This window comes from Mustela putorius, unplaced genomic scaffold (assembly GCF_011764305.1).
Source record: "Mustela putorius furo isolate JIRA1106 unplaced genomic scaffold, ASM1176430v1.1 tig00000174_pilon_pilon_pilon, whole genome shotgun sequence".
Classification (NCBI taxonomy): domain Eukaryota; kingdom Metazoa; phylum Chordata; class Mammalia; order Carnivora; family Mustelidae; genus Mustela; species Mustela putorius.
This window is the reverse complement of record NW_025421304.1, coordinates 15,880,257-15,952,345: the sequence shown is the minus strand read 5'-3', so window position 1 is coordinate 15,952,345 and position 72,089 is coordinate 15,880,257. Positions and strand designations below refer to the sequence as shown.

Below are 72,089 nucleotides of genomic sequence, written 5' to 3'. Positions count from 1 at the left end.
TGGACACCAGCACGGAGCTGAGAGTGGTCAAGTCCAGACTCAGATCTCCCAGGGAACAGATAACAGCTTCGTACAAGCAGTTAGAGTTCAGAGAAACCTAACTGGCCATTTAGTTCAACCCCCTCTTTTTGTGGGTGACCAAGTGGAGGCCAGAGAGCCGAAGTGAAGTGACTTGCTCGTTCACGGTCCCCTGTTAAGTTAGCAGGAAGGCCGCCAGAGCCTGCCCTCGCTCCTCTTGCTGAGAGTCCTTTAAGGGTCCTATGCACCAAGCGCAACTCAGGACCATCTTATTTGGACTCTGTCTCTACTGTTCCGTTAATGTCCCAAATGCTTTATGCCAAACCAAGCCCTTTCCAATTAAAATACGTCCCATCCACAAAATAAACAAACTAAGGAAAGGAACTCAGTTTCCTCCAGGAATTTTATTTCTTGGGTGAAGAGATCTAAAGAACCTCTTTTTCCTCCAATAATACTGCTAAAATTTAACACGTCTTACGTTTAAATATAAAAAAGAAAATTCCTGGTTTGTCCATGACTTTGGTGTTTCCTTATATAACTAACGTTTTAAAAAAATAAAATAATTCTAATAGGTAAGCTTCACTGATCATTTACTGTGTTCTAAGCCCTTCACTGCATTGTCTCATTTAACCCATACAACATCCCAGTGAGGTAGGTACCATCCTTATGCCCATTTGACAGAGAAGGAAGCTGAAGGACGGAGGGGTCCAGCCACTTTCCCAAGGTCACCACAAGCACGTGGCACAGCTGGGATTCACGTTCTGAACCACGGTTCTGCCTATCCTCAGAAACATGGATTCTCAATTTAGCCAGCCCTAAAGACTTACCTGAGTTTTAGGTTTTATTTCATCTTCAAACTTTATTATGCATCTCATTGTTTCCATGGCCATATAATCTCTCCCAGTAAGAATTAGGTCCCATTAAAGTCAATGTGTGTAAACAGTCAGGTTTGTTAGAAAAGGCATTTTGGAATCAATTTGGCTCTATTGCTTTTGACTTTGTTATGAATTTCAGTTTGGGTTAAGGGTGTATCAGACTTCAAAACATCTGGTTAGGTCATTTAAGAACTTTCCTGAGACTTCACAACCCCTTAAGACTTCCTTTTGAATTCAGACATTTCCTCTGTCACCAGGCTCTTTAAAATGCTTTGAGAAACAATGAAACAATGCTTGATTCATTTGAGAAAATGCATAGAAGCCTCCTTAATCTGGTATCAATGGGAATAAGATGTTTCACATAAGTAAAATCTCAAGAAACTAAGCCTTAGAACTTTAAAAGCTGAAAAAAATTTTTTTTCAGTGGTTTTTGGTGGTTACACATTTTTTTTTCTTTTTCCTTTTTTTTCTGTTTTCTTTTTAAAAAAAAAAAACAATTTTGTGATAACCCTAAGCTATGATTACAGTTAGGCTAATATATTATGTGCCCCGGTGGGAATCTCTGGGAAATCGTTCTTTTGGGACCTGGGACTCCTAACAAATGCTACTTGGTAATCATGTCCCCTAAATCACTTGACACCTTTAGATCTTAGTATATAAATGGAATGATGTCACTTGACGATGATGCCATAGGTTGAATACAGATGCCTGCTTGCCTTCTGATAGTGCGGCTGGCTGTCAGTGATATGAACACAAGCTGTGAGTTGGTGAACCGTGGGTAGTCTGGCCCATGTTCTCTATAAAAGGCGTGACTCTTCCCAGTGGCTATTCCCTAAAGGGACAAGACACCTCAGTTGACCTGTGCTATTGCCATTATCTCTGCCAACCCCTGTGGGACCGTTGTCCACATTCTGACTAGATGAGGCTGCACTGGATCTTCTGGGACTCTCTGGTAGCCAGGACATCACTGTCTTCCTACTCAAAGACATTTAGGTAGTCTACTTTTTCACTATTAGAAACAGGGTTATAATGGACATCATGGCAGTAGGGGGAAGAGTTGATGTCTCCTTATGCATATAGACTAAGGCTATCTCTGGGATAGGGACCTAGACCTAAACTCTAGGCATTGTCAACTTCCCCCAGAAACAGAGAGTCTTAGGGCTCTATCCCATCACCCTGGGATCATGATCTGAGCCAAAGGTAGATGCTTAATTGACTGAACCACCCAGGCGCCCCAATTCAGATTTTTTAATACAAAGCTTCCCAATGTTTTATTATTTTATTTATCTAGTTGACAGAGAGAGACACAGCGAGAGAGGGAACACAAGCAGGGAGAGTGGGAGAGGGAGAAGCAGGCTTCCCGCTGAGCAGGAAGCCTGATGCAAGGCTCAATCCCAGGACTCTGAGATCATGACCTGAGCCGGGGTAGATGCTTAATGACCAAGCCACCCAGGCACCACCACCCCTGCAAAGTGTTTTATTTTATTTAAAAATTGGCATTTAATTTTACTTGATTTTTTTTTTTTTTTAATGCTACATTGCTAGGCACAGTGCAGGCCTAACCACGGAGGCCTAGCCGCCGTATCTGGCTTAATGTGACACCACCCATTTGCTTGCTAGGAATGGGACAGCCTGGTATAAGAGTCCCTGCGTGTTCCCAGTGAATAAGTCAGCCCCTCTTAAACACGCCATAATTCTACGCCTTTTCGGCACTCACTCGTACATCTGATATGTACTAACCTTGCTGACATTTTCTTGCATTGCTTTGCAGTTTCTCCAAAGGTTTCATTTCTGTGTTTGTCTCAAGATATGGATGGGAACTCCCTAGGGTCAAGCCAGACACTGGACTAGACTCTGGGGAAGCCCCTGCCTTCATAGGGAGGAGCCAGGACGGTGAGGGTGGGTACAGCCCGGGGATGGCCTGAGAGCCAGAACAGCTGCTCCTCTGGTCCATTCATGATTCTACTCATAACCTCTAGCCTCAGCTTCATCAGCCCTTGCCGGGACCACCGCAGAAGCCCCTGACTGGCCCACGAGCGTTACTCTGGGCCTGTCCAGACCTTCGAAATCATTGCAGCCAGAGTGTCCCTGTTATGTTCCTCAGGCCTACTCACACCCTTTTAAAGCTTCTCAATGCTCTAAATTTAGATATACCCCCAGGGGCCTAAGAAGACCTGCCTGCTTTGTAGCCCCTCCAGCCCCATCTCCCACAAACCCCTTGTCTTTTCTATTTCCATTCAGTTCTCAAACATTCTACCTTTTATCCTACCACTGGGCCTTTGCCCATACTACTCCCTGTTTAGGCTCTGCCCTTTTCCAGGCTAAAGCCTTCTCAGAAGCATTCAGATCTCAGCCTGAGAGTTGTTTTTGGTGAGGAAAGCTTTCCTGAGCCCCCAGGCCAGGTCAGGCTTCCTGTGATCCATAGGACTCCCAGCTCCGTGAGAACAGAGGTTTTGTCTTGCTTCTTCACCACTAAATTCCTGGCACAGTGCCTGGCACACTGTAGGCATAAATCAACTGCTCAACGCATGAAGATAGCCAGAAAAAGGAAGGGTTACCGTGTTGTGATTTTAGGGGTAACTGTGAGGTCCCTCTGTCCTAAAACTAGATCCTTGTCTGTCTCTTCTCTCATGAGATAAGTTCTTTAATTTTACAGTAGGAAATACTGCTAAAGAAAAAGCATCCTTCGATGTCCTTTCCCTGAGAGTGGAGTTGAAGAGTAGCAGGGTGAACTCCTGGGCAACCAGGACCTTGATTTTGGACCCACCCTGCACCAAGTACCACTTGGAGATCCAGGCAAAATGTAAAAGAAAAACTACATTTTAAAAAAATATATTTTATTCATTTATTTGCAAGAGGGAAAGCATGTGAGCATGGTCAGGGGAAGGGGACGACTTGTGTAGGATGAACTGTGCTGAGAAACTTACTCCTATGAACTCCTTTTACCTTCCTAACAACCCCATGGAGAACCATGATCACCAGCTCGTTTCACAGATGAGGAACTGAGGCAGTGAGAGATTAAGTAATTTCCCCCAAGATCACATGGCCATGAGTGAATAGCAGAGCTGGTATTTGAACCCATGCTGCCAGGCTCCCGGTGCATTTATTTCAACCTCTGTATTTTTTTTTTTCCCAAGCTCTGTATTTTACACAGAAGATGATTAAATGAAGAAATACATGCATGCATTCTGTGAGCACCTGTTATGAACAAGGTCCTCTGTGTGGGGATCCAAAGGCAATAATAGCAACCCCTTACCTTTGTATGGTGTTTTAGAAGGTATATTTCCTTGTACTGCCTGGGCAGCTCAGTCAGTTAAGTGTCTGCCTTCCGCTTGGGTCATGATCTCAGGGTCCCGGGATTGAGCCCCGAGTTGGGCTCCCAGCTCAGTGGGGAGCCTGCTTCTCCATCTCCCCCCTGCTCATGCTCTCTCTCTCTCTCACTCTCTCTCTCTTAAATAAATAAAATCTTTAAAAATAAAATAAAATACCAGAAGAGATCAGATGAACAGAGCTGTGATAGGAATGAAAGCAGGAGGAATGATTTATGCTTTTATGGAATATATTAAAAATCACAGGTAGAGATTGCTGTGATGTCGTGGATGAAATGCCACCATCCTGATAGAAGGAAGCACCTCCTTCACTAGCTCTTCCAGAGAGGGGTTGGTGGAGGTTGTTTTAAAAGAGTAAATATAAAATATCTTTCAAGGAGCCTGGGTAGCTCAGTCGGTTAAGCGTGCGACTCTTGGTTTTGGCCCAGGTCATGATCTCAGGGTCATGAGATGGAGCCCCATGTCGGGCTCCATGCTCAGTGTGGGGTCTGCTTCATATCCTCTCTCCCTCTCCCCCTGCCCATCCAGCTCATGCTCTCTCGCTCTCTCTCTGTCAAAAAAAAATAAATAAATAATTGATCTTTAAAAAACAAAATAAAATCTCTTTCGAAATGCACAACTAACTGGGCCACAATTTCTGTTCAGAAGCGAGTATTGCCCTAAAAATCAAAACATGATCTAGAAATCCCTCTTCACCAGTTGATGAGAGTGATTTGGGGTCCACATTTCTCCCCCCTATGGATTGACTTGCCCACTTAAAAGGTTGCCCTTTTGTGATGAACTCTCATTAAAATGCTCCGTTAGCAACATCGATAAGTTTATCCCTCTGAGAAGGCAAGCATGCTGGGGCTCTAATGACATGGTCTTTCAGTGTTCTTAAGGCATTGATTGACCCTCACCTGCCAGAAATCATTAGCGAATGATTGCTATTTTCTGATAGTTTTGAAAGGAGGATAACTTTTAGTAAATAATCATTGGCTGCTTTCCTAGGGGGTAAAACCGTATTGGAGCTGCTCTGCCACACCACTTTAGTTTATTTTTTAGTGGGTGTATTTAGGAAGGGATGGCGATTGCATTCTGAGCAGCTAATTATAGGATAAGTGTGCCTACTTAACCAGGCAGCAAGCATGTCAGCTCTGCACGGAGCTATCACATTATATACATTTTCTGTTCTCCGGATAATTAACAGGATCAAAATATTACTGTCAGATTCAAGGGGGGAAATTAACACATTATCTTAATTGTCTTTTCTACTCAGGTACAAGGCATTACCATTTCAAAAAGGACTTGTCTAATACATTGGAATTTTAAACTACAATTCCTGAAGATGTCATTAATCCCTTTCCAAACTTTGATCTACCGTTGTGATATCTTTGGATCCCAGTTTCTCTGTTTCACGTTTGAACTCTTGGGTTAAAGCTATTATTCAAAAGTAAACTTCATATAAACTTACAATTTAAAAAAATGAGATCAAGACAAACTTGATACATACCTAAAACCCAGCCCTTCCTCATTTTTTTATTACATTTTACTATGATCTATGTTATTAGGGTGATTGTATCTGTATGGTGGAAAGACCATATAGAGGGGACCTTGTACTCATCTTTCCCCAGCTCTACATTCAGTGACATTATGTGGGTAGCCTGACGTCAGTGGGGGTGTTTACACTATGGAAAACAGCAAATACTACAAATCAAGGCTTTGTTGATTGTCTAGACCAGGGTTGGCAAACTATAGCCTGAGGGTTGGATGCTTATTTTACAGATTTTATTTATTCATTTGAGAGAGAGAGAGTAAAAAATGAGTGGTAGGGGGAGGAGGCAAAGGGAGGAGGACAAGCAGATGCCCTGCTGAACAGGGCGTTCTCCCGGGCTGGATCCCAGGACCCCAAGATCATGACCTGAGTGGCAGTCCGACACTTAAGGGACTGAGCCACCCAGGCGTCCCTGGATGCCTATTTTAGTAAATAAAGTTGATTGGAATACAGCCTCAGCTGCTTGTTTGCATATTATCTATGGCTGCTTGTGTTCTAACACGGAGTTTCTACAGAGGCCTATGTTCCACCAGCCCAAAATATTTATTATCTGGCCTTTTACAGAAAAATTGCTGACCTCTAGTCTATAGCTAGACAGTAATGGAGAAAATATGGATAATGCAGCTGCAGTTTTCAAGTGTATCATGCCTGTAACCGTTGAATTTTTGGATTAACTTGTGTTGCTGAAGTAGCCAGGGATCTTCAGCTTCAGGCATGGCTGTATCTAGGAGTTCAAATGATGCCATTGAAATGTCATTGGATCGCTCAGCTTTCCTTTTTTTCTCTATTAACTTTATTTTCAGGCAGCGTTTACCTACCTACGATGAAATGGCTTCTTCACGTGGCTAATATCCTCGCTACAGTTTGTAAGCCTAGCTAAGACAATGTCACTTTCACCATAGTTGGGGCAGCCAAAGCCCTGCATTGGGTTAACCCGCCATGGGTCATGTGCCCATGTAGGAGCCAATCACAGAGATGGAGGGCCCTGATTGACTAGGGGTAGGACCTAAGCCCATTCTTGGACCTGGGGGTTAGGGTGAGCCTCAGCCCTACCTGAATGCCCTAAATGAGAGGGAGGAGGTGGGGTTCTCCAAAAGAAAAAAGGGTGACTTATTGGAAAATGAAGATGTTCTAATCCTTGGATGCTGGGTGATCATCAGCAGCAGATGTCGACTGTAAACATCATCTGAGCCCTCAAAGGGTGGTCCGTGGGCCAGCGTCCCTCCCCCCACCTCCCCGCCCCTCCCAGGAGCATATTAGAAAGGCAGAGTCACAGGTCCCTTTCCTGATCTCTTGAAATAAAATCTGCATTTTGACGAGTTCCCCCAGGTGATCTGATGCCTGTTATGGCATTAGAAATGCTGCCTTAGGCCAAACTTGTCACTCCACAGGAAACCACGCTCAGAAGGTTCCATGACTTTTCCAACGTCACCAAGTTAACCGCTAAGACTGCCACGTTAGAACTGAGTTCTGAACACCACCCACTGTTTTCCCTAGAGGCCCAGAACTCGGGCCAACACAGGCGCCCCCCACCACACCCCCGGCAGGGAAAGCTCTAGCTTCTCCCTGACTTCTTCCACGGAAGCAGATTTCAATCCTGCACCCTGTCAGGAAAGAGGTTTTTAGGTAAGACCAGAATGGGGGGGGGGGGAAATCCCAGTGTTTCCAAAAAAGAGCTTATCCAGCCCTCCATTGGGAAGACAAGCAATGTTAAACTCCCAGACCAGTTATTTACACACACGTCGCTGTTGTGACATTCGTCCCTGGGCGCCAGGTGGTCTTGTGTTTCTGTTGGGCTCGTCCTGAATCCTGTGTGTTTTCATCATCGTCGTTACCACCACAACCACAACGGGAATCATAAATATCTATTTCCAAAGCCAGCGATGCCCTTTTCCATTCTGGGAGCCCGAGTTGAAATGCACAAATGTGAGACCGCTCCCATATTTCCTTACCTGTTGACATCAGGAATGACACACATGGTTAACAGATTTTCCACATGTTTTTCTCCTTGGCTGACATCTCCCCACTCAATCAGAGCAAAGTCTGTGATCAGAGAGAGTGTTGATGGACTGTTTAGAGGGCATGAGCCTTCATGAAAACACAGGAATGACAGTTTATATAAATATCCTGACACTTTTTTCTTATCCTCCCCCTTCCTTTAAATTCTCTTTTTAATTTTTTCTTTGAGCTTAAAATTAATATTTTCTTTGTGGACATGTAATATCCCGGCATGCCTCAGTGCTTGCTCAAGCAGCTTGTTAGCGTTTCCTACTTAATTGGATCTTTTCCCCTCTTTACCCATATGGGATTCTCTTAGCGGTGGGTTTCCAGTAGATCTAATGTCAAAAATTGAGCAAAGAGACCAACCCCCCAAATCACGGAGTGTGATACATTGTTTGCTTTAGTAAGATAACCACAAAGATTCAGACTTAGGCTGATGTTATTTGGGGAGACCAGGTCTACAAAGTTCCAATGATTGGGTAATTTGGGTATACAGACCCTCCCTCATTTGTCTAAATTAGTTGGCTAATTGCAGCTTTTCAGTTCTGACCTAGAGGGATTTTGGCTGCTTCCAAAGCACAGGGAAATAAATGATGTCGTTTCCTTTGGAACAACATTAAAGTTGGAAAGATTTTAATACGTGCAATTTTCCCACCGATAACATTTTACTTTCTGGACACCCTGGAGTGGAAGGAAGATTATACCGTATTGACAGAGGTGAAATTAGTTTTTTTAGTTCGTGGTCTCAGAAATCTGTCATAATTATGTAGTACATGTTTCCAAAAACGACTTCAGCAACCAGAGGAGACTGGTAAAATAGTCACCTCTAGTCATCCAGATAATTCCATTGGCAGCAGGCTGAGCCCAAGCTCTGTCAACATCCACCTGAGATCTTTGGGGATTCGGAATTTTTCCCGGTTGGTCCTGGGACAGAACTGACTATGACACCATTTCTTCACCGGTACTATATCTTACCTGCAACAGACCTTCTCCTTCTTCTATCTTCATTCTACTATCTGCTCCGTGTTGTGGTTGTACCAAGTCTGTATTTCCCAGCGCTGTCCTGGTCCCTGATGTCCAGGGGACTCAACTGCTCAAAAGTAGACCCTTGGATCCTTTCTAAATGTGTGATTTCTAGGCTTACGTACCTCTTCTGAGAGCCCAAGGAGGCTGCCTCTGCATTCGCTGATACCCAGGGGTCATATGTCTTAAAAGCAGCCATTACTAGCAAAAGTCTTACCTGCTCCCCTACCCCGACCCCAGTTCCAGGATACTTGACAAAGATCTCTGAGTTCACCTTTGTTTAGAAGCCATGGACAGCAGTCCGTTCCAGAATTCTGCTTTCAAATAGTTCTGAATATCTTGCTGTCTGGGAGAGGGCATCCATTTCTCGGCACCTTAAGTTTTCCCCATCTATAAAATGGAAAGCATTGCCTGAAGTCTAGATTAAATCCAAACCTGATAGACCAATCCATCTGAAGAGAATATTATCTTATACCTAAATTTAAAATATGGATTTTTCCACCTTGGGCAAGATTCCCAGTGTTACGTGTCTGTAAGATGTGACATGGCCGTCTGGAAAAACATTGCCCATGGCATGTATAAAGCTTTTGTGTCCTCCCTCTGCAATGAATGTTTTTGTCTCTGCGCCTGTGAATATCGAAAGGCTTCTAAAAAGAAAATTCGACTCTAGTTTTTCCCTTTGCGGGCCAATCTTTTGAACTGCAAATATATGAGTGGAGACTATTTATGCATTCAACAAACATACATGTTTGTTTGACTGGTAAGATGGAAGGTAAGGGACTATTTACCGATATCTTTGAGAATAATGGAAGTACACAAGGGGGCCAGGAATAATAGGTTAACATCACAGAAAATGTAGGTTGGGTATAAACTTCTCAGCAGTTTGCATGATTCAATTATGAAGTAGTATCCCATAGGAAGGGCTTTGATCATCTGCACTGGAGATGTTTTCAATTTCCTGGGATTTTGGAAAAATCTCTCCGAGTGATCTTTGCAAAAACAGAAGGATAGGCTGTTGAATTTGGGGTCTTTTTCTGCATTAATTTCTTTTTCTCCTCCACTTGCTAATTTCTTTGAATAATTGTTATGATGAGGTGTAACAAAGGATCCATTCAGGATTTCAGAGCAGCGACGGCAGGTGTGTATTTTACTATATAAGCCTAATCCAACAGTGTTGGCTCCTAGGTAAAGTGAAAATGTTTAACTTATTACTCATGACTCGTAAGTGTATTTAACTTGCTTATCACTTCCTTGACCTTATACTTGAAGGCTAGAATACTCCATTTTCTTTCTTCTTCCTATATTTTTGATATTTTTTGATGTTTTAAAGTAAAAGAAGAGAGGGAAAAAAAGAACACACCCTCCAAATGTGTAACTTGAATATTTCCTCCAAGACAAATATCCTTACAATCACTACTCAGACCAAGAAAGAGGACTTCGCCAGTCACCCCAGATCTTTTATGTGCCCCCATTTCAACGGCAGCATTCCTTCTCCCCACAAGCCTGACTTTTATGTCACTCTCTTGCCTTTATTTGTGATCAAGTGGGTACCCCTTTTAAAGTCATATGTTCTTAAAGTTTCTTTTCACCTATACATTTCTCTATGCCTTAACTACTTCTCTTGAAGAACTTAGGACTTTTGATCTGAAGGATTTGCCAGTTGCAAGTTCAGGGTGACGTTTGGCACATTCCTCAAGGGGACCCAGAGGCTGGACGGCCTCATGTCTGATCTGTTTGGGAAGAATATAGTTGGCGGTGTGTTCTTTCACGAGGAGCCCACGAGTGGGGCTCTTTTGTGATATTAGCCGCCATAGACGTTCAATGCTCAGTTCCTTTACTTCATTTGAATTTGCAAAATGGTAATATTTTAACTTTTTTTTTTAAAGATTTTATTTATTTATTTGACAGACAGAAATCACCAAAAGGCAGAGAGGCAAGCAAAGAGAGAGGGGGAAGCAGGCTCCCTGATGAGCAGAGAGCCCAATGCGGGGCTCGATCCCAGGACCCTGGGATCATGACCTGAGCCGAAGGCAGAGGCTTTAACCCACTGAGCCACCCAGGCGCCCCAATTATTATTTTTTTATTTAATAGAAATATGAGCACAGAGAGAGGCTTGCTTTCATTTATATTTGATCACCCACTGGCACAGTTTGTATATGAAAGTTTGGATAAAGGTTCAGTTCTTCCCTTATATTTATTAATTTTCAAGATAATGAATGGGATCCCTACCAGGCCAAAGGTGACCAATAAGTATCTTTGAAAATATCATTACAGGGGCGCCTGGGTGGCTCAGTGGGATAAACCTCTGCCATTGACTCCGGTCATGATCTCAGGGTCCTGGGATCGAGCCCCACATCGGGCTCTCTGCTCAGTGGGGAGCCTGCTTCCCTCTCTCTCTCTGCCTGCCTCCCTGCCTACTTGTGATTTCTCTGTCAAATAAATAAATAAATAATCTTTAAAAAGTATACTATTGTAAATGGTCATCAAAAGAAGAAAAAAAAAGAAAACATTGATCACTGGAAAGGAATAATGAAGGAAGAAAGGGATGGAAAGGAAAGAAGGGAGGGAGGGATAGAGAAACAGAAGGTAAGGGGAAAGAAAGAAAAAAGAAATAATTTGGTATAAATCTAACAAAACATGTGCAGGATCTGTATGTGAAAAATTACAAGATCCTAATGAAAGAAACCAGAGCAGATCTAAATAAACGGAGGAGAGATGTTTCAGGTTAGTGGACTTTAGTTAAAAATAAGGTCTCAGTATCAATCCACTAATTGTAGCAAACGTATGGTACTAATGCAATATGGGAACCATAGGAGAAAGTGGGTATGGGGCATAGGGGAACTCTCTGGGCCATCTCCAGGTTTTTCTGTAAACTAAAACTGTTCTAAAATAAAGTGTTTATTTACAAAATGTCATTATAAACTCGTGAATTTAAACATGTTTGATGGGACGCAATCAATCATCATGTTTTGTTTTTGAAGCTTCAGTGGTCCCATCGTTGGCCTGTTCAAAGTTGGCTCTTGAGACCTTTTCACATGACCCAAATTTTTGAAAGGTCCCTGGATGTCTGATGTGACAAGATATTTCAGGCTCATCTTTTACACTCCTGCCCTAGACATAAACATCAGCCCTTTTTCTAAGAAGCCTCAGTCTCTTCCGTGAGTAGGAAATAGTATTTCAAGATTCCAGTCCTTGTGCGATGGACGGCTATTTTTAGAACGTTTCATTGGATGCCATGAATTTATACTGTTGATTCTAATTCCAACTTCAGACCATAGTTGCTGCTGAAAAAAAGAGAAAAAAAGAAAAGGAAAAAGGATTAACTTAGCTGCTTCTGCAATACATCTGCATCTCCTTTTCCTACATTGAGAATCCTGGTTTCCAAGGACACAGGGAATGATAAACAATCAGAATATCTCCTATTACTCATTTACTTTACCCCAAATTAAACAAGAGTTTCAGAATTATACTAACACTACACCATGAACATAACCATAGAGAAAAGCTTAGATAAAGCAACACACCCACTCTAACTAAGACCAAATCCTACTCTCTACAGCTGGCTGCCAATGACAGAGAAAGGGGATCTGTTCAGGCCATCCATGCTGGCCTTTGGAGTCTCCTGTTCTTGGTGCCACCTGCTGACCAGGTAACCTCCACCATACTGGCATCACAAGGCCGCCCCTCCCTAGGTCCTGGACATGTACGAACACTGTCTCCCTCTCTTCATTCCAGCACCTAGGACCAGGCAGAAATGTTTAAGGAAAACATTGTCAGATGTCTGACCAAAGGGAAAGAAACCCAGAGTCAAGTCCAAGTACATAATGTAGCTCAGCCTTCAACTCTCAAATTCTGCTTTGGTTCCCTAGGAGTGGTTCTTCAACTAGGATCCCTCTTCAATGATGGTTCTTCAACTTAACATATCATGAGCTCCTCCACAAAAATACAAGGAAAATAAATTTCACATAATTTTGGAGTGAAAAGGGAAGATAAGGGATCCCTCTTAAACAAGTCCAATATCTGTTTACAGGGGATGAAGTAGAAGCTCAAATAGTTTACAGGATTCATCCAAGGTCACAAAAGAAGTAAGGGACAGCGTCAAGGTCAGGCTCAAGGGTCTGGATGGCTCCTGTCCTGTGATTTTTCCTTTTGTAACATGTAGAATCTTGTCCTTTAAGACAGTCTTTAAGAAAAGGCTACTGACTATCCATTTCACCACTAGCAGCAAAACTATTTTAATAGTTTCTGATGCTCCCCAAGGGAGCCTGGATCCAGGCCCTTGAGATTTTGTGGGTCTTATGTGAGTTTGATTTTTCTTCTCAAAGGGAATTGACTGAAGCTGACAATAAAAGCCAAATTGACTTGTGTCGAAGTGGACCATCTCAGCATCACAGAGGATGGCAGTATCACCCAATGTCAATTATATATTTTAGTTCTTGTATAATAGTGTTTTTCTGTCTTTAGTTATTGTGTAATGGTGTTTTTTCTCTTCCTTACAAATCCTTTGTCCTGTGTATTTATTCATTTACTGGGTACAACTAATTGATAAAAACAATAAATTCCTTTAAATTCTCCCTCTCCACTTAAAAGACACTGCTACCCATCATTGCATTTGCTGATCTGAGTCTTTCTTTCTTATTTCTGACTCAAGAGTCAAATGTCATGTGATCAGCAAAATCTCATAAGGATTGGAAATCATGGAGTAAGTTTGTTTTCAACAAATAGGTGCTTGCTATCAAGTTATCATGCATTTTTAAAAAGATTTATTTATTTATTTGAGAGAGTGTGTGTGCAAGTTGGGGGAGGGGCAGAGGGAGAGGGAGAGAATCTTCAAGCAGACTCCCCGCTGAGTGCACAGCCCTCCCTAGGGCTATATCACAGGGTTCAATCCCAGGACCCTGAGATCAAGACCTGAGCCAAAATCAAGAGTCAGACATTCAAACAACTGAACCACCCAAGTGCCCCAAGTTATCATGGCTTTTAAAGCTTTTGTTTAAACAAAAAATTTGGTGCTTCTCTATTTCAAAGGAATGGATGTTTCCTTATGAAATAGTCAAAAGGTTAACTTCTGACCTTAGAACTTTAGATGCCAAGTTGTCTTAAAGAGGCCCAAGTATTAAAGAAAAATCAATGGTGAGCCCCTTGACACACAGGGCATCCCTTCCCTCTTCAGGGCCGTGTGCTTTGTAGTGTGTTTGTGTGATGTGAGCAAAGGGGCCTTGAGGTGAGGGAGCCCATGCTCAGATGAGGATGGAACATATCTTCCAGGGATTTCCAGCATCACTTGTGGAGAGGCCCAAGAATCTATCCAAGTGGGCTCTCAAGCAGGGACAGCTGGTTATGAAGCCGGGCTCATCCATCATCTCTGCCGATCACTGTCAGGGAGGAAGAATAATTTGTTATCATCTGTTTAGATAAGAGAGTCACTGTTTCCGGAGTATTTCAGTATTTCTCCTGGAGAAGACTGGTTCTAAGTGGAAGGTCTTTCTAAGATTTGGGCTCTTCCTTGCACTGATTCAGGAGTAGAGAAAGGAGAAGATTATAGTGAGGTCTCAGGACCCGGGCATCACAGAGAGGCCTTAAAGTGGTGGTTCTAGGGGACTTGAGCAGCTGGGATACTCGCTCTGCCACCTGTTGGGGGACGTCTCCAGATCTTGGCATCTAGAACGTTCTCCCCAGCAGTTACCTACCACTGTGAAGTAAAAGATGTACAGCATACCTTCATTCATTCACTAAACTGCTTACAAAAACACCTATTAGCTTAGTGATAGTCACAACGTTTCTGGGTAGGTTTTAAAAAAAAGATGTATGTATGTATGTATGTATGTATGTATATAGGTATGTATGTATTTTGGGGAGGGGGAAGGACAGAGGGAAAGGGAGAGAGAGACTCTCAAGCAGACCCCCTGTTGAGCATGGAGTTCAATCTCACGACCTTGAAACCATGACCTAAGTCTATGTCAAGAGTTGGGTGCTCAACCAACTGAGCCACCCAGGAGCCCCTATTGGATAAACTTTTGAATAATGCTTATCTCTGAACACAGAAGACCTTTGATAAATATTTGATGAATGAAGAAATGAGTGCATTAACTCTCGTTGACCCTGATTTTTATCTGTAACATGGAATGGTAATCCTTTCATCACAGAGTTGTAAGGATGAATGAAATAAACTCTAAAAATAGTGAAAGTACTGTAAATAAAAGAGAAACCAATTTAAAGCTCCAAGTATGGTATCTAGCACGTTAGAAATGTTCACTCAAAATGAACTGTTTTGTTTGTCTATATTATAAATAAGGATATTGTGACCTAGGGAGTTTAAAAAGACTGCTCGAAGGACATTTGGTTGGAATTAGTGGTGCAGGGATTTGAACTCAGGTCTCCTGGCTCTTAACTTGAGCTTGAATGGGGGTACTAAGAGAGGAGTAGCAACCTTTGAAAGGTAAGGAGACTATACTCCACCCACTCCATCACTAATATTTCAAGACTCAGGTGTGAGAACACAGGCTATTTTAAAAAATACTTTGTTCCAGGGCTTGTGTGATACTCAAAGATCTGGTTAGTTTAGACAACTTGGAAATAAAATATTTAAATTAGTTTGTATGGTCTTGTGTAGATAATACGACCAGAGAATTGGCAGATCCCCAGCACCCACCCTGCTCCATTTTTTTTCTCTACATTTCTTCCTGTGCTCTTCCTAACAGTGGATTCTACCAATGAAAGCTGTGAGCCTCATTCCTGAGTTCTTTCTTTGTACATGGCAAGTATCTGAGTAAACACGCAGGATTACGCATACGGATGGAAAGTGGAAAGCCAAATGCATTATTTAAATATCATGTGGGCCAAATACTGGAGACTTTTTCATTTATCTTATGCTCTTTCTGTTGAGCATGACACAGCTTACAAGTCTTCCTTTTGTCTGGTCACTTCTGATCTTTCCCTCTGAAGATGAGAAGACTAATGATGTTAAAGAGAGAGGGAGGGAGAGATTGGGACTCTGTGTCTCTGTGGTTTGTATATACAGAATACTCATAGTATATATTTTTTCTGTGTAATTTCTGGGACTTTGGGGTTGGGGATGGTCTGTAAGGGAAGGTTCGTCCCATCTGGTCCCATTTTTTACCTACCTCTCCCTATTCCCCTGCTTCTGCAGGTGGCTCCCCAACCCGTGGAGTGGGGCCCTTCCCCCTCCCTACCTACGCTACCCTTGTATCTGCTCTTAGGGACTATGCTGCTCTGTTGGGGGGTGGGGTCATGGATGAGCCCTTGGGTTCTCATCATCCTGTTACCAACAGACACTTGTCAGTCATGGTAAAGGGTACCCCACGTGTCTGGGGACCATGTCAAGCCAGTCTCCCATCAACTTCCTTCTTTGGGATTGAGGTCTGGCCATCACTGGGCAAAGTGAGAAGTGGAACAGTGCTAGTTCTTGGGCTTGGGCACAGCCTTTGTGTTTATCTTTGGTTCCTAATAACACCTGCTTTGGTTCCATCTGTTTTTCTTCCTTTGCAGATGCTCTTTGATGGTACATCCAATAATAAGGCTGTCAGCAATAATGAATAGCACTATCAGGGTGTAGGGAGCACCCTACCATGTGCCAGGTACTTCCCTGGGTCCTTTTGTAACTATTATGTCCAAGCTATGGACAGCCCTTGAAAAGCAGGTTTATTATCTTTATTTCACTGATGGACAACTGAGACTCAGAGATGTCATGACTTTCTAAGATTTCATTCATTCAGTGACAACACTGGAGTTCAAATTTGAGTCTCACTTGTTCTATAACAAGCATCCCTTGTGCTATACAAGTACCCCCCACCATTGTTGAACACCCAGTTCTGGAAACAAGCAAGATGATCTTAGGACCTCCCAAGGCAGTGCATTGAATCACCTTGAATCAGTGGTGACTGGGAGATTCCCTTTCATGCGCTCCTTTTGTAGCACCAATTACCCAAAAAAGGAAGTCTCAGTTTGCTGATTGAACCTTTGACACCCATCTAACCTCCCCTTTTAATAAAAACACAGAAGCTTGAAGCACTGAGCTCTGGGCAAGCAATTATGTCCAATGAGAGTTTCATGGTATTGTTGTCTTTGTACTTGTATTTATTTTGTATGGCAATTTCTTCTTATTCCAAGTGATACTAATTTCTGATTTATGGTAGTGAAGAAAAGTTTCCTTTTAAAATAGGTCCATCTAGGAGTACCTGGGTGGCTCAGTTGGTTAAGCTTCCAAATCCTGATTTTCATTCAGGTCCTGAACAAAGGGTCGTAAGATTAGCCCTACAGTGGGCTCTATACTCAGCAGGGAGTTGGATGAGGATTCTCTCTCTTCCTCTCCCTCTGCCCCTCCTTCACCCCTGCTCACACATGAGCTCTCTCTAAAAATAAATAAATAGTAAAATAAAATATATCAATCTAGATTTTTTTTAATCAACCTAGATTTTTAAAAAAGTGAGTCAATTTAGGGGCACATGGGTGACTCATTTGGTTAAGTGACTTCTGCTTGGGTCATGATCTCTATGTCCTGGGATCAAGCCCAGCGGGAAGTCAGCTTCTTCCTCTTTCTCAATCTCTGCCCCTCCCCCTACTCATGCTCTCATGCTCTCTTTTTCTCTCTTTCTGTCAAATAAATAAGTAAATAAATAAAATCTTAAAAAAAATAGTTTAAAGAAAAATGTTAAATAAATAATATTGTAGATCATATGCAGATAGAGAAATTATGTACCATGGGCATTCAAATAAATGCTGGAAACATGACCTCAGTATTTCATTAACCTATAGCTTGCAGGAAGCCAATTCCATGTTAAGCACAGAAGGACATGAGGACACATGGGTGCTTAGGTTTTTGTGACACGGGCACTGTTTTCTGATATTTTAATCCTTTATCAGTGTTAATTCAAACAGTTCTTCAAATTATTCAGTGGGCATTTTCCCAAGGCTCATCTTTCATGAGCTCCAGGATGGAGGTCACTAGGATCTATAACAGAAGGTGTAACAAGATAAGGGCTGGAAGTAAGGTGTGGACAGAATGTGTGGTAGCATATCTAGGCATGTGGGGTCTTCTATAAGTGGGGATCAAGGAGGCTTCCTGGAGGAATAGGCATTTGAGTCAGGCTTCAAGGTATGAATAACCATTGACTGTGGATATGGGAATGGGGACCAGGGGGTGGGGCAGAGAGACAGCTATCCCCAACAGAGAGTGGAGAAGTGGAAGCTGAGTTGGGAAACAGTTGCTATGCAGTTTGCCTGGAGCCCTGGGAGATGTGGCTGGAAGTGCAGATTGGAGGAAAATCATCATGTCCTTGAAAAGAGGCGAAGAAGATGGGGCTTCTCTTAGAATGGAGCAGAGATGCACTCAAGGGCCCTTAACAGGAAGTAGGAATTGTTAGGATCAGTCCCTCATAGAACTCAGTTGCCCCCCGAACCTGCATTTCCCTAAATGTGTCTTCTCCATGAGTATGAGGAGAGTTGTCTCTGAGGCCTCATTTGCTTGCCTAGAAGTCCTATACAAAATCTCTATCATGCTGCTTAAAATTCCATCAGTATTAATCCATCGCTTGGGATCTGGTGGTTCAGGTTGAACACTCCAGGAGGGGCAGCATTTTTAGTTCTTGAATGTTACCCTGGGGCAAGGGAGTCTTGCTTCCATGTGAGCAGTTAGCAAGGACTGGAGGGCTCCGGGATTTGAAGTTCACGGCTATCTTTCCATCCACACAAACTTGATCATTTCCCCTTTTCTCTGTTTGCCTGACTCTTCCTGCAGAGATCACAGAAGGTATCCTCCACCAGAAACCACATTCAAGGGAAAGTAGAAACATCAGCAGGTTTTGTGGGGTCAGAGAGATGGTGCAGATGAATCTCTTTTTTAGACCATCAGGCTGTTAATCCCTGAGTGCCAGAAGAGAAGCCTTGAGGCCCTGCATTTTGGGTAGCCAGGAAGCTGGTTTTTCTTTCCTGTGTTTTGTAATTTTGCATTGTGACCTCATTGTCATTGGGACTTTATGTGAGGGAAACCTGTAGGAGCTGGTCCAGTGTGCTCATTTATATCTGCTCCCTGACCATGGGGATATTCCCAGTAGATACCCCTCAACTGGTGGGTTCTAGATGAATCCCAAGCCAGGCTTGTCATTATGAATCCTCACGGGAAATGGTGACATTTTTTTCCCACCCAGGCACAGGTCTAGATAAGTTGGTTCTTTATCTCTCTTTGCTGGAGAGAAGAGTGCCTGGTCCATCCTCTCAAAGGAGTAACTCTTTGAGTGTCCTGACTTTGAGTCAACATAAAGCCTTAATTCCTATCTCTGCATGGTGGTGAGAACCTCAGCCCCCATTTTGCCTGGACTGGCTGCCATGAGCCCACCTTGGGACAGCCACAGTATCATTTCACGTGTAACTCCGCAGACTTCAAATGCTTCTTTGTTTTAAGCCTCTGGGGATTTCTCTGATTTTTTTTTCTTTTTTTTTCTTTTTTTCAAGCTCAGCTTTGTGGCCTTTAAAAGGATGTTCATTGTATGTCATCCACTAGTTTTAGAGGTTTCTGTAATCCGAGAGTCTTCAGGTTATCTGGTCTAAAAAGTCCCAGAAATGAAGGTCGACAAAGGAAATCGGAAAGCTCCTTCTTCAGTCGCTGTACCTACTGTGCTGTGGCAGTGGCTGAGTTTTCTCAGAAAATAAACATTTTGAGGATGTTTTGCAAGAGGGAGGAAGAAAGAACCGAGAATGTGCTATCTCCTCCTTTTTAGATGAAGAGATCAGTGGTGTTCTGGGCATCTGTACTCTGAAGGAACAATGGCGCTACGTCTGTTCATGCGATGTTGGGGTTTCTTTTTCTTAAATTAGGGAGGAATAAGACAACAGAGAGTGGGATATTTCATTTTAATCTTTGACATCTGTTCACAAGGTATAAAGGGATAAAATAAGATAAAGTGGGGTTCTCTTGAGAACTTCATATTTTCAAAGGCTTTGGGCATTAATATGCTTATTAATTGTCCTAGATCATCATTGTCATTGGAAGAATCTGGTATAGTATGTGATGGCCTTCTGAGGTCTAAGCGAGAGAATTTCAAGTTCCTCTCTTAACCTGAGCCACTTAAAATGAAGCACAAAGGCCATTAAATCCTGTTCATCTGAAGTGGATCCTAAATATAGTTTATTGGGGCTCTTAATTCACCCTGAAAAATGCTGCAATTATTAAAAGTGTCCAAGCTGTTAACTCGAAAACAACATATGCCGCATTTACATAATGATTTGCATATAATTTCCATGTAATTCATTTAATGTCAAAATGTACAATTACGCTTCCAGCCCTTCTGCCTTTTACCCTGGTGCCCTTCCCTGGCCCTGGTGTTAAATTGGAGTATTCTAACTTGTTGGAAGCTCTTTATGCATGGTTTTCCAAAGGGTGGCTGGATGGATGTGGTCTGTCATTTTGGTCAGAAGGAGTTTTGGCCAACTGTATTTATTTTCCCAGACTGGGTTGGTTGTACTGACTATCTGCATTGTGACACAATGTGTACCAGTGACTCAGTTTTGCCTGAAACACACAGGCCTATTTTACAGATGAAGAGACTGAGAGTCCTAGAGGTTCTACCTGGTCTGCTATGATCTTTGCTTGCTTTTTCTGGGCCAGAAATCCCAAGGCCTCCACCTGCCATACAAAAGGCTTTCCTGTAGGTCTTTCACAAAATGCAAATATATTTGCTAAAAAAAAAAAAAAAATCATTTGCATCACCATATGATTGCTTGTGATGGCAAAGAGGTAGCTCTTGAGTCTGCCATCAAGGACCTGGAAGAATTCTTCCATCTGGTTCCATTGACATATTTTTCTAACTTTCTGACTAGTTGCAGTCATGCAAACATGCCGTGTTTTTCTAGCTCCTCCTTGTGCTTTCTGCATGGGCCCCATTTCTACCTCTCCCTCACCATGCATCTCGATTTGCCCCCCTTCCATTCACCATTCAGTGGTCGGTTGACATTTTATCAGAATGCCTGCCTCCATGCCACTGAGAGTAGGTTTAATACTTCTAGAATGAACTAGATCACTTTGTTTGATGTGGGGCCCCCAAAAGCAACCCTTGAGATCAGGATGTGGGTGGAGGTAGCCCATTTGGATGGTGACCCCACGGTGCAGGGAGACTGAAACCAGGAAGGACGAAGGGCAGTGTTTCAGTCCATTATTGAGATTGTGGCCGGGGAGTGTCTGGCGTGGTGCCAGCGTGTCCACCTGAAGGACAGGAAGCTGGGTCATCTCTCTGCTGGTTCAGTCCCCACTGGCCAACTGTTGCCCCAGGCCTTGCTAATTTCTTTGCACGTTCTAGCTGTGAAGGAACATGGGTTGAGCAAGCTCACCACGGCTTCTAAGATGTCAAGGGACATTCAGCAAATAAAGGTGTGTGATACTCAGGGTGTTGGCTTCCAATGGGGGTACACCCTGCTGGGCACTATCCACCGAGCCCTGGCTGAAATTGGAGGTAAGGCCAAGCAGGTGTGAGCTGGCCACTGCACTGACCACTTCGTATTCTAGTTCTTTCCTTCTCTAGACCATAAGCAACCTAAGGATGAGGGATGTGTGATCATGTGACCATTGGTTCCTCAGTTAGACACCATGTAGAAGGAAAGCATCAGATACCCCATTTAGTTCAGCTCCCGGAAAGCAGGTGGCCACTGAGCTTAGGAAAGTCCTAAAAGCCAACTTCTTTAATTTAGACATTTTCCTCCCCAATTCTGTCCATTCTAAAAAGTTGGAAGAAAGTAAATAAATCAAGGGAGATACCTCACGCACACATTATAAAACTTCCATATAAAACTAACCGGGTTAGTCAGGAACCAGCATACTCCAAGGCACAATCATAACTGATTTTTTGTTTCATTCTTTCATTCTTCATTAGCCTCAAACAAAGTTAAATGGGTAACAGCCAAGGCCATGGTTAGAGATACTTACAGCATTTTTTTCCCCAAGCACTGCTGATCATTTCCATGTTCCTCTTGGTTGTCTCTTCCTTTATTCTATGTGCTCACTCCTTGGCATCTTCTGCTCTCCTTTCCTTCTTAACCCTCCTCTCCTTTTCAGGTTGAGGCTCTCTGACCTGCTGATGGGACCTCAGAGGAGGTTCCCTGGGGGCCCAGAGCAAGGCTTTGACAGGGACTCCCCCAAGGACCAGCAATGGCTCCCATGCCACTCTCCTCCTAACATCACTGTCCCTGTCAGACTCTCATGATGGCAGAAACACCAGAAAAACCATGGTGCCCTGATGTATGCCAAGTATGGACAAATTAGCGGTAAAAAACACAGACTGGAGCCTGATAGCATGGGTCGGAACTCCAGCTGTCATGTCTTGTCTGTGTCTCAGACAGATAATTTCAACCACTCTGCCCCCCAGTTTTATCCTCTGTAAATGAGGCTAACAGTATCCAGCTCGTAGGATTGTGAGCACTTACCAGGGTGACAAGTGTAGATCCTTAGCACACGCTGGAAACAAGCCTTATTACTAGTAGTAACAGAGTATCAGTGTTGAGTACTGTCAAGTGTAGTAATAATGACAGTAGTAATAATAGGAGAATTGACCAGGTACTCACTCTGATGCTGTGCTTTGAAGATATTCTCTGATTTAGCTTTCCAACCCTGCTCAGAGCCACAATCATGATTTCCAGTTTCTAGAGGAAGAAGTAGTCTCAGAGATATGAATAGTTGGCCCAAAGATAAATATCAGGAAGAGGTCAGGGGAGAGAAGCAAATCTTGAGCTCTGCGCTCTCCTACCTTCCACACTTTTCTTGGGTTCATTTGCTCCTTTGAACCAATACCTTTCATACAGACTTAGATTTTTTTTCCCCCAAATTGGGAATTGCGCCCATCTGCCTGCCCGAGGAAAGTCTGCAGAGCTGCTTCTAAATGGCGACCCCTTGCAGCTTTTTAATTGCTACTATCTCTTTGAACATTTGGAATTTGTAATGAAATCACTTCCAACCCTGATTCATCCCAAATTCAATATTCGGTTTCCTTTCAGCTTTTTTTGTTTCCCCAGCAATGAAAAGATTGGTAACCTTATAAAACATCTGAAAGCGTGGTGGAAGTTTCCTGGGGCTTCAAGTGTTGTGTTATGTTATCTTTGGAATAACTTTGATGTCCCACCGGTGTAATAGAAGCCGTTATTATGTCATGGAGCTGATTAGCATGCCTGTGGGAAACATTAATTCATGCTGACATCATAACTGGGCTTGCAATCAATCAGTTTGTTTTGCTTCTCTTTGCTCCCCCTCCCTCCACCTACTTATCCAGCAACCCATCCTCTGATGCTCTCAATGTAGGGGTGATGGTTGGCTTTCTGGGGATGATGGAGCAGGTACGGATGTCCCTAGATGTGGCTGAACCTCACCCCCGCTGCCTCCTGACGGCCCTGGGAGGAAACGGTGAAACAAAGCTTTTGGCAGAAGCAGGGAGAAGTCTGCTGGCCCTTTGATTTGCCTTGAAAGGTTTTGATTTAGTTGGCATTCAGACTCTTGATATATTAAACTTTTAAACTCAGTAGTCAGCCTGGCTGCCTGAATCCATTTGGTTCCGGTCATTTATGATTAAGCTGATTGCCGGTGGCCCTGGTGTTGCGAGGCGCGGTGCTGGCCTTCATTGGGGAAGACTGTCACATTCCAAACCTTCTCTTTCTTCCAATGAAAGTACATTTCGTTGACAAAGGAAGCTGTAAAGAGGAGACATGTAGGCTCCTATTATCTCAAATTGTTAATATTTAACATGCATTAAAGAGCTATCTTTCTGTTCGCCACGTGCAATTAATTTAATCACCAATGCACAGTTAAGTATCTATCAGAAATGTGAATTTTTTTCACGATGTATTAATCTGGTAATGACGTCTTTCCTTTTACCTTTAGATTTAGTGTCATTATTTTATGTTACGTGGAGTGGTCTCCTGGAAGCAGGAGGGAATTATAGGAAGTATTTGGGAGAAAACCTAATGACATCCAATTTTGGGTAGGGAAAGTGCAGGGCATTTCTAGTTTGAGCACAGATTGAGGCTCCCTTCCTCCCTTCAGGGCATGCCCTCCCTTCTTCTCATCTCAAAGTCTCTATAGCTCAGAAAGTTGGGGCAATTATCTATCCTTAGGCGTCACTGTTTGACCTGGAAGATTTATTTATTTTTAAATAATTGATTTATTTTTTTATTTATCAATCATTTATTGTGAACTGAGGTAGGAGAATATTGGGGAACAAAGGTTTATTTTAGACATGTATATGGATAGCTGTGTTGTTCTACCTGGGGACCACTTTACCATACTTATGGGCCCCAAAAGCAACCTACATTCCCCTTTTGAAATGCTCATCACATTCAAAACTGTCTGTCTTCCCCTCTTTGACTTAGGTTGCCTAAAGGAAAGAACATGTCTCTCTTAGTCACCAGTGTATCCCCAGTATTGAACATATAGTAAATGCTCAATAAATACTTGTTGAATGAGTGAGTGGTTCACTCAAGGCTAGCAGGAAACAATCCACTCAGACGGTTCAAGTGTCTGTAATAGAGGGACAACTTCAGAGGTGTGGGTAGAGGTAAGGGAATGAACAAGGGATGATGAATCACCCAGGAACCAGCAACAGTGAGAGGTTATTACCATACCAGAGCTTGAAAGGGTAAGGGAAAAGAACAGTGTCACCAGAGCTGTTGAGACCTGCAGCCTTGGAGGAGAGGTCACCTGCCAAGAACTGTGGTCATAGAGGGTGGCAGCTCTTAACAGGGGAACGTGGCCCAGAAAAGAAAAGGAATGGAGATTATACCCTTAACTTCTCTCTTCTCTTTTTTTCCAGTTTCCCCCTGGTTCCTCCCATTGATCAAACTCACCTGAAAACCAGCTGTTAGAGGAAGCTGGGTGATCTTACGCATCAGCCTCTAGAGATGCAAATATGGTGAAAAAGGACCAAGACAGACCTGGAATGGGACACATCAGCACAATGAAATATTAGGTAAACTCTTCTTTCCAGCACACAGGTAACTGGAAGGAAGTAAAGAAGAACTGAAATCGAAATAGATAGCACCAAGCCCCTTTTGTTCATAGAATGGCCTCACTGAGAGTGATGCTATTTACCTTACTTTACACATATTACTAACAGATTTGGAGATGGTACTTCCCAAGCAAACCATTCAGAGGTGGGCAGGAAGGGCTTATTAGAAGCCGACACAATGACAGAAGCAACAAGTAGATGTCTCCAGCTTTGCGTTGAAAGAGAAATGAAAAGTAACAGGAAACACAAAACACATGGGAGGCAGAGCAGCCTAGGACCAGTCAGTATAGGAACAAATCTCCCATTCACTTCCAGCAATCCTGAGAACATCACCATTTTAAAGACTACATCACCAAGGTAGTCATTGGTATCTCCAGCTTGGTTAACAGATGATCTATACCCCTTGAGTATATAGGCAGGGAAATATATTACATACTTTGAAATATTTCTGATGGGAATCAACCAAATTAAATAACAAACTGCCAAACACAAGGAAAACATTTGAACATTTCAGAGATCAGTCGATTCCTCCAAGTGCTAGATGAATGGAACATTGTCGTAAATGTCTTGACTACACACTAACAGTGTGACATGGGATGAGAGTTAAGGCTATGTGTTCTGCATCCCCTGATGCAGTAGAAGAGTAGATTTCAACTCATTCCTATAAGCCAGACTTGCCCAAATACAGAATTGGACTACCTTGGGAGGTACCAAGTGCCACTGTGAAATGTCTGCTTCTCTTGGGTGGTTGGACAAATGAGCCTTAGGATTCCTTCCCACTCTGGAGATTCTGTGTTTTCATGTTTTTATTTTGCATCAACCCTGTGAAATATCATTTGCCCTGTTTTACAATTTGAGGAAGCAATTTCTGGGAATTCAGTTGACTGTCATCGCACAGTTGGAAAACAGTAAAGCCCCAAGTGAAGGCCAACAGTTATTGAGCACCTACTATGTGCTAGGTACTGTGCTAGGTCTCAGGATGATAAAGATGAATGAGATATAATAGCTCCTATCCTCCAGGTGTTTATATCTTTGTGCAGAATAGTCATGCATTCAAATCATCCAAAGAATATTTGGAAAATGTCCAAAGGGTAGTCGATCTCAGACGCAGTGGGAACAGAGAAGAGACAGTCTTCACAGTCGAAATGAGGATTGTACTGATTTGAAAGGTAGATTGGGGATTTCCCTAGCCAATGAAATGTGATCAGCATGTAGGTTAGTGGAGAAGACTAGATATCCAAAATTATGGAGAGGGTATGTTTGTTTTCACCTGCAAGAAATCCAGAAGAGCTCCATCAGAAAGATCATTGCGGTGGGGGGCAGGGCGTGTTGGAGAACAGGGCTAAGAGCGGGCAGAGAATACTGAAGCTCAGAAAGGCAAAGTGACTTGCGCAAGGTCACACAGCAGACAGAGCTGGGAGTTGAAGCCAGGTCTACTCACAAACCCGGTGCTCTTTTGGCCGGATAATAGTTTCCCTGGGCTGACCACACTGAGAACACACAGCCCTCACATCATGATTCTCCCCATGTGACCTTATTTGGCCACAGCAGGTTTCCAGTCAACACATATTTTCAAGTTCTAAATTCTGAGTGCCCAACCTATGGGGAGGACAGAGGTTTAAAAAAGTCTTAAGCTATTGTGTTGGAGAATGAAACGTCTGTAAAAACGAAACAACGTGTATGTACAAACCTGCTATAGAAGTTCCCCTTCACAGCTGAACTGCCGGTCAGTGATTACCTATTAGCCTGGTTTTATTTTATTTTATCTTATTTTATTTTAAGTGTACCTCATTTCATTTTTTATCTTCTATAGTCCACTTTAAAAATGTTTTTCCCTTCATTCCAAATATTCTATCCTAATACCAAATCTCTGACTCCCCACAAGTGCATCCTTGCTGGTGAGTTTAACTGGGGCTCTTCCAATCTGCCTCATTATACACGTATAGGTGCATCTCCTTGAATACATTTTGTATTGTTTTCTGTGCTATAATTAGGTGGCATTGGACGACACATCTCATTCTGCAAGCCCTAGGCAGCATCTTGTCGTCAAGCCCACTAATATATTTCTGCATCAAGACATGTGAGTCGTCACATTAAATGAAATTAAGAATCTAACTAGCTTCATGTCAGTTCAGGCAACGTTTTGCCACCAAGTAAGTTTGTTCCAAATTTATGGGGAAAAAAAAAAAAGGAAACCTTCACATTTTCAGAGGTTTTTATTCTTTTAAAAATTGCAGGTTAAGAGGGGCTCCTGAGTGACTCAGTCGGTTGAGCTTCGGACTCTTGATTTCGGCTTAGGTCATGATCTCGGGGTCGTGAGATCGAGCCCTGCATGAGGCTCCGTGACAGTGTGGAGTGTGCTAGTCCGTCTTCCTCTGCTCCTCCCCCTTCTTGCTCATTCTTTCTTTCTCTCTTAAATACATACATAATGAATATATACACACATGAAATCTTTACCAAAAAAATTGCAGGTAAGACACTGTGTACCAGAAGCACATTTAACTTCTCTGTTCCGCCTCTGATAGACACCTTTGCATCTCCAACTCTGTCAGTTCAAGCAATGCTTCACAAGCAGACCCCAACCCCACCCATGTCTTCCTGTGAACCTTTGGGAGACTGTCTCCAGGGTAGACACCCAGAAGTAGGGATCCTAGGTTCCCAGGATTTACGTGTACTTAATTTTTCTAATCACTGCCAAATTCCTCTCCAAAATACCTCGTGGATTACACTCCCACCAGCAATCCATACAGGAGAGGCCCTGTTTCTTAACATCCTCATCATCATTGAATATTATCCAATGATCTGACTTTTCCCCCAGTTTAAATGGTATAAAATGCCAACCCGGTTTGTTCTCCTTTGCATATTTCTGACTATCTGTGAGCATGAGCTTTGTATACATGGTAGCTCTTTCTGTTTTTCTTTCTGGGAAACACATATTTGTATCTTTTTGTACCCCTTACCCTTTTCCCCCAACTCTATCATTTGTTCTTTTGGGTTCTGACAAAAAAAATAAATAAATAAAAAATCAACATCTGCTCCAAGGTCACTAAATTATTTATATAATTTTTTTACTCTATTTATTAAGATTTACTATTCATATTTCAGTCTTTAATTCATCTCATTCATCCAGTGCTTACGGTTTTGTTCACACTGTGGGGTTGTGATCCAGCTTCCCCATGCTTCGAGTTCATTTCTCCTTTCACTAAATAATCTGTACTTGCCCGTTCATTGGTGATAATATCTCTCTTAGATACCAATGAAATACAAAATCCTCTTAGGACACTAATTAGAATTGTATGTATTTTTATTTAGGGAGATTTAACATCTTTGTTTTGCCAGGTCATTCCATCCAGGAGGATGTTTTGTCTCTTTATTTATTTTTTTAAGATTATATTTATTTATTTGAGAAAGAGAGAGAAAGCGGGGAGTGGAAGGAGAAGAGAAAGCAGATTCCCTGCTGAGCACAGAGCCCAACACCAGGCTTGATCCCATGACCCCGAGATCATGACCTGAGCTGAAATCAAGAGTTGGATGTCCAGCCAACTCTGTTTATTAATCTGTTTATTAATTTGAGTTTTCTTTTATACCCTTGAAAAGTGTTTCCATTTTTTATTTTCTGCTTAGAGGACTTTTGCACACTTGGTGCTTTCTAATGTTACTTCTTGTTCTAGGCAGTATCCTATCTTTTATTACCACATTCTAGTTGGTAATTATTAGAGTAAAGTCATTAGCTCTCTCTCTTTTTTAAAAATATTTTTATTTATTTATTTGAGAGAGAGACAATGATAATGAGAGAGAGCACACAAGTGAGGAAGAGAGAGTAAAACAGGCTCCTTGCTGAGCAGGGAGCCCGATGTGGGGCTCGATCCCAGGACCCTGGAATCATGACCTGTGCCAAAGGCAGACACTTAACCGACTGAGCCACCCACGTGCCCCCTCACTTAACTCTCTTAAAAGGAGCACATTCAATGCATCTTCACTGAGTACGTCTTTTGCCATAGTCTTTTTATCAGGTGATGGCTGTTCTCTATTAGTCTTATATTTAAAAAAAATAAATACAAAGAAACTTTAGATATATCACTGCTATAAGACATTTTTTCCACTTTCTACAAAGATTGTCATGGACTTATGGTCCTTAACTTCCTTCATGGGGTCAATAATACTGAATTTATTCTGATATTAAATATTATATTCCTGCCATACATGCTATCTGTTCAATTATTTTTTAAAATACATATGTTGAATTTAGCAAACTATGTTTCTTATGATATTCACATCTCTATTTTTCATGTAAAAAAACTTCTTTCTTCTTTCTCTTCTGTGTTGTTCTTACATGGCTCTCTCTGCCCAATAAGAGACTTTGGCTTTCCAATTGCTACAATCCTGGCCTCCAAGAGACCCTGACCATATTTAAGACAAGCTCTGTATGACATGTATGTGTGAGAGAGAAACAGACAGAGACACAGCTGTCCTGGCCTGGAGGAACAATATGGTTAATCTATACATGAATAGAATTTTGCCAAACGAAAATGGGACTAGATGTGCTACGACAAACAGAAAGAGGACAAGTTCTTGGGGTTCTTTGACTTCTGAAGTGATTGCAATATTCTCAGGCAGAACCCATTGTGGCCAGTCTGCTTGTTTTGTTGGAGTTATTCTTGGAGACTCTGCCACCGCTGTGATCCATGCTAGCCTGAGATATGCTAAATGGAGAAAATAAAGTATTTCACGGTCTTGGTCATAGAACTCAATAACTGTGACCTGACATATTCTTAGGAAAATAAACTTCAAAACATCTGGATGGGAAAAGGGAACTAATTTCTTGTGTACATCGTATGTACCAGAGGCAATGCTGGGAATGTCCTATATTCTATCTCATTTAGTCCTCATAGGAGCACAGCAAATGAGGTGCTGCAAGCCTCATTTACAAATAAAGGAAACAGAAACTCCAAGGAGCTAAATAAACTGGTTATTAAGTAGTACAGCAAGGATTCAAATCCAAATCTGTCTGAGTCTCTGAGTTTTTTTAATTACACTTTTATCTCTGGTATTACTAATCCGCCTTTCTCGCCTTTCTCCTGTCCTTGTGAATGTATATCCTTGCTTATTTATTTATGACCAATCAACCCCTTATAACCTTCTTTCCTTTTGCTATGGAAATAACCCAAGGGCAGTAGTTGCCAAAACAGCTTGCATTAGCCTATAAATGTTTTCTTCTTCCACCTTAAACCCAGGGGACGCTCAGGGCTGGCTGCCACAGGAACCAAGAACAATAGCTTTTGAGATTCTGTCTGCCCTCAAATCAGATCAGGGTCTTGGAGAAGTGACCTGTTTTACAAATACAACAAGAAAGAATAAATCTATAAGTAAGAAATTTCCATTTCCCATTTTAATACCTCTGATGAATGAAAGAATAGCTGATGGTTGAACTTGAAGAAATTTGAAGTTTATAGGTAGTCTCCCATTTTGTTCTAGGAAAAAAGAAATAACAGTTTTATGGTATTACAAGTAAGTAGAAAGCAATAAGAGCAATAATTATTTACATGGTTATAGTTCTTCAATTGTCAAATTGTACTAATGCTCTTCCTCTCTTTTGATACTTCCAATAGTATTTTAAAACAGGTTAACAAACCCCCATTTTTGCAGACAAGGAAACTGAGGCATGGAATTGTACCCAAGTGAAGTTGATTGCATTAATTCCCCTACCTCTTCACTTTAAAATGTATTCATTCCCTTTGTCATCTATCTTTGAAGTTCTTCTCATTGACAGGTAGAGTACATTTCTCTGACCCTTGATTCTGTCTTTAACCATGTAATTTGCTTGGATCGATAGGATGTTAGCAGACATAACTAAAGCAGAGACTTGAAATTGCTGGGTGTGTGTGTGTGTTTGCATTTCTCTGGTTTCTTTCTTGCTCTTCAGACAGTACCATGAGAAGAACAATGCAGGCTGGCCAGCTCTCCCAGAAAGGAAGACATGAGACACATGGACAAAGCTTCCCCAGCAAAGATACACCAACCAACCCCAACCTGGAGCAGAGCCTCTCACTGACCTGCAGATTAACAAGCTTTAGTTATATATGAGTGTTGATTTAAGCTACAGAGTTTGGGAGATAGTTTGTTACACAGCAGTAGCTAACTGATACATTAGATAAACCAGTGAGTAAGTTCTAGAGCTGGAATTAGAATCCAGGTCTTCAAACATATTGTTTTTCTATGATCAGTTGCTTTTCATGCAGATAGACATTTATTTGAATGTGAAGATGGAGCCTTCTTGGTCAAGGATCATGTCACACCCATCTTTGTTTGATTCCTCAGTACCTAGTCCAGAATGTTGAATATCATAGGTATTCAGGATGTGTTTATCAAGCAAATAAGATGTGCTTATCAAGCAAATAATATCAGAAACGTACTTCTATTCTTTTATTTAGTTTTTTAAAATTCTTAATTTTTTAACAGATTCTTCTTAATAAAAATAAAATTAAAAAGGAAGATACATTATACACGGTCAGTGAAAGCCTCTAAAAATAGGTGCCAGTAACTACACAAAAAGGGCACGATCATCATTTTCATTTCCGACATCTGTCCATGTGCGGCATATTTCCTCTCTGAAGAAAGATCAAACCCCATAAAATGCATCATTTATATGCCACTCCCCATTATGAAGCAGCATGGAGACCATTAATGAGAAGCAAAGGCTAAAAGAAGAGTTTCAAGAGTTGCTTTCAGGCAGACTGCAGTGAAAGGCACGGTCCTATGGGACTGATGTACACAGGCACACAGGACAAACATGGTACCTGATTCCCTGCCCATCCCCCACCCTCACCCCTGTCCCCACTCCCCCCAGTTGCCACAACAGCTTGAGGTAGAGAATTTGTAAAACCCACATGGAGAGCTTTCTCCTCTGATTTTTTAATCTCAGAAGTCCAACAGTGCCGACGAAGGTAGCTGTGACATTTCCAATTTTCCATGCACCAGGCCCATTCCATTTTCCTTCCTGGTGCTGCTTCCATGCTACAGTAAACCTCCAGCTCTGACAATAATTACAGCCGGAATAAAACGAAGGGAGTAATAGGAACAAAGCGTGGCTGTAATTGCCTTTTCATTATTTGCTAACAGTTAGTTATTCAGTCACAGGGAAAAATTACACAGTAATTGGATGACAATGGGGAAGCAATCACTGAATCCCACAACTATGATATTTTTGCTTGTTGGGCGTTAGACCTTTTATTCATATTTTGATTAAACAGCTGGAGCATTAAACTGACATACGAATGTATCCTTGGTCAAATTCCGATGTGTTTGTTTCTACCCCATTCAAAATGTTGAATTTAAACTAGCACATACAGTAGACCTGTAAATACTGTAGTCTATTGACTTTCAAATAAATCTCTCCTCTTTAGCCCAGTTCATAAAGAAAGCATGGTGAGTGTAATAGCACAGACTTTTTTTTTTTTAAACACATCAGTTTCCAGTTGGTGTTCTAAAAAGGAACAATGTGAAACCAACATGGTGCATTCTTTCTGCATTCAGATTTTCCCCTAATTTAACTTTCTAAAACCAAGATCATTATAAATAGCTCCTTAAAAAACATTTCCCCTTTCTCCTTCCTACAGATAGAGCAACTGAGGCCCCGAGAGGCAACTGAGACATTCAGAGTTATCCCAATTCTCTCTTCTTTTTAGGACTTAGAAACCAGACTTCTGACCCTTGCTACGTTATCAAAATGTCTTCTGTCTCCACATTTGCTTGCAGGAGGAGAATGAGAAGAGCAAGACAGGTAGGATCTATGCCTGCAAAAGCACAGGTCTCCATATGCGTGCGCGCGCACACAGGCACAGCACGTGGATGCTATACATTGCTTGACCATGTAACCATCATTCAAACATGGTTTCCTGCTCCATGTTTATGACCTTCATAGTAAGTTTCATAGTTAGTATGACCTTTCCTCGTATTAAGGAGTTCCTTGCTCAAGATCATCAAGCAGGTCAGTGTGACAGCAAATGATTAAAACTTAGAATCTAAGTTTTGACCCTTGAAGTCATTGGTGACTTTTTGCTACTTCTAAGTAATCACAATTTTCCAAGCCAATCCATATCATTTCATGTTTACCCTCTGCTAGGCAACATGAGGATTCAAAAGTGAATTTAAAATGCCTGTCTTCAAGGAGCTTAGTCTCTCTTGACAGAAAGCATGAACCAAGGCATGAATAGGTCAGTGTATTATCAAGGGCAATCCTCTGACTGCTGACCCAGTTTGGGCTCCTCCATAAGCAAATCCTGAGACAAAGATTTAAATGCAACCAGTTTACTTTGGAGGTGATCCCCAAACCTGAAAACAAGATACGGAATGAGACCAAAACAAAAAAGGCAGGAGGCCCAAAAAGAATGCATTGAAGGTTACTGCCAGGGGATCTGGGGCCATGCCCCCTGGGGAACTCTGGGACACAGTGGAGAACAGTGTTAATCTGGCCCCCTCCTGAAGGGTGAAGGAATGGGTGTTATCCTAGCATCCTGACCGTCACGTGTTCCAGGCTGTTTCTGAGAGTATTAACTCTTTGCATTTCCCTTCCACTCTGTGCAGGAGCCCAGGGTCTGCCAGAAAAAGCTCTTGGCAGAATCCTCCCATATCAGCAGGTGAGTGCCATGGTGATGCAGGTGGAATGCTGACAGTATCTACCACTGTGTTGAAAGGCAGTTTCTCAGAGTGGGTGGTGTGGCTTTGCAAGACTTGGAAGGTGAAGGAAAGAACATTCTAGAACAAAGCTCACACCTACATGAAGGCATAGCTGCAGACCATCCTTTCTGAATGACCTACCAGGTTCTGTTCCAGAGGTAGAGAGTGCTCAGTTTCATCCTAGCAAAACTCATTATATACATTTCATATATCTATCTATCTATCTATCTATCTATCTATGCTTTCCTGGCATTTAAGGCTCTTCATAATCCAGCCTTCGGTGACCCCTTGACAAGTTCTTAGCAATCCATCTTGGGCTCCTATTCCTGCCCACACTGATACCTGCCTTGCTGCCTGAGTCCTGCCTTCAAGGCTCTTCCAGTCTTTGAGGGTCTCACCTCCAAGCCTGCCTCCTACAGTCTTTCCCCACAACATTTCTCTGCACCTTGCTCCCGACCCAACACTCTTAGGTAACCTCCAGTAACTTCTGCCCAGAAAAGCTGCAATCTCTCTATGCATTTCCCAAGCCCCCAAAACTCCGGAAACTCAAAGGATTTTGTTTTTATTTTCATTTGTTTACTTTGCTTTTAAAAAAAATCTTACATAGTAGGAAACCCTGACCCGAACTGACTTGAAACTATTTATAGTTTTTATTTGATCTAAATATTCATACATTTCACTGCTTAAATATTCATGTTGTTTGGTTACAGAATGCAGCCCCAGACCCTGCTGCAATTTTACATGAGCTTTATGTTTCTTTTCTAAAATGTTTATATGAGCACCAGATTTCTTTGCTAAAATCTGAACAATTCCAAATTATGAAACATGTATATCTGGCTCAAGAGAATCACATATGGGTTTGTGAGCCTATAACAAACAACAATAATAATGGATGCTACTATAGTCTATTTTGATATATATATATATATATATATACATATATATATATATAATTTTAATCCTTACAAGGACCTGACAAGAGAATTCTAGTAACTAATATACCTTAGGAAAGTAAGGTTCAAAGATGTTATGTAACTTGCCTCAGGTCACACAGCTAATAAATGGCAGAGCCAGGATTTGAACCTCAGACAGTCTGGCAGAGTCCCAGCTCTTTCTTGTTTCACTGAGCTTCTAAGTATGAGTGCCTGCCTTGGGGTTGTTCAAAACACTCAACCCAGACTGATCTTCTGGCTTGTCCCTGAGTATCTTCTTGGAGACCCTTTCTCCTTCCAACTCTGAATTCTCAGCTCTGAGATCCCAAGCCACCATCTTGCCCTGGGTCATTGCACTGGTGCTGGGTTTGGGGTGAAACTTCCAGAAGTTTCTTGCAAACTTTAGTGATCTACAACTCCCCCACACCACAGCCTCAGATGGAACAACTTGCCTCTTGCAGCCTGGCCCTGGTTGTTGAACATCTTCCTCTGGCCCCCCTACCTGTAGTCCCCTCTCCCAGGCTCCTCCTTCCAGCCCCCAGAACCTCACCCCTGCCTCTCCACAGTCTTGAAGCCTTTCTAAGATGGAAGACCATGTTAGTCTGTGCCCTGAGCGTTAATGATCCCAGGACACTGAGTGTAGCCGTATGTGATGTTGGGGAGCAAGAATACTTAACTGAAGGAAGCGGGCCACCTCTAAGTTCCTTTGCTAATATAGACATAGCCTTGCTTTTGAAATCACTCTCACACCTGAGTCTCCTCTCCTACCCCCAGCAGTCTGTGCCAGAACAAAACAATAAATGGAGGAAGAGACCATGCTCTTAATGAAGAGGATGACTATTCATTAACTGCCCATTCTGCATGGGTCACTGTGGTCAACGACTTAGGTGCCATATCTCTGTTGACCCTCTAAACAGCCCTATAAGGAGGTCCCATCACTGTGCCCTTTAGAGCCAAGAAAGGTAACTGGCCCAAGGCCTCATACTTACTGTACCAGTCAAGTGTTGCTGGGGTAACTGTATAGCAAATCCCTCCAAAACTCAGTGGTTAAAGATAAGCCATTGATTCTTGCTTTCACCTGGGTTGGATGGGATAGCTTTCTTGACTTCATCGGGGCTCTGGCAGGCTTGAGTCCAAGGGTCTCAAGGTCTGCTCCAAATATCTCTCATCCTCCTCGGACCAGGGATCTGTCTGTGCACATTTATCTCCCAGTCCTGGCTAAAATACAAGAAGAGCAACCTCCAAGCCTATCAGAACCACTAACATCCCATTGACCAATGCAAGTCATGTGGCCAAGCCCAACATCAGCTACATTGGAAGTACACCTCACCCAGTGTGAGGCAGTGGTGGGTAGCGTGGACACGTCCTACATCTATGGAGGAGGGAAGTGTACTCCTTCTGAGGACACGTGGGGGATGGGACGCAGAGAAACCATCTATTAAGCGGTAAGCCTAATCTACCACCCCACTGGAAGGTAGAGCCAGAAATTACTCTAGTGACAAGCACTGGAGTCAAACCCTCATAAGCATTGTCTTATGTAGTAATGAGTAGCCAAGGAAGATCTTGTCCTAGGAAACAATGCCCATGCAGGCTATGGGTTACTGCCCTTGAGTCTGAAGACTGAGGTGCTTGAGAGGAGGTGGAGTAGCCTGAGCAGTGGAAGGCTCAGGTAAGAGTGTGCTCTGCCCGGCTGACATCCGCCCCTCCACCCCCAACACACACATGCACATGACCTTGCCTTTGTGCTTCTGGCTGGGACTCGGACCCATCATTAGACATTGAACTTCCTCATCCCTCTCCATGCAGTCTTGGAAGGCATCATCAAAGTCCAGAGCAAGTGCATTTGAATTCTTTGCCGGCAGCAGACCTGTTTTCTTGTGTTTAAAGAGATTGTTAGAAATTCCTAAATTTTGGAGCTGTATTTTTACCAGGCAGGAGGAACGAGTAGAAGAAGCTCCCAGTGGATTAATTTATTTTGTATTTTGCTCTAACTCCTGGCATTTAGAAAAGGCTTGAAGATCTTATTAATGTTTGCTATTTTTGATTTGCTTTGGAAGATGCTAGACTAAACCACAGAGTCCTGGAAAATAGACTTGTTATTTTCCTTTTCACAGGCGCCAGTTCTGGAACTATTTTCCCCAGTGCCAGGGTGGCTGGTCCTCAGCTCCTGTGCTACCACTTGTCACCACCCTCACCCCAGCAGACATTGCGAATAGATCCCAGCACTGTCGCCCGCTAAGCCCAGAGATGGCCACAGATCCTCCCCGCACAGTCCTCCAGAGATCTGCCACTTTTTGATCAGAGTTAATACAACCTAATTGCCATCCTTACTCTAAAACTTTTTAATATTTAACATGCCAGTAAAGTAACTTTATCCGAATCATTGCAGAATTCCGATAAAGATGCTGCCATCTTCTGTTCTAACTCTTATTATGCTGCTATGCAACTCAAAAATCATCAGTCTCCAAACTCCTTCACTTGCCATCAGGGTCCTCCAGTACTTGACACTCTCACTCACCAGGAGTAATGTCCTTGTAAACCTTTATCAACCCTTGTGATACGCAAAATTCTAATCAGGCTCCCAAGATTCCTGCCTCCGTGGTATATATGCTCCATGTCATCCTCTCCCCTTGAGTGTGGGAGAAATCTTTGACTAGGTTAGATTACTAATCAGTTGACTTGGAGTTCAATCAGCAGAGATATCCTGCCTGGGTGGGCCTGTCCTAATTAGGTGAACTTTTAAACGGAGAGACTAGAACCTTCCAGAAGTCAGAGAGATTCTCCTGTTAGCCTTGAAGAAGTAAGCTCCCATGCTGTGCGAGGGTCTACAAAGGAGCACGCGATGGAGTCAAGACCCTGAGAGTGGCCTCTAGGAGCCAAGAGTGGCCCCTGGCTGATAGCCAACAAGAAAATCGGCACCTGAGTCATACGACAGCAAGGCACAGAGCCCTGCCAACAACCACATGACCTTGTGAGAGGAGCCCGAGAGAGGAAGACTTTGATTTCAGCCCTGTGGGGAGAATCCAGCTAAGCTGAGCCCAGACTTCTGACCCACAGAAGCTGTGAGATGATACATGTTTGTTATTTCAAGCTGTTAAGTTCGTGGTGATTTTTTAATATAGCAGTAGGAAACTAACACTTCCCTCTCCTCAACCCACGTGCAAACCCTTATTATTATCCATACCCAGGCAAGTTTTTCTACCTTTGGGGAAACTTTGATCAGAGCCTTTTTTCATGCCGGGAGTCTTTTCTCATCTCTGTGCCTGAACCATACCCAAATATCACCTCCCCTCTGAAGCCTCATCTTGGTAGACCTAGACATACGTTGCCTGGTCATTTTTGTAATGCCACAGTTATTTTTCTTTGCTTGGGCCTTGTATCGTCAAATGCCCCAAGCACTTGTTTTTAGCTCCTGTCAGACTACAGGCTTCCTTGGGGAGGCTCCGTGTCTACCTCATCCTTGTGATCCATTCCTACCTAACTCCCCACACTTGTCGACACACATTTTAAGCCTTTGGAAACAGGTGAAAAGGGCTGTTGATTGAAGTTGAAGTCCATTTCCACAAGGCTTCTAATTTACATTAATGTTTACCACTTGGTAATTAACAATAATGAAGCCCTTTCATAAGGTCCATCATCGACAGTACTAGGGAAAATAAATACATGGTTGCCATCAATCACGGAAATCAAGGCCAGAAAGAAATGAATTTGGGGTTATGAGAAACTACAGAAGAAATATTTGAGGGAGAGCGTGGTGGAAGACAAAAGTTAGGTTCTTTATGAATTTGGGGTGCCCGGGTGGCAATCAGGTGTTCATTCATCCCTTTCCCACCTCACCCTCTGGTCTCAAATTCAGGTTCCCTGCCATCTAGAAACGTGTGCATCTGACCCCCTACTGCATGAGTGCTGCTCTTTGAGGCAGCGTTATTTGATGAATAAGCAGAGGGAAAAACATAATACATGAGAAACTACCATAGAACATTCATCCTGAAGACCCAGAGAATGAGTAGTCCTCTGAAAATGATTTACTGCTGGAAACAGAAGAGGAAATTAAAAAGCTATTTAGCATCCTCCATAGAATACTGAAGGAGACCATTATTTTTTGAAGAAGCAGATGAAAGCCATAAAGCAGATACAAACTGACAAGAGAATATACAGTAAGAGAGAGAGAGAGGAGAATTGTGAGCAAAATAAAAATGCCCAAAGAAGGGTCCTGGGTGGCTCAATCATTTGGGCATCTGCCTTCAGCCCAGGTCCTGATTTCAGCATCCTGGGATCGAGTCCTGCATCAGGCTCTCTGCTCAGCGGGGAGTGTGCTTCTGCCACTTTCTCTCCCTCTGTGCTCGCTCTCTCTCTCTCTCTCTCAAATAAATAAATAAAATCTTTAAAATAAAAAAGAATACCAAAACCAAACTAAAATCTTCATCAGAGGCAAGAGAAAGCAAAACTGACAAAAGAAAACTGAGTGAGCATCAGAAAGAACAAACCTGAGCCACGCTACCAGGACGAAGAGAATAAAACGATGAGATAGTGTGGCAGTGCAGGCTGAAAAAGGTCTGAGTTTATAGATCTGAATAGTTCATCACATTTTAAGCAAAACTACGGAGAAGAAGTACTCAAATTGGCCTGCATACTGATTTTAAAAAAATTATAAACATCTGTAAAGAAAAACCAGATGTTTTAAAATAGAATGCAAATCAGGTCACCTAAGATCTTCTGGACAAACCCGAATGTCAGAAGACAATGGAACAACATCTATGGAATTTGCAAGGAAAGCCTCAAAAATGATATTGCACATGTTTAGCGGGTGGATTTGCATATACGAAGCTTTTGGGACAGACCCCAGTATGCATGTATGCAAAAGCTCCAACAGAACTCAAAGAAAAGAAATGCATATTTACCTAATATTTATTGAACATTTTTTATATGCCTGGCACACTTCAAGGAACTGGGGTTTACAATGACAATTGAGGCAGATGAAGTTCCTGCCATCATGACACTTACATTGTAACAGTAACAATGGAAATATGCAAATAAACAGATACATGGCATACTCTCCAGTAGATAATGCTGTGGGGATAAAGAAAGTGGGAAAAGGTGATAAAGAATGACAAGGATTGGTATTTTAGATAGTGTGGCCATTAGAGGACTTGTCTGAGAAGGACAGGCTAGAGAGTAAATAACAGTGCAAACCAAAGTCATGGAAATGGCACATGAAAGACCAAGAGAGGGAAACTTGCTCACCATGCTTGGGGGAGAATTAATGAGGCCAGGATAGTTGAGCAGAGCTGGAGGATAAGAGATGTAAGAGATGAATTTGGAGAGAAAGTCATGGGGTAGATCAAGTGGGGCCTTGACACTGGGATTTCAAAGTCTGGATTTCATTTCAGACACAATGGAAACCATTGTGCGGATTTTGTGCGGATTTTGTCTAGGGGAGTAATATGACCTGACTTATGTATTGAAAAGATCACACGGGAGTTGATGTGGAAAATTAGACAAGGAGAGGGGAAGGGTCCACTGGAGGTGGGGAACCCGATCAAGAAAGCCACTAGAATAGCCCAGCTGGCCTAGGGTGGTGACTTTCGTCAGGGTGTCAGATGCGGAACCATTACAAAATGAACGAATTTTAGATATATTTTCAAGGTCTTTACTGATGGGTTAGATGTCAGGTATGTGAGGAAGAGAAGAATCAGTAAGGACATTAAAGGGCTTGGCTTGATAAATAGATAAACAGAGGTGCCATTCTGAGATTGGGATATTGGGAAAGGAGCATAGAAGAAAAAAAAAATCAAGTTTCTGTCTCAGACATGTTAAATTTTAGATGGCTGATTTTAGGTGGTTGGTATTGCCTACCGTAAGCTAAACCCCCATATTTCAGTGGCCAACACAGATTTGTTTCTCACCCATTAAGCCAATGCGGATAGTCTTGTTTGCTGAGACCATCAGTGTGGTGACTCAATGATCTGGCTCCTTCCTTCTGTGGCTCTACCTTCCCCTTGGGCTGACCTCTACTGACAAATGAGATACCCAACTAGTAACATGGCCACACCTAGATGCAGGGAGGCTGAAGGATGGGAGAGGAAGGCTTTAGCCAGGTAGCTGCTTCCTAGCTGCATGCAACTATGCTAGGGAAGGAGACACATGGATAGTGGACCTTTACTCACCTCTTCTGTAACAACCAAGTGACGATACTGAGTGCCTGGTAGGATGCAGGCACCCTAGTCAGGGGCAGGACGAGAGTCGAAGAGATCCACTTCTGAGGGTCAGTGGCATGTCCGTGATAAATGGCAAATAAAGCCAGGGAGAATGGATTCAATCCTTAGGGCAAGGGGCCACAAACTACAGGTTGAAGGATAGCCATCTTGATCCATTGAAGTTGTGGGGGGACACACCTGTGCTCATTGTTTCTCGTATGTCTTTGGCTGTTTTCACATTCCAAGGGCACCATTACCAAGAAAAAAGAGTGGGAATTCTTTTTGTGTGTGTCCTTCTAGAAGGTTTACCTATGTCTATCTGTCACCTGTCATCCATATATCTTTTTAGCCACTATCGTACAAATACATGCATCAACATACAAAGGGATGAAAAATATTTGTGTATATATTTATCTGGGACATATATGCATACCTTTTTAGATTACTTAAAATGGTTGCACTATACACATTGTTTTATAACTTGGATTTTTTTGCATTTAATGTATCTTGAACATTTTTTGCATGACAGTGTATATAGGTCCCTTCTGTCTTTCTCTCTGTCTTTAGTCGCTGCCAAGTATCCTGTTTTATGGATTTGCCATAAAGCAGTCCTCCATTAACTGGCAATTTGATTATTTATTTATTTTTTTTCTCCACACCCCCCCCATGCTGTCATGAACATGGCTATACTTTTTTTTTTTTTTTTTTGAGCACTAATACAAGTCTAGCTGCAAGATAAAGATATTGAAAGGTAAATGGCAAGGTCGAAGGGTATATACAATTTTAATTTTCATATTTACTGACTATTTGCCTTCTGAAAAAGCTGTGCTAATATGCCTTCCCATTAACAGTGTATGAGAGGGTTTGTTAGTTTTAAAACCATTTAAAATTAAGAAGGATCTGAATATGATTATATAGTAATATATTTCAGATTGAGTAGAGCAGTCACCACATTATGTATATGAGTTTGACTTTGATTCCTTTAGAATAGGATCCATAGTATAATCTTTAATATTCTGTATGTATCTAATGTGAATCTTACTTGACTCAAAGAAGCATTTTATAAGACATTTAAAAATTTGAATTGGGCCTTACACAGGACTGCATGACTCATATGAAACCATATTGATAAACTAGCTCATTTTGTCTCTTACAATGACATACATAAAAAGATATATTGAATAGATCTGTCATGTGATAGAGGAAATGTTTTCTATTAAAAAAATGTCTACCACACTTCTCCCAGGTTCTGCGGCAATGCAAATTTTGTATTATGGTTCTTCGTACATTTTTTTCTTGCAGCTAGATCTTTATTAAAGTCAATGAAAGGCTGTGCTTTTCATGTTATAAATAGGCATCATAATTATCTAATGCAACTACTCCAAAAATCAGATTAGTAATTAGCTGGACCAACTGATTGGTATGACTTCCTGGATGTGGCTCTTTAATGTTGAACATTTACTTTGTGCTTGAAGGATTTGTTTGTGTGTTTCCTATGTGTGATGAGAGCTTTTCAATAATTAGCTCCTAAGGGATGTCGTATTCCAATAGTTAAAGAATAATTACAGCCTTATGAAAAGTGAAATGACTTCGGCTTCCTTTTGTTGTGGTTTAATTGTATGCAACAAGTCTAGGAGGCATCTCATTTCAAATGGTGATAGTGAAGATGTAGCTTTCATTAAAAAAAAAGTGTGAATATCGCAAAGTGGCAAATTGATATAATTTTGAAAACAAACAAGCAAACCACCCTATTAAAACAGGCCTTGTGTTATTTCATTAGTTCATAATTTTGATTACAAATTAAACTGTGGCAGAGTGAGAAGTTGTAAGGTTATAACTACAATGAGGTGGAACTTTAAAAAGTTCACATCAAAAGGCATCAGCTGGGAGACAGGCATTGTAACGGACTGCTAATTAGTGCCAACCACAAAAATAAAGATAAGTAGAATGACAGGCCAGTTCTCACAGATCATACAATCTGGGGGAGAAGTGAGAGACAAACACTAAAAAGAATATTATTTTTTCAGTGTCCTTCCTTTTATTTTTGAAAACATAGCTTTTTGAGGAAAAAGAGAAGGTTGCAAATCCAAGTGTTCCAAGGTATCTTCTTCACTCTAAGCTCGTGAGAGGTGATAAAAGGTGCTAAGTTATACAATATCAGTCAGCTCTTGCTGCAATAACACTGTGTAACAAAACAGCCCAAAACTCCATGCCTGAAAATAACAAGCATATATCTGGCACCCATAGGTCTGCGAATTGGCCACAGCATGGCTGGACAAGGCTTGGACTCCAGGATCCAAGCCATAGGTCGGGCTTAGGTCTGCTTCATCTATCCTCTTGGGACCGATGGCTGCCTATAACATGGTCGTCTCACAGAGAAGAGCAGAAGTGGAAGAGCCAACCCAAAATGCATGAGGACACAAGTTTCTGCTAGGTTAGTGGTAAATTTCCATTTGCCAAAACAAGTCACATGGCACCGCCCAAGATCAATGAGTAGGAAAGTGTGCTCTGCCCATAGCACGATATGTGAACAATCAGTTAGATGATCATAGTATCACATGTCAATCATCATGGTTGATATTATATCCCCCACTGACAAAAATTAAGATCAGCCCACATTTATTGATATATATACACACCCATCTTCTATATCAGGCCATGATTAATTGAAAGTGTTCAAGAAAAGGAAATCTGATGAGCCCATTTTACTTGCAGCACTAAAGGTAACAAGACATAGTAAAAAGCCATACATCTTGTGCAGTGAGGTCTGGGACAATGGAAAACTGAAGCTGAAAGGGTTAAAGGAATATTTTCCTTCTGTCCATCTCGAAAATCCTCTAGGCCAAATGTGTGATGTGAAAAGTAGACTTGCTTTGAAAACGCTAGAGCTTTGCCTAAACTTGCATTATTATTCATGCAGAGTCTCTTCTTTCAAGGCATCCTATGAGACAGTTTATCCCAGCACTGATGAAATTAAGAATTCCCAGAGCTCTGGCAGCCTTGTTGAAGTCAGACACCTTGGACATTGTTGAGCTAGGGTATGGTTTGGAAGGAGGAATAATATTGTAGAACCTTCTTGGCCAAGTGACATCACCCATTTCAGAATCACTGATTGTGATTTTGAAGCAGATCATGGAGGAATTCCAAGCCAATCTGTGTTTCTCCATCAGGTAACTGGAGAAGATGAGAGATGGTTTCTTGCACAGCTCTGTTTTGACCATTACATGATGTCAACAAAGAAAACCCACTGCTTGTGAACTTGTTTTTGGAAATTTCCCCATCCCTGGAAATGGTGAAACGTTGCCTGAAAGAAATTCTACAGTATCTGTGTGTAGCAGACACCGTCTGTGCCCTGCCGGTGTCTCCTTAGCGCTCACTGTCCCTGCATTCGGATGACTTCTTGCAGTAAACACATGTCACTCTCTGCCTGAGCATATTTTCTGGCTGCTGGAGTAGGCTTGGCCCATGCACCAGGCAGGCCCCAAATGCTGTAAAACTGAGTGTCTCCAGAGGAGCAGCCTCAATCAGTGATGGCTGGGCATTGATGTTTAAGCACCCGAACTTCCTGCCCCCTTGTTTGGGACAATTCTGAATCACATCTTCCACTCTTTCCCAGCATTTGCAGGTAGAACAGAGCCCGAGTGGCCCACAGCAATAACCTGCTCCATAATGCACTCTGTATTGTCTTCTTTCCATTCCCTGACTCACTTCCCCACTCCACTACAGGTGCTTCCTGGGATCACCTCCAAAGTAAACTATTTGCACTCAAATCCCCATGTCAGGAGCTGTTGGGGGGAAACCCAACCTAACACACTGTACACCTGCAAAGCTTGACATTTCATCTGGTTTTGCTACTTGGTGAATAAAAAAGGCTCTGTTCATTATCCTAACTGTCTGCTTTTTTCAGAAGATTCTGCGGGTGTCAAGAGTCTGCCAACAATGCTGACAGGCATCTGGTCAACCGCACAGAAGCGTCTCTATGAGATCAGAGCCAGGTCCTGATTCCCCACCTTTCCAGGGGGCTTGTCAGAAAGTGGGAACAGACTGAGAAGCCTTGCTCCAGCATCCTGAAGTTGCCTGGTGTCCAAGGACAAGTTTTAAGATGTTTGATGGACTTTTAGATGGAAGAGAAGTGCTTATTCTCAAAGCGATTAGGAAGAATATCTTTATGTTTCAGCATCTTTGGCAGACTTTCTTTTTTTTTCTTTTTTAAGCCAAATAAACAGGATACATCTTTCCATTCAGTATTGTACCATCCTTGATATGGAAACTGTTGGAAATAAGCTCTGAGCCCCTCAGACTTCAGACTTCTCTTCTAGATGAGGGTACTGGTGGTGGAGAGTTTACGTATTGCCTTGATTTTAAGCTGTAATCTACTGTAAGATGTTTCATTACTTTAGTAGCAGTTTGAGGGAAGGAGGAGACACAGTCTACATCATTTGAGTTCCTTGGCTCGAAGAGGACAAAACCTTGCGCAAAAATTTTAACATGTACATCTGAGAATGAAGGAATTAGGGGATGGAGTCTGATCAGTGTTCGAGGAATGACTTCACAGATACACCTGATGGTGGCCAATCCTTGTTAGTTTGGGGGCAGGTAGAAGTGATGGACACCTGGAGAGGTTACAGTGGGTTTTGACGTTTTCTTTTCTTTTCTTTTTTTTTTTTTTTAAGATTTTATTTATTTATTTGACAGAGAGAAATCACAAGTAGATGGAGAGGCAGGCAGAGAGAGAGAGAGGGAAGCAGGCTCTCCGCTGAGCAGAGAGCCCGATGCGGGACTCGATCCCAGGACTCTGAGATCATGACCTGAGCCGAAGGCAGCGGCTTAACCCACTGAGCCACCCAGGTGCCCGGGTTTTGAAGTTTTCTTAAGCTCAGTCATCCTTAAGTCTGAAATGTATAACCTTCAGGCTGCCTCCAATGGTGTCAATGAGACAGAAGCTGACACAGATGACTCCTGTGACTCGACAAAGGAAGTGATGTAAAACACATTCCACCATCTTGGTGAATTCTGGCGTTTCTCTGACTAGCCTCGGGTCCACCTGGCCGCAGGAGCCACGGGAATTCTGACACCTTTTGTCACTGTTCATGTTCATGCAGCAGCCTTGCAGCTCTTACTGCTCTCGAAATGAAGAAGAAATGAAATAGGTCGCATGTCACCGATGACCACATTGGATCCACACATTCGCCGTCTCAGTCAATCCAGACCAAAGAACCTTCTGGTAGAAATTTACTTTTGAGCAGAATGAATGTTTATTTTTTTTGCTGGCTTTGGGAAATTTGTATCTATTTCCTTTTGAGGGAGGAGGAAGTAGCCATTCATTTTTATCTGGAAAAAAAAAAAAGACTGAAAGACAAAACTGTATAGAGATTGATTTGATTGATGACTCTATGAGAGGTGTATATTTCCTGTGCTATAAATGAGTTATATGCACACTTTCGCATGGATGTGCTTTTTCCAGAAGTTCATAGATTCCTTTCGACTTTTCAGTGGGATTGCAGCCTCATACATATATATATATATATATATATATATATATATATATTGGATTATTCATTACTGATTTTCTTTGGAAACTAAGGCTTGTAGAAGTTAATTAATTAATTAATTAATTTGTTTGTTTGTTTATTTGACACAGAGAGAGAGACAGTGAGAGAGGGAACATAAGCAGGAGGAGTGGGAGAGAGAGAAGCAGGCTTCCCGCTGATCAGGGAACCCAATACGGGGCTCATCCCAGTACCCCAGCTAGGACCATGACCTGAACTGAAGGCATAGTTGACAGTAGCTTTGTGTGAATTTCTGAACTATGCTTAACAACTGAGCTACCCAGGTGCCCCTAAGGCTTACAGAAGTTTAAGTGATTTATTCCACTATGGATATAAAGAGAGCTACTTTTGAGGTTATTTTTTTTTTTTAAGATTTTATTTATTTATTTGACAGATAGATCACAAGTAGACAGAGAGAGAAGGGGAAGCAGGCTCCCCGCTGAACAGAGACCCCCCCCCCATGCGGGGCTCGATCCCAGGACCCTGGGATTATGACCTGAGCCAAGGCAGAGGCTTTAACCCACTGAGCCACCCAGGCGCCTGAGGTTATTTTTTTAAAGTGTATTTTTTCCTTAAAGAAGAACAAGTTCCTCTGGGGCTGTTGATTTAACTTTATTATCCTAATAATCCTTAACACACTTTGTATACAGCAGAAAAAAAGAAGAAAAAGTTTGTTATTTGGTCCAGTCGCAAACGCTCTCACTTAATAAATTAAGCCAGGTAAAGTTTTGGTACACGAGTCTTCTTTTTTACTTTTGCGTGAATTTTAATTCCAATCTGTTTCCTTGTAAACAGTGGATAATCTTGCAGGAATGTTCTCTCCTTGCTTAGGGATGATTTGCTTTTTCTGCTCCAGTGTCTCCCCTTGCCTCCACCCTCTCTCCAAAAGTCTTCACATATTTCTTCTCCTTCAGAACTTATATAAATATATGTTTCTTTGTGATGCTAAAAACTAATCTTTGTTTTTTCAGGCTTTCAGAAGGGATACTTACCTTAATCCTCTTAGGTTTGTGTGCCTTGAAGTGATAACACTTGGGAAGTTTCAAGTTTCAAGGAGCCAGGCTCTCTCCTAGGCTGGGGGGTAGTTTCTCTGAGATTCCTGTCCTATCAGCCTTGTGGGGAGCATTTTAAAAAGACATGTGCTCCCCCTATTGCTCTGTGCTTGGGTATCTACCAATGGTGCCTTTAAAGAAAAGAGCAGAAAAGAAAAGAGAGGGGTGTGTCCAGCAAGAAGACAAGAGAAGACAGCTGAATTCAAATTACAATGCATTGTTTCTACATTTCTACCCTTTACAGATAATTAATTTTCTAATTAAGGAGGCCGTTTTTTCTTTCTTTTCCTTTTTCTCTCTCTCTCTTTAAAAAAAGATTTTAGAAGTCCACTTATTTTATTAAAAGACTGTATTCCCATTATCAGTCTTCTGCATTTAATAATAAACTGCAGTGTTTCTGATCTGGCATTCAAAGCTGTTTGTAAATCCCATATGTCTCCATGTTACTGATCAACAAACCAGCCCTCAGCAAGTCGTCTTGATAAAGATCCCTCATTTCCCAGAGCATGTGTTAAGCACCTAGCATGGCCCAAGAGGTAGTGAGAGGTGCTGATACTGAGAGAGACATTCACACAAAGCTACTGTCAAGATTTGTTTGTTTAAAAACAAAACAAAACACCTCCCTCTGGCTATTATTGGGGATTTAGTGAAAGTCATTTATTGAATACTCAGGAGCTGGTCTCCCTCGCCAGGATCCGAACCAATGTCTCCTGAATACAGTTCACAGGCCTCCAACCGCATCACAGTCATTTAGCGGAGCTGCTAAATTCTCGGGCCCCAGACCTGCTGAATTAGAATCCCTGGGAGTAGAGAAGAGGGATGTGCATTTCTAACAAGCTCCCCTCGTGGTTCTGCTGTCACTGAAGCTTAAGAACCACAGGTCCAGCTTCCCGACCCATCCCGGACTGTTTTCTCTCCTGGGTACCCAGTCTAGGTACCTCTCTCAAGTCCCTCTTAATCTCTGGGATGGCGGTGTTTAGAGGAGGCAGGGGATTGGCGGGGCATGGTCTAAACATCTGTTGATTTTGCCTGTTTTGGCATTGACTTCCCATAACACTTCTGGTAATAGGTCTCAGATCTTCCTCTGGAAGAACCACCCCTTCCCTGCCCTTAATTCATGGGATCAGACAAAATCCAGCATCTCACGCCTCCAGGGGGGGTGGTCATGTGACCCAGGCCTAACCAATCCGCACATTCCGTCCCGCAGGCCCCAGGGATTGGTTGACTGGTGGACACGTGACGGAACGAATCTTGGGAGACTCGCTGGGGCTTCTGCTGGGAGAATTGAGGAAGAGAAGCTTTCTCTTTGCTGGGACTGCTGGCGCCAAGAGGGATGTAAGCCTGGAACTGCTGGGGAGGAGGCAGGGGCTCTTGCTTCCGTGGGGACAGGTTCTGCCTGAGAGTGTCGCCAGTGATAGGGACAGAGAGCTTAGCAACGCAGTGGGAGGACCGCATGCAACTGACCCTACTTGAGACCCTGGGTTCAGACGTACTTGCAGGCAGACCTGCCTCAGCGGGTAGATCCCCTCTTCTGTTCCTTCCAAGTCTGACTAGGTTTTTGACATTTTCCCCAGAAAGAAGCCAAATAGGGAAAGGAAATGAACAACTGATTGCTTTCACCATCAGCATTGGTCGGGTTTGGACTAAACTCGGGGGTTTTGGTGTGGGTTAGTCCTCAGACCTAATGGTAATCAACAAAAATAAGTTAGATTTGGGGGTCTGGAAGCCCCTGAGGGTATTATGGGTGACTCTTGGGTTGACTCCAAGGTTACTCAGGCTAAGTCAAGACTTGAGATATTCTGTGACATCTTTCTGAGCATGCGCTCTGTCAAGAATGAGTCCTTAAGGGGACACTGAGACAGAGTGCACTGGTGTCTTGTGGAAGATGCTAGACCGTGGTCACTATACTTTCATCAGCATACTCTCTGCAGACCCCATAGCATAAGTGTGACCTCTAGAGCTTGTCCAGCCCTTCAAAATTATCATGGCAGATTGCTCAATTTATAATGACACCTACTTGAATTTGTGGGGAAAAAAAACACGCTCTGGAATCATGAACATAGAGTACAGGTTCAATAGATAGTTAAAAACAAGGATTTTGAAGTCATAATGGACTCCACTGGACTCCACATCTTGACTGTATCAGTTGCTATCTGCCTGATCTGGAAAGAGATTTTATCTATAAAAGAGGATAATAACGGCACTGTTGTGTAGAGATAACTTCAAGAATTAAATGAGATAATGCATATATAGTGCTTAGTGCAATGTCTGGTCCAGAATAATCAACAGTTAGCTTAGTGCAATGTCTGGTCCATAGTAATCAACAGTTAACCTCAGGTTCTCTCATTATGGACCTCTCTCTACCTCTTGGACATTTAGATTCCTTCTCCTTTTCCCTATGTTGATATGTTTCATAAATAGCTCCCCTACCACCAACCCTTCAGCCTAAACTTTAAGCTTTTTGCATTAGGCACTTATGTTCACTAACTGTCATTGGCTCTAGGTTTTAGGGCCTCAATTTGCCAATCTGAAAAAGCGGGGAGAGGGAGCAGAAGAAGAAACAGCATTGTTGGACTAAATGTTATGAATAGTTTTGCTACTTCCAATATTTCTTCTGTGGTTTCAAGAACTCTAAGCACTTAGTAACCAACTAACTGGAAGATCCTAGGAAAACATGTCAAGTCTGTGTTGCTTAATCTCTAATTTTGTCAAGGGTATTTTAATATATACTTTTCTCTCTGCATGAGGAACTGTGGGTGTGACTCTGCAGGTATGAATCTGGCCGGGAATCAAAATGACTTCTACGTGTGCTTTATGGTTTTACAGCAAGTGCTATCTTTTGGTAAGAAAATTCTTTTGAAGCTTCCAACCTAGGAGATAAATTGCATTTTTAAAATACTCAAAAATGCCCCCCATTTTTTTTTTTTCATTTCTTTGATGCATATAATTCTTTTGACTCCAGCCCAATTCTCACCTTTTGGCAAGTGACCAATTCACAGATTCCAAGCAATATTCAGAATGTATTCAGCTAAAACAAATCAAGTCCGACAGTTGTCACAGAAGCATTTAACCAAAATTACTTCAACATTTTAACAATGCCTGACGTTTTCAGGGATGTCTTTGAAGTACAGAGCTCCCCAAATATTTAGTGTTAACAGTTTTAGACAGGTGTTTTGCCGAAGACATGTAAAGATGTGTTGAGTGAAGATGATTATTTTGCAGTGAGCTTAGCCTCTGGAAAAATATTTATGTCTTAATTGGATGGAATTCCACCTGTCATTTTATCAAACGCTGCGCTTATGGTCCATTCTGCTTAGAGTCCAAGAAAAATGAAAGTATTCTGGTTGCGAGAATTAATGCGACACATGTTTGAGCTTTGTGGAATCATTGCATTTGTTTGGTGATAATTACAAGAGAGTGTTTTAGGAACTTGAACTAGAGTTTGCAATTAGAATATACAAAATTGGGTCTGAAAAGCTTAAGAAAGAAGAAGCATGACAGAAAGTGTTACAAAAGCCCTGTTAGAGCAAATCAAAGTTAGAAAACTGGAAAACCACTTAATTAAAAACTTAAAGGGACAAAGGCAATCGGCACACTTTCAGGAGCTTCTGTCATTCTAGGGATTAGTTTTCTTCCCGTCTGGTACATAGTAAGTCCTCAAAGAGAAGGAACTTCCTGCGATTCTCGCCCTTGCTTTTCCTCTCTTTGACTTCGTACTGTTTCCTTCTACAGGCTTCTTGTTCATTTACAACATGATTTCAGCAAGTAATACAGAAGATAGAAGCCAGAACCCAGCTGCTTTTGAATCAGTGTTTAGATTAGTGCAAAGAAATCTCCCTCCTTTGCTCAGGGAAGTTTCCCATGGGAGTGTGACTCCATGATCTAGAGGAATGAATTTGGCTAACACTAAATGTATTCCTATATTCTGTGTATGCTCCAGACAGGTACTTGATGAACTTCAGCTCTGGGCGGGTCTCAGTGGGCTCCACTGTCACCTTAGAGATGGGCCCTCGAATGGAGAAGTGGATCATAGGTGAGGTGTTTAGAGGTGGAGGACAGGAGATTGTTGGAAGCACTTTTTGAACCTCTCATTTTGGGGGGCAGTATCCAAAAACCTAGGCACTGAAAGGTCCAACCCAAATCAAAAAGCAAAAATCTCACTTCTATGAGGTAGGATCTAAGGACGAATCCAAGTACAGGAACTGAAATGAAATTGAGAATATGCATTAGGTATAACCCATTATAATAGTCGGATTTGTAACCTACCTGCTACCCATGTGTACCGAAACACTCTTTGAATTAATACTTGTAGTTTTGAGTTACTGGTAGTTTAACTTATCTCTTTACCATTGATCTTACTGTGGTATGAGAGAGGGAATTAAGCATGGGCTGGGAGAATAAAGGCGAGTCAGGAAAACCACCACCTCCCCCGCTCTGCTTTTTGCCTCTGTTGTCTTTGACAGGTGGAAACATGTTTGAGAAGAAGTTGAGAGGCATTAACTACAGACTTGTTTAGCCACACTAGCCTTTACCTACATCAGCAGTGTTGGGAGTGTGATGGATTATAGATAAAAGCAAGGGCTATGGGAAGAACCCCAAGCTCTGGATCTGAATCCCGTCTGTCTCTTTGGCTCACTACAGGACCTGGACCATGGGGGAGACACTTAAATCTCTCTAAGCTTCACTGTCTTCATGTCTAAGGCTGGAGAAATAACTGCTAAATTCATGGGATCCTTACAGATAAGGCTTAAAAGATAAAGTGTATAAAGTGCTTAGAATACAGTTGAACACTTAATAAGCCCTCAGATTGGCAGTTATTATTATGATTAGTATTGTCAATAGGGAGAAGCAAAAGGTAATAGAGCTCCTTCCTTAGTCACACATAAACTTTAGAGACAGGTACAGCGAACAGATTAGAACAGAGTGACACCAATGAGCGTTTTTATTAAGTGGGCATGGCATACCGAGTGTCTTACAAACAAGTCCATCATAGAAGGTGAACTTGAAGGACTCGAAAGAACTATGTCTGAGCAAAGATTCACAAAGCAGCCTGAGCCTGTAGTCTCCACCTACAATCATTAAGGTTGGACACTGTAATTTGTCCTTGACAACATTCCGGAATATTGCGAGGGTGCCAGAATTCTCCTCCTTGTCACCAGCTTTTGAAAGGAGTGGGCATTTCTGATGGTTGGGTTTCCTGCAAGTTTGTGGCATTTCCTCCTTGTTCTTTCAGGCCACCAGGCATCCAACACTCTTAGAATGCTAAATAATACCAACATAGGGTAAGCCCAGGGATCATCTTACTGTTACTAAGACTTTTGGGCTTCATTCAGTAGACAAATTGTTTTGCTAGACAAGCCATGCTGTACAGTACGTTCATCTAAAGGGAGCATTTCAGGACAGGGGAAGTATTCTAAGAAACTCAGTTCTTTTCTTGAAATGATGATCTCAAAACTAGAAAATGGTAGCCAATTATTACTTAACTGTTTCTGGAAAAAAAAAAATTTGATGGGAGTGTTAATATTGGATAAGACCATAAGGATTAACTCTTCCAACTATGACTTCTTAGCCTCATTCAGATGTTGGCAGAGGTATCCTGTCTCCTGACAACCAAAAGCAATTGGCCTAATCCCGTTCTAAGCATGAGGAAAGTCCCATGACCTTCCTAACCTCTCAGGAGATTTCGGAGAGTAGGGACTGGCTAACTCCTTGACTTGGTTTGGGGGGACATTTTTCCATCCCACATGACTCTGTTTTTTGTTTCTTTGTGTCATTCTGTAGACTCCTTCCATACTTCCATGCTACCCATCACCCCAAATCCTTCAGCTCAGCTGTGAGACATAGTCATCTTGGTTTCTACCTTAAAACCAACCCATATAAGCCCTTCATGTCCCCAGCAGATTTGGCTAAGTTTTGAGAAAAGAGAGAGGTGATATTTACATCACAGAAGAGAAGTCACCTTCAGGTGAGACCGTAGGTATTCCCTAATGGCATTTGCCACAGGACTTGGTGACTCTCCCTGTCCTTGCTCTGGAATCTGTCCCCCCTTTAATTCCCTCATTGTTTCCACAGAGAGGAAAAGGAAATTGGACTAGACCACTACGAAATTTACCACATAGGCTCAGATGAGGCCCCATTTCTCCTCTCAATCTTGAGGATGGAGTGAAGCATTTCATCTTTCAAGGTGTATTTCAATTTGGTAAACAGGGCTTAGGGCAGTGAAATGATTTGTACAGGTAAATGCCAGAGCCAGGACCCCAATATACAGCCAGGCTGGTGATATAGACCTTATTTCTGAGCCCCGTTATTGACACAGGTACTTCCACGGATGGATCCAAAGGCACTAATTACCACCAGTTCTCAAATCATTCAATGTTTCACACTCAGCACTAAAACTCTAGTGAATGAAGCTAAGTTAATATATATACATTATATATATATAAGTTAAATATATAGAAGACACTTCAACATCTTGCTGTGCTCCTAGAATGTTGCTGCAACCTTCCAATGGCAATGAACCTTCTTGGAGGGCCTGCTAAGAGTGAGAAGCCACACTGGGCTCTTTGGGGGGGAGACCATGTGGGGAGAGGCGCTGAGTATGGAACGTAGGCTCAAGGAAGATAATGGAGACCAGGTAAATGTAGTCCCTGCCCTCATGGGGGCAATAGTAAATACACTTCCAGAAAATAAATTAGTCTGTGCAACTACTGCGTTAATTAGTCTGTGCAACTACTGCGTTAATGGCGGCCCTCACAAACACTCCCCCTGTAGGTGGTCTCAGCCAATGAAGATACGGGACAGTGTAGATATGCAAGGAAAGGAATTCCAGGAGCATGAGCATCTCAAGCAGAGGGCATGGAGGTAAATGTGAAAAATATGTTCAAGACTGGAATGTGGGAGGGAATAAGGAGGGAGAAAACTGGAAAGGTGAGTTTGTCTCCTGTGATCAAGGACGTTGAATTCTAGGTCGAGAAGCCTGGGCCATCCAGCTGGCCTTTGGAACCTCTGTCGGCAAAGAGTACCAGGGAACAGCATGTTGGCTATAAATTTAAAGCCTGTGGAAAAGCCCAGCATTTTTCCTTGCCTCCTCTCTTCCTGAACGAGCTATTACTTCAGAAGTTGAAAGACATTCTGGGACATAAAAGATGTCTATAAAATGAAGAGAGAAGTTGAAAAAAGGTTTCTTTGCTTCGGGGGCTTTGGGTGGCAAGTTTGGCTGACTTGAAACTTTTATGGACACAAAGGCATGTTGGTGTCCCTTGATTTGAGTGAATTTGGGAGGAATTCTCCAAGATGTAATACGTTTATTGGCCTGGGAAGAGAGAAAGCTGCTTGACTGAGTCCCTTCAGTGAAATGGATGATATGACTTTGAGTCTTTTGCTCAGTGAATCAAATTTGGGTGGGTCACTTTCCAGCTGCGACCTGCAGTGGGGGGCGGGGAGGGGGTGCTGCTGATGGCTATCAGCAGGGGGGCTTCTGCTAGCTCCCTACATGGCAGGCTTTTGTGTGCACGAGGAGAGGGAGCCCCAAGCACAGGGACAAGGTGTGGCTGATGGGGCCTGATAAACCCCACACAAAAAGCCCACTGTAGTGCTAAAAGGGTCTCCAATGTAGCCCTTTAATTTCCTTGCTTAGAAATGTTTCCCCTCTTTTCATCCCCAGCCTTTATCTTAACTTCTAATCAGAGCAAAGCGGCAGCCTTTCAAATTGAACAAATAGGCTCCTCTGCCTGTGACAAGATGTACCTCATTTTCTCGGCAAGCCTTCAGCAAGGTCACACCTTTTTAATTTATTTTCTGTAAGAAAAATCTAGTTGCTGGATAGAACAAGGGCCAGATCTCGCTAGAGGTCATTTCTCCAGCTAGTCATACAGTAGAATGGGATTAGAGCGGCCTGAAATCCTCAGCCTCACCTTGCTGCCCACTGCCCCGCACCCCTAGGAGGGAGGCGACAGGAGAAGGGCTCCGGGACAGGGACACCCCCACGCCGATTGCTCTGTGCTCCGATTGTACGGGCAGTCTTGTCCCTTGTATTTATTTATTGGTATTTCAGACATTACTTTCACTCTCCTAAGCACACTTCTTTAAAAATGTCAATGAAGGAGCACCAATCAGGCTATGTTTAACATTTTCTAATATAAATAAAGGACGGAAGATCTTTTGCTTATAGTTTACTTGAGCTTTCTACTATCGTACCCTGCCCACCACCACAGCTTTCATCTTTTCTGCTCATTCAGAAATCGAAGTGAGTGAGTGATTTAACCCTGAAACAAAGGCAAAGTCATCATTTCTTGAATTTTGGTTTTTGGATAATTGGCTGGAATACCTAGCCCACCCTCTCTATATCCCCGTAATTGTTTTGTTTTGTTTTGTACTAAATAACCATAGTTCTTGCGAAAGCAGTTACCATGTAGGTTCCTATGTTGTAAACATGTAGAGAAATGTCTGGAAGGACATATATTAAATTTAATAGGAATTACTCTTGAAGAGGTAGGGGGCAAGAGGAAAAGAGGGACTCCATATTTTAACCTATGACTTGAAAGTTTTACAGTAATAATGCACTTATGTTAAAAAATTTTTTAAAGTAACAAAAATACCTTTCTTTTGATAAGAAATTAAGAACATGATAGAAAGAATGGCAGATAAATAGAAGTCATCTATATACTTACTGATGACACTTCTTTTCTTCCTACACTTTCATCCTATATATTTCTCTACCCTCTTTTCCTTCCACTGTATTATATTGTGAGCATTTCATTTTATTAAACATTCTTTTAAAAATAGTGCATTCAATACCTGTACAGTATTCCATCATATTGTGTCTACCTAATGTATTTTTTAAGATTTTATTTATTTATTTGACAGAGAGAGACACAGTGAGAGAGGGAACAGAAGCAGAGGGAGTGGGAGAGGGAGAAGCAGACCTCCTGCTGAGCAGGAGCCCGATGTGGGGCTTGATGCAGGGCTTGATCTCAGGACCCTGGGATCATGACCTGAGCTGAAGGCAGACACTTAATGACTGAGCCACCCAGGTGCCCCATGTACACCTACTGTATTAAGACATTTTCAAGCTTTCTTATTGTCTGCAATTTGTGGCTATATTAAATGAAACATTTTAATAAACATATGTATATATATGTACACATATATAAATGTGTGCATATATGTATATAAGTGTATATGCATTATATATGTATATATGTCATTATATGACACATATATATATGTGACACACATATATATATGACACATATATATATATGTGACACATATATATATATATGACACATATATATATATACACATATACAGCTGTTTGGATTCTATAACTATTTGCTTACCAGGGTGTTCATTTTTGCTTACTGATTTGTAAACACTTTTTAGAGTTTAAAGATACTAACCCTCTGTATATAAGATGTAACTTATAACTGTATATAAGATATAACTTAATTTGATATCTATCTTTTGATTTTAATTATGTGTAAAATATCATTATGTTTCTTCCATTTTTATGCATTCAAACCCAACACTCATGCCCATGATGGTATTAATATTTGCCTTTAGGCTTAGAAACGTCTTTTCCCCCTAAAAATACATATCAACTTAATAGTCTACTCAGATACTTAGCCTTTCACTTTTTACACAGTTTTGTATTGATTTGGACGCTATTTTTATCTAGTATAAGATACGAAGCAAATTTTCTTTTTTCTAAATAGCTAACTCGTTTTTCTAAAACTGCTGATTGCAATTATTTTCTCAAGAATTTGAAATTCCAGAAATCTGTGTTCTATTCCATTGATTTCTTTGTCAGTTCTTGTGTCAGAATGTGCTGGCTTAATAATTTAGTTTTATACTATGTTTTTGTCAGTTTATTATTCATTATTCTTTTTCACACCATCTTCAATAGTCTTGCCCATTTAATTTATAGAAGAGTCTTCAAATTTCCTTGTCATTTTATACATACCAATCAACATTTAGTACTTAACCGATATGATTTTTTTATTGTGCAAATTAATGATGACTTTGAGGGCGCCTGGGTGGCTCAGTGGGTTAAGCCGCTGCCTTCGGCTCAGGTCATGATCTCAGGGTTCTGGGATCGAGTCCCGCATCAGGCTCTCTGCTCTGCAGGGAGTCTGCTTCCTCCTCTCTCTCTCTCCTCCTGCTTCTCTGCCTACTTGTGATCTCTCTCTGTCAAATAAATAAATAAAATCTTTAAAAAAAATAATGACTTTGATTATAATTGAATTAAGTGTATAAATGGAAAGTATTGACATCTTTGCAATATTAACTTTCCCATCCATGGATATGGTATGTCTCTTCATTTGTTTTTTAAAAAATGCTATGTTCCTCAATAACGTTTACAGATTTTTTTTTTTTTTTTTTTACATAGACCTCACATACTGTGTGGTACATGTAAAGAAGGAAAGAAATGGGTGGATTGGAGGCATTGGTAAGATATATAATTCACAAGCTTTGCTGGGAGATCAGTCATGGGGGGTTAGGGAAGAGCAGCTCCTAGATTCTGGGCTTGGGTAGGAGAACTGATGATGCTATTCACTAAGATAGGGAACATCAGAAGAGAACCAGGTAATGGGGGGAAAATCCATAGTTTGGTTTCAGACATGTGAATTTTGGGAAGACTTCCTGCCATTCTAGTACACCTGTGCAAGTTAACATTTGGATGTGTACATTTGAAGCTCTGAAGAAAGGAGTTAGCAAGAAATCCACGTTTATGTATTATTTGCAAATGAATGGTAATTAAAACTAGATATTGTCTAAAGAGCAAGCATGGAGTCATAAAAAAAAAATATGCACAGAACTGAGCTTTAATGGCTGGGAAGAAGGTATGGAGTCTGCAAAGGAGGTAGAAAGAGGACACAGTAAGTGTTAAGTCACCAAAGCTGAGGCATGAAAGTATCTCAATTATGTCTATGACCAATTGATTTTTGACAAGGGTGTCAAGACCATTCAACAGAGAAAATATAGTGTCTTCAATAAATGACAATTGGATACGTAGCTACAAAAGAATGAAGTTGAAGTATTACTTCATACAATATGGGAAAAGTAACTCAAAATGGATCCACCTAAATAAAAAAGCCAAAATCATAGAAATCTTAGAAGAAAGCATAGGGGTAAATTTTCATGAGTTTTAATCTGGCAACACACCGTAGGTCCCCAAAAGCACAGACAACAACAATAACAAAAAAATGGATAAATTGGACTTCATCAAAGTAAAAAATTTATGCTTCAAAGGACGTTGTCAAGAATGAGTTAAGAAACCTATGGAATGTGAGAAACTATTTACAGATCATCTATCTGATAGGTTTAGTATCTGCAGTGCATAAAGAACACTTACAACAATAACAACAAAATCTTAAAACAACAAGAAGACAAGCGATCCAACTTAAAAGATAGGCAAATGACCTGTTATGCATTTCTCCAGAGGAAATATGCATATGGCCAATAAATACATGGGAAGATGCTCAACATCACTAGTCATTCTTGTGACTTTGTGTATTCATCTCACCAATGTTTTTATGGAGTATTGTCTTTGTACCAGCACCTGTAGATACGGCACTGAATAAAAGGAAGCAAAGAGCTCCCTCTCCCAAAGCTTCATTTCAGTAGGGGAGAAGACGAGAGAGAAGAAAAACATATAACTTAAATAGTGTGCCCCATGGTCACAAATACTAAGGCAAAACCAAGAAAGCAGGGAAGTGGGACGTGAGGGAAGTGTTGGAGTGGTGTTTGTTGAAGTGTTAGATGAGAGGACCAAAGAAGACCTCACTGAGATGGCGCATTTTGGAACACAGGCATAAGGAAGTGAGGAAGCTTTCTCCAGAAAGGATTCCAGGAAGAGGGAGCTGCAAGTGCAAAGTCCCTGTGGTGGGAATGTCTTGGTGTGTCTGAAGAACAGAAAGGAGGGCAGTGTGCTTAAAGCAAGGTTCAGGGGAGAAGTGAGTGAGGAATGGGTCAGAGTAAGAGCTGGGAACGATCCTGCAGACCGTGGAGTCCATAAGCTAGATGTCAGCTTTTGTTTTTCACCTTGTGTCTCCAGTTGGAATTTCCTTTAAAGATTTTATGTATGTATGTATTTATTTATTTATTTATTTATTAGAGAAAGAGCGCGCAAGAGAGAGGGAGAGCATGTGCGCATGCATGCGCTGAAACAGAGATGGGGGTTGGGAGTAAGGGAAGCAGCAGCAGAAGAGGAAGGAGAGGGAAAAGGAGACAGAATCAGTGGGCTGCTTAACTGAGCTACTCAGGCGCCCTCCCCAGTTGGGAGTTTGTGTAAATTGATAAAGCTTTAACGTTATTTTATTTCACTCTTGTTTAATGAAGTACCAGGTTTGTGGGCTGATTGCCAGTGTCGGGTAAACAACCCTGTTCCTAACTCCTCTGCTTTAGACTTGATCACCTATTCTCCCCCAGTTATATGCACACACACGCATACACGCACAGGTACACACGCTCACACACGTGCACGCACACACACATACACATTAACAAACATTTTCTATTTTACTGTTTTAAAAAAGTAGCGTTGTTACCCACCAGCTGGCTGTGCTGTGCACATTTTTAAGTCCTCAGTTCTTTGGAGAAGTGGAGCGCTGTGGTTGACATGAGTGGGTGAGATGCTGATGATATGTTAGAAATATATTAAATATGAAGGCAATCCTTGTACAAAGGGATTTCCACCAATGAGTCTAAGGATGGGAACCAACCCAGAGGCAGATGGAGTTACTTAGGAGCAGTTGGAGAAAGAATTCAAAGTGCAAGCTGAAACACAAACCTGGATTAAACCTCACGAATATGAAGGAACTTTCATTATAAAGTTTGTTTTCATTTTTCCTCTCTCTCTCTCTCCAAATCCCAGCCCCAAACTGTTTGTCTCCGATGAATAGGGAGTGAGTGTAATTAACTGAATAGAGCAGTAAAAGCAGAATTATGGGATACAGAAAGCATTTAAATATGATTCATGGGTTTGGAGCGATTGCAAACACGTGATAGATGCTCGGAAGAGGCCACGGAGGGATAGTGCTGAGAGCTCAGTGGGGAAATGACTAAAGCAGGCACCCCAGATCTCGGCAGTTCATATAATTAAAAGACAAAATATTTTATAAAGATGGGGCAAGTAAGATTTTACCAGCACCACACTCTGTGCCAGCAGTCATTAAAACCAAACCAAAAATGCATGCGCGTTTTCTCCCTGGGGAGCAGGATGTCTGCTTCTTCCCTCTGGAAGTCAGCACTGGAGGCTCCATAGTGGGATACTCAGGTAGGAGTTAGAAGACAAGTGGTAACCAAGTCCTTAGCTACATGGTGAGTGGAACCAGGACATAAGCTGGTATTTCACAGGAAGAAGACACCCCAAATCTTTGATGTTGCTTACCCTGCCAGCACCCCCAGGACACCAGTATGGACATACTCTCATTGTGAAAGTTGAAACCATAAGGCTTCTTAAAGAAAATGTAAAGAAAATCTTTATAACATTGGGACAGGCCAGATTTGGTAGGATGCAAAAAGAACTAACCACGAAAGAGAAGATATTGAAAAATCGAACAGCATTTAGAACTCTTCTCTTTGAAAGAAACTGCTGTGAAAATTAAAAAGCTAACCACAGACTGGGAGATGATATTTACAAAGTATATATTCATAGCCACATTATGTGTGAAAAAAAAATACTCCTATGAATCATTAACAAGAAGACAAACCAATTTTAAAATGAGCACAACAAAACAAAAAGACTAAAAAGTGACCCAAAGTGGTGCCTGGGTGGCTCAGTGGGTTAAAGCCTCTGCCTTCCGCTCAGGTCATGATCTCAGGGTCCTGGGATCAAGCCCCACATCGGGCTCTCTGCTCAGCTTCCTCCTCTCTCTCTGCCTGCCTCTTCGCCTACTTGTGATCTCTGTCAAATAAATAAATAAAATCTTAAAAAAAAAAAAAAAAGACCCAAAGACATGAGCTGAAACTTCAGAAGGGAAAATACATGAACAACAAAGAAGAATATGAAAAGGTCTTCAATATTATAGTTTACAGAGCAATACAAATTCAAACCAATGGGCTATCACTAACACTGAGCAGAGTGGCTCAACGTAGGAAGTATTTGTGAGCCACCATGGTCTTCCTCATCTTCCACCTCCAGCTGGTGGCCATGTCCTGACTGATGTTTCCCCTTATGTCTCCTGTGACTCTTTCCTTTGCTTCACAACCTTAGCTGCTATCTTAAACAGTCTTTTGCAATTCTTCCTTCTACTCTTGCAGAACAGTCTTTCTGCAATTCTTCCTTCTATTCTTGTAGCAGCTTCCTTACTCTTTACTTGATTGCCTGCTTTTCCTGGAGCTCCCCCCAACCCCACCAACCCATTCCCAGCACCCTCATGATGAACACTGAATTCTTCACAGTCTCCAAGACCCTGCCCGACCTGCCTCTCCAGGTAGGCATATATTTGGCCACTCTCTTCACTCCAGCGGCAGAAGGGGCTTTGCTGTCTCCTGCCACAGGGACTTTGCATGTGGTTTTCCTTTTGATTGTCACACTTTACTCCTTTGTTTAATGAACTCCTACTCAAGCTTCTCATCTTGGTTCAGTTTTCAATCCGGGAAGCTCACTCTTACCCCCAATCCTGGCCTTCATCTGAACTGATTCAGATCTCTCCATTATTACCTTCATAGCACGATGGACCTCCCGTCTGCAGTGTGTATCAGAGTTGTCATTTTATGTTTGCTTACTTGATAATCTGCCACACATACTAGATTGTAGGCAGGGACGGTGTCTGTTTTCCCGTCTTTACACCCGGTGCTTACAGCAGTGCGTGGCTCCTAGGGGGGGCTCAGTAAGCATTTGTGGAGGCGCAGGATGGCTTGGCTACATGCTCAGACACTGTGGCCAGACCACCCTGCTCCAGATCCTGAGTTTGCCACTTACTAGCCTGTGACCTTCAGTGAGTCACTTGACCTCTAAGTGCAGGGCTAGCTAGGTAGGAGGAGAGTGAGGGAAGTCAGTAGGGTGTAAAATGTAGGGAGACACTCGCTCTGGGGCCTCCCTCTTGTCCTGGTCTTGTCCCCGTGCCTCAGTTTCCTTATCTGAGGTAACAACTCTACCCGAGTCATAGACTCATAAAGATGAAATGATTTCATGGATGCAAAGTACTTGGACTGGTTCCTGGCAGCAGGTAAATGCTGTTTGAGCTCATGTCTTCGTTTTCTCAAGATTCAGTGCCCAGTTCAAGCCCTTTCTGCTGCTTTATCATCCCCTACAACTTGGCACCTCCCACCTTGGACCCCCACTGCCACTATCTGTGCCATTGGTACAGAGGTATGAGGTTCTCCTAGCTGTTGGTCAAGAGTCCCCCCAAGGACATCAAAACTGAATAGCTCTTGCCCAAGCCCAGCTCCTGGCAAGGAGGGTGCCACACGCCCCCATCAACAGGCTGAGTCAATATTTACTGATGATGCCTTTTGTTAAAAACCAAGTCCAAGGAGCCCTCGTGATTCCTGGAGTGCGTGTTAACACAGAATCCCAGTTTAAGCGTCAGGATTTAAAACGGGTGGCAGGGGATAGTGCAAGGGAGGTACAAATTCAAGCAGCATTCATACCCGGACTCGGGAACCCCCAATTTGCTGGTGAACTTAGGAGTCCACAGCCCATGGAAGAGCAGAAATGCTCGGATAAGTGGACACCCCCAGGGGCAAACCTTTTTGTTGCTATTGAGTCCCTGGGAAGCTTATACACATAGAGATGAGTAAGTCCAGCTTTTTTGGGGGGGAGGGGTTTGAACAATCTACAAAACCACACACATTGGCAAACAAGCCTCTTTTCTTTTTTTGTTTTCCCGCCTGTCACTCCTGGCCTCTGTCTCCGGCTCCCTGTCGTCCACACCCGCACACAGGGAACACTGAAAGATCCCAGATTCCCAATCCCTCCAGTCCTGTCCTTCCAGAAGCTAGTTACCCTCACGTTCAACCTCCCTATCGGCCAACCCTGGGCCAAACTTCTCTCCCAGACGTTTGAGGCTGGTCATGAGGGAGCCGCAGTCCCAGGAAGCAGAGTTTCCAAGCCTGGGGGTGCACACTCAAGACTCGTGCCTGAGAACGGCCCATTGCCTTTAGAACCGTAGAACAGTGTGTGTCTTTGTGTGGTGCAGGATGGGTCCATCAGAAGACCCACGTCTGGGGCCGCTGGCATGGTGACTCGTGCCCAAATACTGTTTATTTCAGACTTGGTGGGAAACCGTGAAACTCAACCAAGTTTTAACACAGCTGGTCTCTCGTCTTTCTCCTGCATTTTCTCCTCCTCCCCTTTCTCTCCCACAAGAGAAACTGAGGCCAAGAATCTTCCCCAAGTAGTTCTCACTGAATAGAATACAGGAGCTATTTGAGGGGCTTAGAGTCTCCCAAGGCGCTGCCCCACGCAGCATGGGGCAGCGCCCACTCTTTGGCTGCAAACACCAACTATTCTCGACCTCTTCATCTGTACAATTCCATCTGGCATCTGCAAGGGGGAGAAAGCTAAAGCAATCCAGAATTCTCTAACTCACTGGGAGATGAGTCCAGAACAGCCTAGAATGACGTAAAATGGGACGTCTTACACCGCAGAGTGGATTACTTCCATTTGAGCTACGAAGGCTTCTGTGGCAATTATGATTTTATTCAAATCAGTACTTCAAAGCGTGGAACTAGAGATGAAGGGTCCGCAAGCCAACACACAGCATGGCATGCAGAGCACTTTTCCAATAAATATGCTGCAAGAGTGTCTCTGTCACAGAATCTACGGCTCCCGTGAAGTCAGCATGAATATGGAAGGTATTTACCGACACCCGCCACAGATGGATTGGTGATTTGTCAGCACACTAGCAATAGGAACTGAATTCAGAGCTGCTTGGTGTTTGGCTGGTGTCATTTTTTGTGTTTTTGTTTTGTTTTTTGTTTTGTTTTTCAGAATGCCAATAGAGGAAACTGCTTATTTGGGTTATTTCTTTGGAGATAAAATTACACACATATTTTCCCCGAATGAAATCCAAGCAACTCAGGGAAATGTCCACCCCACCTTTCTCCAGCCCCACCACCCATGCTTGGGTTCCTCATAGTCTTACTTTTCTCTTCAAAGGCCAGACTACTTTGAGGGGCATCTTTGTTTCTTGCTCGGATCAGCCCTGACAACCAGCTCAGTTTTCCTCCAAGCTAACTGCCCCTCTCATGTCCTCAGCCCCTATAATTTGATGGAGTCAACCACCAGCGTGTGTTTTGATTTGGCCCATCAGACAGTCCCATTCCTCTGGCCACAGTGATTGGTTCAGAGATAGGTGTGCTATAGAATTAGGGCCAATGAGAGTCAGGCCTGGGAATTTCTTTTAAGCTGTTTGGGGAAAAGAAACTTTTTTCTTTCTGTCAGACTTGGAGCTATGAAGAGTGAACCTGGAGCTGCTGGGGATCCATATGGAGAAAACTTGCCTGAGGAAGAAGCCAACGTGGAGGGAACACTAATTAAGAGGTGGTGAGAAACTGGGTCTTGATGATATTGTTTGAGCTGCTGGATCCAGCCATTCCTGAAGGGGGAAATCTTAATTTTTTAATTCTAAGAACCCATTTAAAATTACTAATGAAAAAATTAAAATAAAATAAAAATTACTGTTTGTTAAGCAGTTTGAGTTGTATTTCCTGTCACTCACAACTGAAAAGCTTTGAACTGATAGGTCCTAAATCCCAGGAACATACGTATTCTGTTCTTTCCAGTGCCCATGATAGATTGCTGAATCTAAATGGCTCTATAAGTCAAGATAGGTAATTATTTTCAAGGAGAATGGGGTTTGGGTGCAGACAGAGGGCTCAATCAGCTTAGCAGCATCCTGAAGTTCATTTCACTCATCTGTGGCCTCTTCTCACCTTGCTCAGTCTCTACTCCGTGCTGTAGTAATACTTCATGCTTCTTCACGAGGCCCATCTTAGTTCTCTGCTTAGCCCAGAGGTGACGCCTGATGTCTGACTTCAGAGAAGCACTTAACTTCCTTAAGCCTCTGCCTCCTGGTCTGTAAAATGGACCTCCAATGGAGCTGTTTACTAAGGCTCTGTATTTGACAGTGGGAATGACCCATGGGCAGTCCTATGGCAACTGGAGAAGACACCAACATCACAAAACAAAGAAAAGTACTTTCTGTTTCTGCAGCTTAGTTAGATGCAGCTTAAACTTGAACCCAGATAGCATGGGGTTCCTTCAGTGCTATGTCTACATTCAATATTTTCCATGAGGAAAGGAATCATCTAGTTCCTTCCAGTAAGAACACTACTCTTTGGCTGTTTCTATTGCATGTGTCCGTGAGTCTGTGTTATTTCTGCAAGGATGGGAATGGGGGTGGGAGAGGGTCTCACTTTCATTTGCAATGTGTCACTGAGACGTCTCTGCTCTCCCAGCCACAGAGCCACCCAAGAACTCTTGCACCGAGTGTACACATCTCTGGAGCAAAACGAGTGTCTGAGTCCCGTGTTAGGGTTATGATCATAATCACAGCAAATAACCACTCTGCTATTTGCTGTCGGTATATCCTCGTGTTTCAGCTGTGAGCTATCAGCTTTCCTATTACCCCCTAGTGCCATCCCGCCAGCACACCAGGTTCAAAATGGCACCACACAATGAGCTTTAAGGTTGTGTCTCCGCTGTTGTAGCAGATGTCACACTTGTCAAATAACACACGTGCCTTTTTAGCATCTCCTGCTGACTTCAGCCTGAAAGGACAGGTCAAGGGACGATCCCTCTTTGCGGGGAGATATTTCGTCTGCTAAATGGTTTTCAGTGAAACAATCAAAGCTGCTATGTACAGCTCCAAAGCGCGGGCAGACGATGAAGCGGAGAAAGTGCTGGGGCTTCTGTTCAATCTGGTTTGGGTTACAACTACTTGTAGGCAAAAAAAATAAATAAATAAAAATAAAAAAAATGAGGCTCCACAATGACTGTGAGATTGCCAGTTTTGAGCGGAAGTGGGTAGTGGGCTGGGCAGCTGGCAGAGCTGGGTGCACTGAGCTCCGTGCACCAAAGGACGTCAGTCCTTTCCGTGGGTCTTGTGCAGCACCTGCCTGACTCCTGTTTTCCCAGGTGTGGTGGATGCTGCCTTCCGATTAAGAAGTAAGTTCCATGAAGCAGAGAAGTTGGGTCTTCTTACTAACTCCAGAGAGTACCTTGCATGTGGTGGGTGCCCATAAATGTTTGTCTTTTGAAAGACCCACTCAGTTGACAGGTGCAAGTCTCTTTGGGGGGCTCACTGTTTTGGGAATGAAAAATGGAAAGCCTCAGTAGTAGAGAAACCCTATGCAATGACAACATTGGTCTTATTGTAGATTTCAAAACTTTAACCTCTGTCACCACGGATATGTGACAAGTTCATGTGCTTAAACCACACGACAATGACGGCCTGCTAACCACACTCTGTGTTCTAGTGGTCCCTGGGCTGGGTCCCCACAGCCCACACACAGGTATGAAATTTGGCCTGCATTATATTGAGAATATAATTAAATTAGTTGGCAATGCTTAGCATCGGGGAGACTTTTACAATATGAAGTTTTGGGTTTCCCTCAATAATAGATGGTACCTACCTTCCTATGACCTCCAATCTGTGTTAGTCCTTATCTGGGTCAACTCTCATAATCTGCCTGCCCCTGAAAACTTTGGACTTTACTTCAGGGAGATCTGAGGTATCTTGCAGAGAGAATTTTGTGTGAATTTTGAGTGGGAGACAGTCCAGAAAAATGTATCCCTAAGGACCTCTAAGGACCTTGGTTATTTGAGAAGACACAAACATTTTGTTGAGGTAAACAGGGACATGACTTCAGGTGCAAATGACAACTTCAAATCTGTTAGAGTGACTTTGAAAACTTCAGTAGGGATCTACAGTATAAACGTTGAAGGCACATCTTTCTTGGGGCACCTTGAGGGCATAGCCAATGTCACCCCCCAGAGCCATTTTTGAAGGCAAAGAATCTGATTTTTTTCAGAAACAGATCCCGCCTGAAACTTTGACTTCAATGTATTTTTAAAAATAAGCTTAGTGCCACTTTTCTTATTTTGGGATGAGAATTTGATCTAGCCAGTTGTGATTTTGCCTGCTTTATGCTTTCTCCTACCCTCAGAACTGTAACCCCTGTCACAGCCAGGGGGCGACCCCATGGGGTCCAGTGTCAGGTTGCAGAGGTCAGACTCGAGGTGGTGCAGGGGTGAAGGCTTGAGATTGGAGTGGCCCAGAGTCTAGGAGGAGCTTCAGGGGAACCAGGGAGTTGGATCTGGCATCGCCGGGATGACACAGGAGTGCACTAGCCGGGAGGAGGAAGAGGAACAGAAGAGAGGAGGGAGGTGGACGTTGGTACTGGATCTGGCAGCCATTTGGAGGCAATGAGGTCTACAGGTGAAGAGCCCAAACTCTGGAGTCAGAGTGCATTCAGCCTGCATTGCTTCTTACTGTGTTGCTTTGGGAAAGTTACTTAACTTTGCTGACCATCGACTTCCCTATGGGAATGACGTTTCCTACCTTATAGTAGTCCCTACCCCATAGGATGCTGTGAGACTCCATTGAGTTTAAATGCAAGCACTGCACTTGAAAGAGGGCCTGGTGCACCCTTAGTGCTGTATAAGCTCATCATGGCTGCACCATGATGGGTGGGTGGGTGGGGGTCACTGCAGGGCACTTTTGTCCCAGGGAACAGCTGGAGAACAAAGTTTGGTGCACTTGTCTAGGGCTCTGAGAGCTGCTCCTTCTGAGGCCGCATCTTCCTCTGAGCTTCAAATAAGACCACTTGGCATAGCCTTGCTGTAGGGAAGGGTCTGTCACTTTCTAGAAGAGAAAGGTCCAATCGCAGGGTCTTTTCTATCTAGAGTAAATGTATGCCACAGGGTCCACACTTGGCACACACGACTTAATCCCTAAATTTTGGCTGGTCTATTTGCTCCAAAATTTCCAATCCTATCCTAAATCGATTAGATTTTTTAAATTTTATTTATTTAATTATTTATTTTTTAGAAAATGCAGACAACCCAATTCTTGGGTGAAACTTTTCAATGTTTAAAAAAAACAACAGCAGCAAACAGAGGCTGGCTGCATCCAGCCAGGGAACTGCTGCTAGTTTGGAACTAGTGCCAGAGAGTGGACAACATTGAAGGACAGATGGGAGTGGAGGTTAAATACCCCAACTCCCTCACCCGTCTGTTGGGATAACTGAGAGACCCACTGCGTTCTACACTGACTTTCAGTGTTCTCCAGCAGGCTCAAGTCCCAATTCGATCCATTTATTAACAGACATTTTATTGGCCGCCTTCCTTTCCTGTCCCACTCTTCCATTCTACTGCCCAGTTTCCTGGGACCACTCCCCTGCAGCCTGCACGTGCATCCTTGTCCTAGGTCAACTTCCGGGGGAACCCAAACTAAAAGAGTTCTCTTGGGCACCTGTCATTTGGGGAAACTGGATCTTCCGGACCATCTAGTAGGCAACACTGGCCAAGATGGGATGGCTTTGGAGCTGAAGAGTCTCTTTGGAGCCAAAGTAAGGTTTTTGCGATCAGCCCAAGCTTTTAGAGATTAGCCTCATATTTTTGGAGAGTGAGGGTGGGGGAGGGAGGGAGCCTCTTTCCTGCATTCATTTGCATTTAAATTTGAAGTTGAAATTAAGGCTTTTAGAAACTTTTAATTTCTATTTAATTATAAGAATTTCACTGCAGGGTATCTATCTGATTTAAAAGAATAATTAAAATTAAGTATAGCTGCAGTGATTTGCCACAGCGTATGTCTGTCCTTCAGAACGTTAAGCAATAGCAAATTATTAGTGGCTGGAGGTGTTCTATATGTAAATTCCCACAAGAATAGAATTTGATGATAGAGAAATTCAGATTATGAAAATCACGTGGCAAGTTGGAACATCAGCGCCTAATAAATGCCTCAGTTGTTACCATTACTTCTCTTAATACCCTCAATTAAATTATTTAAAATAGAACAATAGATAAGCAAGATCAATTAATTTTATAAGATGATCAAAGGAATGTGGTTCAGCATTGTAAAAGCTGTAAATGTGATAATGGTTTTATCAGACAGGAAAAATAACTCGAAGTGGCTCAAACCTTATTCGTTTATGCTCAGAGGGGTTTTATTTGTGATTAATCAAATTGTCTTTTGTAATATGGAGAGTTTTAGGATCTTGCCCATTAATTTTAGAAAAAAAATAATTCAGACATTAAAATAGATGTTATTCTCGGATGGTTGTGTGTCAACCATAATAAGTGATAACAAGCATCAGAATATCTTGATCCTGTAACCTGTTGGAAGGAGGCTGTGGGAGGGGCCAGGGAGCTGCCAGTGGCAATAACATTGATCGGCCTGAGTACTCAAAGGGGGGCCTTAGCTCAGCTTCTGTGTCTGAGGTCTAGGCTGGAGGCCAAGTGCAAGGTATAGAAGAAGGGATGCTTTGCTCATATGAAAGTTGGGCCATCGGGAATTTTAGAATGGCAGGGGAAGGGAAGAATCGTTTTTGAAAGGCTACATTTATCGGCAGTGTGTATTGGGGTTAAGAATGATTCAATTATTTATACTTCTCTGCCTTTCAAAATGGAATTAGGCATCTTTCCCCCACAATAGGACAGAAACAGTAAAAGGACAGGAAAAGAACAATGCTGAGTAGTTGGAGGGGGGTTTTGATTATGGTGACTCAATCAAAGCTAAGGGAAAATCTGTGCAATGAATAACCAATTTTGGTTTGGAGAATCCTGGCAATCCAAGCAAAAAGGGAAACTTGATGAGTTAGTACCTCCTACTATCTTTTTTTTTTTTTAAGATCTTATTTATTTATTTGACAGAGTGAGAGAAAGAACACAAGCAGGGGGAGCAGGAGAGGGAGAAATGGGCGGGGTTCAATCTCAGGACCCCAGGATCATGATCTGATCTGAAAGCAGACACTTAATGACAGAGCCACCCAGGCACCCCAGTACCTCCTACTATCTTAGTTAAAATGAATAAGAGACGACTTTTTATTTCTAAGTGGTTTGTGGGATTTTTTTGTTTTGTTTTTCATTTTTTTTGTTTTTGCAAAAGTAAGAAAGTGAATACAGGCATAGGTGTTTCTTAGAAAAGACAAGGTCATGGGGCAGTTGAGTGGCTTAGTAGATTGAGCGACTGTCTTCAGCTCAGGTCATGATTGCGGAGTCCTGGGATCGAGTCCCACACCTGGCTCCCTGCTCTGCAGATACACTCCTTCTCCCTCTACCCTTCACCCCACTCATTGCTCGCTCTCTCTCTCTCTGTGTCAAATAAATAAATAAAAATCTTTAAAAAAAAAAAAAAAAGCAAGATCATAGAACAAGAAGCACAGAAATAATTACTTTGTAGGTTACCCTGGTTCATTTGAACCAGAAGGCTTCCATCTAATGGGAGCAAGTTAGCGAGTTGTCAGAAGGCATCCCTCCCTCATACGCTAGTTTCCAAGGCCAGAAATATCACCACAAATCTAGTTTTTCATAGACGATGTAAGTTGGTGTTGTGGCTGATGACCAGTAAGCATGTGCTTGGCAAGAATGGGTTGAATGGTCAAGGATTAGCTTCACAAATTTTAAGGAGCAGCTGGGTGATTTTGATGAGACAGAATGACACATGGTGGTAGGCAGGGGATGGTGCTGTGACCAAGTGGTTTTCTGGCAGGTGGCTGCCTGCATGAGCCATAGTTGGATTTACCCACCACTAAGAGGCTAAGGCTCAGTTGCTAAGTGGCTAACGGGCTGCTGCCTGCCCAGCATTAGCACAGTTATTTGGGGTTTACTGGAAGTACCTTGGCATGCTTTCTGATTCACCAGGCCACAGTGCTCTCCTTCTCCTCCACTGAAATTCCCGAGTCTAATCTCCAAGGGGTCTCAGGTTCAAGGCACAAAGATATAGCACATGGCCATGGACTGGCTCCCACTGGAAAATGAGCAGGGGAGAAAGCTCTTGGACTCACTTGGATGTCATTTAAGAATCCTGGAGGGCAGCTATGCCAAGGCATTTTCCTGGCCAATGGCAATTCCTTCCCCCAAGTCTCACGGTGTTTTAAATACGGTTCCTGTAGGAACTTGTCATTTTCTCCTTCACACTCCATTATTTCTGGGTATGATACAAAGAGGTTGGGTTTGGGGGACAGATTTGGGTCCAAATCCTATTTGCCCCTTGCCGTGTATTGAGAACCTGGGTGGATTATCTAACTTTATTGGGTCTGTTTTCTTATCTGAGAAGCCCTAGCTCCATGAGTTAATAATTTATTTTTTATTTTTTTTTTTTTTTTTTTTAAAGATTTTATTTATTTATTTGACAGAGAGAGATCACAAGTAGGCAGAGAGGCAGGCAGAGAGAGATAGAGGAGGAAGCAGGCTCCCTGCTGAGCAGAGAGCCCGATGTGGGACTCGATCCCAGGACCCTGAGATCATGACCTGAGCCGAAGGCAGCAGCTCAACCCACTGAGCCACTCAGGCGCCCGCCATGAGTTAATAATTTAAAGTATCAAGATCTGTCATTGTGAAGACATCGTCCTCAGGTCACAGTGCCATTTATAAATATGTTACAGGCTCTGCTTTAGATGTGGATAATACAGAGAATAAGATGCAATCCCTTGAAGAATTCTGACTCTACCAGAAAACACCAAGACACTGTGATGTGTGCCACAAAGGAAGCATGTGTTGACAGTGCCATGACAAGAAGGAGTCTATCTTGCTGATTTGTACACGAAAGGGTGGTGTTGACCCAATGGCCGGGGCTGTCATCAGAGGAGCCAGGCTCCAGTTTAAGCCACAAAGGGTATGACCTGTAGCTAAAGGTACTCACTCATATTTTAGTTGCCTTGCCTATAAAAGGAGAAAGGCTGATCTGCAGGTCCTTCATGTTCCTTGCAGATTATTAGCCATACGGAGG

At 42.4% G+C, this 72,089-nt stretch overlaps 1 long non-coding RNA gene across 1 annotated transcript; it reads left to right on the top strand.

The window, feature by feature from the left end:
- The first annotated feature begins 24,595 nt into the window (after positions 1 to 24,595).
- LOC101673632 lies at positions 24,596 to 45,317 on the top strand. The gene is made up of 5 exons (XR_198874.3): positions 24,596 to 24,739; positions 32,464 to 32,558; positions 33,362 to 33,414; positions 42,831 to 43,017; positions 44,491 to 45,317. It is a non-coding gene; the product is annotated as an uncharacterized LOC101673632 (long non-coding RNA).
- Positions 45,318 to 72,089: the final 26,772 nt, after the last annotated feature.